The sequence below is a fragment of the Lycium barbarum genome, chromosome 2, assembly GCF_019175385.1.
Source record: "Lycium barbarum isolate Lr01 chromosome 2, ASM1917538v2, whole genome shotgun sequence".
Lineage (NCBI taxonomy): Eukaryota > Viridiplantae > Streptophyta > Magnoliopsida > Solanales > Solanaceae > Lycium > Lycium barbarum.
In genome coordinates, this window is record NC_083338.1 from 147,594,167 (window position 1) to 147,666,255 (window position 72,089).

Genomic DNA, 72,089 nt, shown 5'->3' on the forward strand with positions numbered 1-72,089 from the left:
CTACCCCCACCCTCATCCCACAACCACCCACCTCACACCACCCACCCCTCCACCACTCCCACCTACAATCTACTTATTTTTTAAAGTTCCTATTTTATTCTTTACCTGAATTTTATTAATATATATAAACTAATTTCTAATTAAGAGTTAAGGGTATTTTAGTAAACTTACAAGTTATTATACAGTACCATACAGTCAAACCAAACAATACAAATGTTATTAAACCACAACAAATGATACAGTCTATCCAAATATTGTGTCCATTAATACAGTACAATATAATACAACACCATACTGTACCATACCATATTGTACATTAATGAACCACAGGAAACAACCTTCCAAACAGAGGGTAAGAAAAGTCCAACATAAAGCAAACGCCAATGAAAGAACAAAAAGAAATCAATGAGATTACATTTGTTATTAATTTGTTGAGATATTTGTTTCCTTAGTTTGTGGGATCTTTTGTATTAATTGGTCGATGGCTTTCAAGACGTGCCTCCCACGCAATTGTTATGAAAATGAAAGGGTTTGTTAAGATTAATTAGATTTAAAGTACACTATTTAGTAATTATGGGAGTAATTATTAATTATAGACTAGAAAAGACATCAAATACAATGTAACTGTGGGGTCCAGTCCCCTATCCCATATTTTAAGAAAGGAAGATTTTTCTTCCTTTGACAAAATTATACATTGGCAACAATTGTGGACTTGGCTAACAAGCCAATTTCTTTGTTCACATTTTCATGATGTAAGCGCTTACCTCATCATAATCGTGATGTAAGCGCTTACCTCACCATAGGAAATTCATTCCTATAAATAGGCAGCTTATGGTTCATTTGTAACACACCAAAATCTCAGACAATACATCTGAGTGAGAGGAAAAGTGAGGTATTCCATAGACTGTAAGAAAATAGTCTGTGAAGAAAAATAGAGTGTGAGTGATATTGTAGTGAGGTGGGAAAATCAAAGGAGTGTTATTTCTTTTGAGGGTGTAGTGGTCTTAGGAGTATTTGTACTCGTTACTACACAGTGTAAAATTCCTCTATAGTGATATCAGCTGCTCCTCTTGGCCGTGGTTTTTCCCTTATTCAGAAGGGTTTCCACATAAAATCTTGGTGTCATTATTGCTGCATTTTATTCTTGCTGATTTAACCATAAGTTAGTGTTCCGCGTTTATCACTAATACCGTGAATATTATTTTTGCGGGTCTATTTTATTCCCATCAAGTGGTATCAAAGCCAAGGTTCTGTCTGAGTATGCTCTGTGGTTGCAGCACAGTCTGAACTTCCACATCAGAAAAGAATTACTTTGGTCTTCGAATAAAATAATATTTGTATTTGTGATAAACGATGGAAGCCAACACTAGTAGAATGGTTACTTTGAGTGGCGTAAATTATGCCATTTGGAAGGGCAAAATGGAAGATTTGCTCTATGTCAAGAATTTTCATCAACCTGTCTTTGGAAATAAAAAGCCTGATAATAAATCAGATGAAGAGTGGAATTTGTTGCATCGGCAGGTTTGCGGCTTTATTAGACAGTGGGTTGACGATAATGTGTTGAACCATATTTCTGGAGAGACACATGCTCGGACCCTATGGGAGCATCTTGAAAGTTTGTATGCTCGAAAAACTGGTAATAACAAGATGTTTCTGATAAAGCAAATGCTGGGTTTAAAATACCACGATGGTTCCGCAATGACAGATCATCTGAATATTTTTCAGGGGATCATGAACCAGTTATCTGCTATGGGTATTAATTTTGATGAAGAAATTCAAGGCTTATTTCTACTTGGTTCCCTACCAGATTCTTGGGAAATTATTAGAACTTCATTATCAAATTCTGCTCCGGATGGTGTGATCTCTATGGATCTTGCCAAGAGCAGTCTTTTAAATGAAGAGATGAGAAGAAAATCTCAAGGTTCCTCCTCATCAGATGTCTTGGTGACTGACACTAGGGGGAGAGGCAAGAATCGTGGTTCTCAAAATAGAGAACATCATAGAAGCAAATCCAGAAGCAGACTTAAAGATATTGACTGCTATCATTGCGGGAAAAAAGGGCACACAAAGAAGTTCTGCCGGATTTTGAAAAAAGAGAATAGAGAAAAGGAGGAAAAGAAAGAAGATGGCAATCGTGTTGCCGCTGTCACTACAGAAGATCTTGTTACTGTCCTTGATGCGGATCTGATAAATATTGCTTGTGATGAGTCAAGCTGGGTTGTGGACAGTGGTGCCGCATCTCATGTGACATCAAGGAAGGAATTTTTCTCATCCTATACTCCGGGTGACTTTGGAACTTTGAGTATGGGTAATGAGACTGTATCCAGGGTGGCTGGTGTTGGAACGATTTGTTTGAAAACTAGTATTGGAACTAAACTAGTTTTAAACAATGTAAAGCATGCACCTGATGTTCGTTTGCACTTGATCTCTGTTGGTGTTTTGGATGATGAGGGATATGTCAGTACCAATGGTGCTGGAAAGTGGAAGCTTACTAAAGGTTCCATGATTGTGGCTCGTGGCGAAAAGCGTCGTGGTCTATACTGGACTACGGCCTCTACCTGTGTTGATATGGTGAATGCAGTTGAGAGCAATAGCTCTTCAACGTTATGGCATAAGAGGCTTAGCCACATTAGCGAGAAAGGACTAAATGTTCTGGCCAAAAAGAAATTATTGTCAAATTTCGAAAGTGCTAAATTAGAAAAGTGTGAGCACTGCTTGGCTGGAAAACAAAATAGAGTTTCTTTCAAGTCTCATCCTCCTTCAAGAAAGACAGAGTTGCTTGAGTTGGTGCATTCAGATTTATGTGGTCCAATGAAGACAGGGACTTTGGGTGGTGCACTTTATTTTGCTACCTTTATTGATGATTGCTCAAGGAAACTTTGGGTCTACGTCTTAAAGACTAAAGATCAAGTGTTGGGTGTCTTTAAGCAGTTTCAGGCCTCAGTTGAAAGAGAAACTGGAAAGAAGCTGAAGTGTATTCGTACTGATAACGGTGGTGAATATTGTGGACCGTTTGACGAATACTGCAAGCAACAGGGTATCAGACACCAGAAGACTCCTCCTAAGACTCCTCAGCTTAATGGTTTAGCAGAGAGGATGAACAGGACCTTGATGGAAAGAGTCAGATGTTTGCTTTCTGAAGCAAAGTTGCCGAATTCCTTTTGGGGTGAGGCTTTATTGACCGCTGCACATGTTATTAATCTATCCCCTGCGGTTGCTTTGCAAAGTGATGTTCCAAACAGAGTTTGGTATGGAAAGGATGTTTCCTATGACCACTTGAAAGTGTTTGGTTGTAAAGCTTTTGTACATGTGCCTAAAGATGAAAGGTCGAAATTAACTGCCAAGACAAGGCAGTGCATCTTCATTGGTTATGGCCTTGATGAGTTTGGTTACAGGCTATATGATCCAATTGAGAAGAAGGTTGTGAGAAGCCGTGATGTTATCTTCATGGAGGATCAAACCATTGAAGATATTAACAAAGCGGAGAAGATAAAATCTTCAAGTTCTGAAGGTTTAGTTAATCTTGATCAAGTTCCTCATACAAATGCTGATGAAGTTGGTGGGCTCGATGACGATGGTGATGCCCAGAATCATGTTCCAGATCAGCATGTTGATGATGATAACGATGCTGCTATTGATGAAGTAGATGCTCCTACTCATGAAGTCGTGGATGAGTCAGATATTCCACTTAGAAGGTCTACTAGACAGCATGTTCCTTCTTCCCGTTATTCACCTAATGAGTATGTATTACTCACTGATGGGGGAGAACCTGAATGTTATGAGGAGGCCATGGAAGATGAGCACAAGGATCAATGGATTGAAGCCATGCAAGATGAGATGAAATCTCTGCGTGAGAACCATACTTATGAGTTGGTGAACTTGCCTAAGGGCATGAGAGCTTTGAAGAACAAGTGGGTGTTCAAAGTTAAAGTCGAAGAACACAGCTTGAAGCCCAGATACAAAGCTAGATTGGTTGTTAAGGGATTTGGTCAAAGGAAAGGTATTGACTTTGACGAAATATTTTCTCCTGTCGTGAAAATGTCCTCCATTCGGACAGTTCTTGGTTTGACTGCTAGTCTTGATTTGGAGATTGAGCAGATGGATGTGAAGACTGCTTTTCTTCATGGTGACTTAGAAGAGGAGATTTATATGGAACAACCTGAAGGCTTCAAGGCAAAAGGTAAAGAAAATCTTGTATGCAAACTCAAGAAGAGTCTCTATGGATTGAAGCAAGCTCCCAGACAGTGGTACAAGAAGTTTGAGTCTGTTATGGGGAAGCAAGGCTACAAGAAGACTTCTTCAGATCACTGTGTGTTTGTACAAAGATTTTCTGATGGTGACTTTATCATCCTTCTGCTATATGTGGATGATATGTTGATTGTAGGCAAAAATGCTTTCAGGATTGACGAGTTGAAGAAACAGTTGAGTAAGTCTTTTGCAATGAAAGACTTGGGTCATGCTAAGCAGATTTTGGGCATGAGAATTACTCGTTCGAGAGATGAAAATAAGCTTTATTTGTCGCAGAAAAAGTACATAGAACGTGTACTAGAGCGCTTCAATATGAAGAGTGCTAAGTGGGTTAGCACACCCCTTCCTGGTCATCTGAAATTGAGCAAAAAGATGTGTCCTACAACAACAGAGGAAAAACAGAGAATGGCCAAGATTCCTTATTCCTCTGCCGTCGGAAGTTTAATGTATGCAATGGTATGCACTCGACCAGATATTGCTCATGCAGTCGGTGTTGTTAGCAGATTTCTCGAAAATCCAGGGAAAGAGCATTGGGAAGCTGTGAAGTGGATACTCAGGTATCTAAGAGGAAGATCAGATGAATGGTTGTGTTTTGGAGGATCAAATCCAATTTTGAAGGGCTATACAGATTCTGATATGGCAGGTGACCTTGATAACAGAAAATCCACTACTGGATATTTGTTTACTTTTTCAGGGGGAGCTATATCATGGCAGTCAAAGTTGCAGAAGTGTGTTGCACTATCTACAACGGAAGCGGAGTATATTGCGGCTACTGAAGCTGGCAAAGAGATGATATGGCTCAAGAGATTCCTTCAAGAACTTGGATTGCAGCAAATGGAGTATGTTGTCTATTGTGACAGTCAGAGTGCAATAGACTTGAGCAAGAACTCCATGTACCATGCGAGAACAAAACACATCGATGTCAGATATCATTGGATTCGTGAGCAATTGGAAAGCGAATTGTTCCAAGTCAAGAAGATTCACACGAATGAAAATCCTGCAGATATGCTGACCAAGGCGGTACAGAGAGACAAGTTCGAATCGTGCAAAGAACTTGTTGGCATGCACTCAAATTAGAAGCCAGTGTACCCTCCTTCAGGTGAATGGGACTGGAGGGGGAGATTTGTGGGGTCCAGTCCCCTATCCCATATTTTAAGAAAGGAAGATTTTTCTTCCTTTGACAAAATTATACATTGGCAACAATTGTGGACTTGGCTAACAAGCCAATTTCTTTGTTCACATTTTCATGATGTAAGCGCTTACCTCATCATAATCGTGATGTAAGCGCTTACCTCACCATAGGAAATTCATTCCTATAAATAGGCAGCTTATGGTTCATTTGTAACACACCAAAATCTCAGACAATACATCTGAGTGAGAGGAAAAGTGAGGTATTCCATAGACTGTAAGAAAATAGTCTGTGAAGAAAAATAGAGTGTGAGTGATATTGTAGTGAGGTGGGAAAATCAAAGGAGTGTTATTTCTTTTGAGGGTGTAGTGGTCTTAGGAGTATTTGTACTCGTTACTACACAGTGTAAAATTCCTCTATAGTGATATCAGCTGCTCCTCTTGGCCGTGGTTTTTCCCTTATTCAGAAGGGTTTCCACATAAAATCTTGGTGTCATTATTGCTGCATTTTATTCTTGCTGATTTAACCATAAGTTAGTGTTCCGCGTTTATCACTAATACCGTGAATATTATTTTTGCGGGTCTATTTTATTCCCATCAGTAACAACATTGTTAATTTGTCGGTCTTTATATAGTCAACGTCATAATTTCTCCTTAATCTTAATGTTGTTAGTAATTTGTATGAAGAAGTGCATGTCGCATAAACAAGGCTTCTATCGTTTAACTTGTTAATCCAACTCTTCCATTTAATTAACGATAATGATTAAAACATAGTCAGAGACGATCGAATAGATAATCATGCACTGGGGATTTAATGCTAACCACAGTTAATTAATTAAACCCCTTATTGGAGTTACAACTTAATATTCTTTGAATAGATTCTTTTAAATTTTCTGAATACGGGTAGAGGCTCCAATTGAAACTTGCATCCAAAGTGCTTCGGTTACCGTTTAATTTGGCTAAAATTCTTAGACTGATCATTCATACATTACTAACACTTTTAGTAAATAATTATAGTATCATTGGAAAGAATGGCACATGAGAGAACATCTCTACTGACTAACAATTTTAATAGTACGGGTGTTGTCATGCCACTAGGCACGTACGAACAGGCAAGTAACGAAAAAACAAAGTTGTGTAGTTAATTGGATGAAAACTATGAAAGGCCCGTATTCAAATTTCAGTAGAGATTAAAAAAAAAAATTATATAGTTTTCTCTCATTTTGGTGTGCAAAATAAGTAGTATATATGTTAGTGGAGAGTAACATGTACTCAACATCTCGATAGAATGATCAATGTGCAAGCGAACTGATTCGAAGGCCAAAAGATAGATTTTTCATTTGATTGTGGACACTATGATGGACGAAATAGGATGGATTGCCGTGTGTGGCATTGCAAGTTTGTCAGCATTCAATCGAAAAATAAAAAAAGTTTCCGTTTCCTACATATGTTTTTGATGTGTTTGATATATGGTCCAAGTTCTAAGTTCTAACCTTTACAGGAAAATTTGGTACACAAAAGGAAGATAAGGACCCACATTTTACACCCACCTTAAAGACTTCCATTTGTTGAACTCAAAATCAGGATCTGCAGCTTGACTTAAATGGTCTCCTTTTAATTTTCTTAATTAAAAATACTAGGACATAGTTAGAAGCTATAGCTGGGGTTATCCTTACGTGTAATTAAGACTTAAAGCGTAAATAGTACAGAAATTAAACTCTCTCTGGATCATTTTTCAACTTTTCACATGGCTACCTAAAGCTATGTCAGAAATCTACCATTGAAAATCATCTTTCTAGTTACATTTCAGAGGCTACTTTATTTCTGAGATAAAATATTAAAAATTAACTATGCATTTTCTACAGATATTCAACTCTTTCAATAGTCGAGAAAAGAACCAAAATCATCCATAATGTTTGAGTTTGGATCAAAATCATACATATTCTTTCACATGGAGCACTAATAGTACATTATGTTTGCATAAGTGGTGCACTTTTAGTCAAACTCCCAAATAATTTAACGGAAAAGAACAAAAATGCCCCTGAACTTTTAGAAAAGGTATAAAAATACCATTTATTCATCTATTTTGCTAAAACTACCCCTCAATTCAACTTTTTGGCTCATTTATTCCCCTTGACTAACGGACAACACTAATTTTTTTTTAAAAAATAAAAATAAATTGCACATGACATTTTATTACTGAAAAATTGATTTATTCTTTTAAAAAGAAATCTGAAACCTTGGAATTTTTTTAAATTTGGAAAACTTTTTTTTAACGAGTAAAACCTTGACTAACGGACAACACTAATTTTTTTTCTTTTCAAAATGTGAAAAATTGGATTTTTATAAAAACCTGAAAAAATTAAATTTTTTATGGAAAAACTATGTTTAAAAAAAAACCAGAAAACTGTCTTTTTTTAAAATCTAGAAGAAAATTATGGAGTATTAGTTTTGCACATTTTACTTAAAAAAACAATCAGTTTTTCAGATTTAAAAATTGAATTTTCTAAAAAAAAAATGGGGTTTCCACCCATTAAAAAAAGTTTTCCAAACTTAAAAAAATTCCACATGTTTTAATGAAAATCCAATTCTGTTTTATATATATATATATATATATATATATATATATAAAAGGCTTACTACATTTGTTTTTTAAAGAAACGGATGTTGAAAAATTATTTTTTCTTATTCTACAAATAACAATTTTTCAGATTTCTTTGTAAAAGAATAAATCAATTTTTCAGTAATAAAATGTCATGTGCAATTTTTTATTTTAAAAAAAAATTAGTGTTGTCCGTTAGTCAAGGGGAATAAATGAGCCAAAAATTTGAATTGAGGGGTAGTTTTAGCAAAATAGATGAATAAAGGGTATTTTTATACCTTTTCTAAAAGTTCAGGGGCATTTTTGTTCTTTTCCGTTAAATTTATTTGGGAGTTTGACTAAAAGTGCACCACTTATGCAAACATAATGTACTATTAGTGCTCCATGTGAAAGAATATGTATGATTTTGATCCAAACCCAAACATTATGGATGATTTTGGTCCTTTTCTCTTCAATAGTCTTTCAAACCAAACAAGCTCCCCTACCACTTGCCTTACAGCTCTGTACTCAGCTTCTGCTAAGGATAATGACACAGTTGCTTGTTTCTTGGACTTCCAGCTAATGGGGCTGTCTCCCATGAGCACCAAATAGCCACTTACTGACCTTCTTGAATCAGCACAAGCAGCCCAGTCAGAGTCACAATAAGCAGTGACTGTGTACTCAGGCTTATTAGATATAAAGATTCCCAATGTAGGATCCTGCTTCAAATATCTGAGAACATGATATGCAGCCTTGAGATGAGGTTCTCTTGGTGATTGCATGAACTGGCTGAGATGCTGCATACTATAGGCTATGTCCATCCTTGTATTGGTTAAGAAATTGAGCTTCCCAACTAACTTCCTATACTGTGTGGGATCTTCCAAAAGTTTTACTTCTGTGGCTTGTAACTTCTCTGTGGAATCGAGTGGGGATGCGGTTGCCTTGTAGTCCATAGAATCAAACTCTTTCAACAAGTCAGCAGTAAATTTCCTCTGAGACATCAACACTCCATCATCCCTATACAATATTTCCAGTCCTAGGAAGTAGTGCAGCTTACCAAGGTCCTTGATTTTGAACCGGTTGTGTAGAAAGGCTTTAAGTGAGTTGATTTCCTCCATATTTGTACCAGTCAAGATAATGTCATCCACATAGATGGCAACAAATACCAAGGATGATCCCTTCTTTCTGTAAAACAATGAGTAATCACTATCTGAGTGTGTATAACCTTTAGAACACAGGCAGCTTGCTAACTTGTCATACCACTGCCTGCTAGCTTGTTTCAAGCCATACAGTGACTTCTTTAGTCTGCAGATTGTGTTCCCAGCATCTACCATGAGTCCTTGTGGTAAGGACATGTATACTTCTTCATGTAAGTCACCATGAAGGAAGGCATTATTTACATCTAGCTGATACAAGTCCCACTTTTGTTTAACTGCTAAACACAACAAGGTTCTCACAGTGGTCATCTTGACCACTGGTGAGAATGTTTCAATGTAATCAATTCCAGCTTGTTGAGTGTACCCCTTCACCACTAATCTGGCCTTAAACCTCTCTATGATCCCATCTGCCTTATGCTTCACTTTGTACACCTATTTACAACCAATTGCTTTCTTTCCATCAGGTAATGGCACTAGTTCCCAAGTATCATTGGCATATAGTGCTTCAAATTCCTGTGTCATGGCCAGTTGCCAGGCAGTATTCAAAATTGGCTCTTCATAAGAAGTAGGCTCACTCTCATGGGAAATGGTCTTAACTAGCTACTGACTTTCAAGACACAAAGTAGTAAAACAGAATTGAGGATGATTGTGCATAGTGGAGGCAAGAGAGTGAGAGTGTAAATTTGGAAGGCTGTAGTTGTATTCTTTCAGATAGCTAGGTGTTTCATGCTGTCTAGAGGTTCTTCTAGGTGCAGGGTTAGGATTTGGAGGGAGTTGAATGCTAGTGGGTACACCAGTATATGTGCTAGGTGTTGTAGGATGTGGATCAATATGGCTAGTGTCAGGATCAGTGTGGTCATGTGCTTGTGGGATGGTACTAGGATAATTGGCATATGGTCTGAAGTAACTGAGGGTGATACATTTTGATTCATCAATACATCATAAAAAACACTTGGTATATCAGTAGGGTTGACAGAAGAATGAACAAGCAACCTCAAAACATTACTGAAACTAGAGCCTACAGGTGCCATGACAAAAGGAAATATATGTTCATGAAAAACAACATCTCTAGAAACATGAACTTTCTTGGTAACTAAATCTAGTACTTTGTAGCCTTTAGTATTGAAAGGATATCCTACAAAAATACTAGGAGTTGCTCTTGGTTCAAACTTGTCTTTATGAGTTTTCACAGTGGTTGGGAAACATAGGCATCCAAAAGATCTAAGGTGAGAATATGTTGGTTTCTTCTGGTAAAGGACCTCAAATGGTGTTTTATCTGGATGTGATGTGGTTGGGAGTCTATTAATGATGTAGGTGGCTGTTAGAATGCATTCACCCCAATATCTCATAGGCAGTTTTGATTGGAAGAGTAGTGCTCTGGCTGTTTCCAATAAGTATTTGTGTTTTCTTTCAACAATCCCATTTTGTTGGGGTGTATAAGGGAATGATTTTTGGTGGATGATTCCTTTTTCTTGGAAGAATTTGGTGGCTTCTGAGTTGACAAACTCCAGGCCATTGTCAGATCTTATAGTTTTTAGGTGAACATGAAATTGAGTCTCTATTAGGGAGACAAAAGCTTTCACTGTTTGTAGAGCATTGCTTTTGCATCTAAGTAGCTATGTCCAGGTAGATCTACTATGATCATCTACCATGGTTAAAAAATAGTGGCATCCATCATGTGTGGGTGTATGATAAGGACCCCATAGGTCAACATGTAGGAGTTCAAAAATTTTGGTAGATGCAGTAGTACTGTCTTGGAAGGGCATTCTAGCTTGTCTTGCCATGGGACATATGACACATGTGAAAGGTTGTTTAGAGGAGAAGTTTACAGGTATAATGTGGATGCTCCTCATCTTTACAAAAGCTACATGGCCCTGTCTAGTGTGCCATAAATGTTCAATGTCATCACAATGAGGAAAACACAGGACTAACAAAGGTAGAATTAGAATTGGAAGCAAACACAAGATACACTTCTTTATTACAGGGTGGTGAGTATTTTACAATAGAGGATGGTGAAGTCCTGTCACTTTGAATCAAAGAACCATCAGAGTTAACAAAAGAAAAATCATTACAATTGTTAGGAACATTACAACTATTAGATGTAGAATTGAGACTGTTACCAGCAGGAGCCAAGGAACATTTGTGACACCTTGGGCATAAGAAATACAGACCATTCTTGGCTCTACCAAGTTCCAGAGGGCTCTTCAGAGAAGGGCCTTGCAACAAACAAGAGTAGGCATTAAAGCTAACTATGCCTTTGAGTTGAAAAGCCAAACAATGAACATAAATCAAATTGAATTTGAAACTAGGGACAAACAAGACCTTATACAATTTTAAAGATGGATTCAAAGAGGCATCCCCAATCTCAGTTACTTTGACCTTATAGCCATTCGGTAGGGTCACTAGGAAAGGATATGGTAATAGTCTAATGTTTCTCAGGTTGGTTTTGGTAAAGGTCATGTGGTGAGTTGCTCCTGAGTCTATGATCCATGAGCCAGCAGATAATCTAGAGCATTTACAAAAGAGATCCCCAATTTCATTAATGGAAGAGTAGCAAGCAAGTATACCTGCTATATTTACAACACCACCACTATTGAACATGTTATCTGCTTCAGCTGTGCTATTCCCAGTTCTATGTCCAACTTGAAGAGTTCCCAGCAGGTTCAACAACTGATTATATTGCTTTTTTGACAAGTTCATTAGCTTCATAGACTCAGAAGGTTCCCCACACAGATTGCCCTTACCATCAGAAGAATGGACATTGGCTGCAGCACCAGTGGTCCTTTCTTTTGTGAATTTGGAATTGTTTGGATAACCATGCAACTTATAACACCTCTCCTTTGTGTGACCAGTTCTTTTACAGTAATCACAGAACAAGTTTGGCCTGCCTTGTGGGTGAGAATTAGCACTCCTACTACCTCCTAAAAAATTACTAGAACTAGGGCCTCTTCTGTATGTATTTCTACTGGAACCAGAACTAGATGCACCTGCATTTCCCTTGTAGAAGTTGTAATCAGTCTTGAAACCAGATGCATTTAGTGAGGTTGACTCTAAAGCACTATGGTTTGATGGCTTTATTTCCCTTTGCTTCTCTTCTTGGAACAGTATAGAAAAAGCTTGTGCCATGCTAGGAAGGGGATTCAACATCAAAATGTTTCCCCTTATGGCAGTGTACATCTCATTTAATCCCATGAGGAAATGTATGAGTCTTCTATCTTGTTCAGACTTGACCAATTTGGTCTTACCAGCACATGTACATACACAGGTGCACTGAGCATTAGTGTCAATCGTGTTCATTTCTTCCCACAATTTCTTCATTTTGTTGTAATAACCAGTGATATCCAAGGTTCCTTGAACTAAATCATTTATATCCTTTTGTAGTTGGTACAGTTTACAACCATTCGTTTGATCATACCTATCCTCTAGTTCTTCCCATAACTCCTTGGCATTATTGACATATTGGAGACTATCTCTCAATTCTGAGGATAGTGAGTTCAAAATCCACGAGGTGACCATGTCATCACACCTCTCCCATTGAGTGTAATTAGGATCCTCTAAATCTGGTTTTCTAATTTTGCCATTGATAAAGCCTGTTTTACACTTAATTGATAAAGCTCTAAGGACAGCTCTTCTCCACGACCTATAGCCAGTGCCATCGAAAATTGCAGGTAACAAAGTGGATCCTGCAATCTCAGATGGATGCATGTATAGAGGGCTGGTGATGTCCACACCATCAATAGCAGTTGCAGAAGTGGAGTTGTTGTTGTTCATTTGTGTTGTAGTGCTTGGAAGATCAATCACGATTATTTGGGAGAAATGAAGAATATGTGTGTCTCAACAATCCTAAGGAAGAATGAGTATACGGTCTCCAGAAAAACAGCTACTAAGAAGAGAACTATTAATCGATGTATCGCACATCGAGAAATGATGAAGCTTAAGAAGAGATTGTGATGCTAAGTGAAAATAGCAATCTAAACAGAAAAGAAAACTGCTAATTCGATCATCAATCACAATTTCCCAAACAAATCGTCAATCACAACTTCCCAAACAAATCGACAATCACAATTTCCCAAACAAAACGAATGCGAACCCTAATTTTACCAAAAACCAAAATCGAATGAGAAATTCATCAATTACTTACGAATCTCATCAGTGCAGAATGAAATTAGATCAAGCTGGGCTCTGATACCATGTCGAGAAGTAGCGATGAAACAAGGAAAGTTGGTGACTCCATTAATGGAGCTCGAAGCTAAGATGAGGGATGGAAGACGACAGATATGGAAGCTATGAACTGGGGAGAATATTCTGTAGAATCAATTCATTGATTTGTTGTGTGAAGTTAGTTTCTAATACAGATCGTGTGTGTATATATACACAATGCAAAATGTTTAGAATCATTAACTAACTAAACCGACTTTGCTTGCCACGTGGACTACTTAATAACAAACTAGACTTAATAACAAAACTAATCTAACTAAACCAACTTAATACAAAATATAATTAAATAATGACAAGTAATCTCAACAGTAGTAACAATTTTCTGGTGGCTAGACAGTTGGTAATTTTCATATGCATTTCATACTTCTGAAGTCAACATTATATATATTCGGTCATTAATTAAAGGGAGGAAAACCGGGAAAATTGGTCATAATAAGATGCTACTATTTTCACATTATTAACTAAGTAGTTATATTTAAAATTTATTTTATATACATTGACATTGTAAAAAAACAATACATCACTGTATATTTACTTATTGTAGCACGCAATTTTTCTTCTGTTTCAGGTTACTATAACTAGGGCTGTGCATATTAACGGTTAAACCAATAACCCGAACTAATTATTGGGTTATTAGGTTAATGGTTCGGGTTAATGAATTACTGATTTGGGTATCGGGTGGTGCCCTGTGGTTATTGGCTTATTGGGTCGGGTCACGGTTTGACCATTTTTGTTAACGGGTGAACCGATAACCCGATAACCATTTTTTTTTTGTTTTTGGAAACCACTAAGTAAACCTTAGTGGAGGATATTTTATTAATAGTAATACACTAGTACAGAATAAACAAGACAATAGAAAACATGAATGGTCTGCAAAAGCAAACAACATAAAGCAAAAGGAACAACCCAAAAAAAAAAACCAGTCCCGATAAAATTCAACCTAGCCTCAATTCTTAGGGTTTCAATCAACAACTGAGCTCATCGCCTAAAGGAGATCTCCAATTGTGAAAATGCCTTTTCATAAGACATTTATGATAAAGAAGAAATTAGCGAAGAAGCAAAGAAGCAAAGGCAAAACAGGCCAATTCCTTACTGGATCCAGATCTGTTTCTTTCAGGTAAAAGTCTTTTGCAACTTATTTCCCTAATTTGAGCTTGATGTTGAAGTGATAAATCGGGAAACCACTGTATTACGCTTCAATTTGGACTGATTGTGTCTTGAGTTATTTGATTCAAACGTACTTGTCCATCTAAAGCCCATTATAGAACACTCTCCATGAAGACATGAAAATGTAAACTTACTAAACTATTTTTTACTTCTTCTACATTGCTTTTAATTCTCACTCTTGTTTATGTGTTTTTGTATTTCTCTATTTTGGGGTGTTTGTTGGGGTTGGGAAATTAGGGAAATCACTTCCTAGCAAAAAAAGTTCTTCGTTGTTGAAATATTTTTTGCTCAGTTTTGAAGATGGGTTCCTTGTTCTTGAAATCTTAACGGTTAACCCGATAATCGAACCGATAACAAACAACAACCGATTAACCGATAACCCATTAACCGATATCTTAATGGTTCTTTAATGGTTTAACATGTCTACAAACCGATAACCGATAGGTTGAACCGATAACTTTGAAACCCGAACCGAACCGACCGATATGCAGCCCTAACTATAACCCAGTAATTATGAACAGTCATATGTAGTCATCTCTTAGATTATGTGATAGCAAATTAGTATAAGACTTCTTTTACAATATTCAGTGTAAAGGAAACTCATATTTAAAGATGTCCAAGGGACCCGATGTCCAAATAGTGAAATCAAAGAGAATTGAAATTTTAATTAATGCATGGCAAACTTCGGTGGTGGGTCAATGACAAATAAATCCTTGATACGTACATATCCTTGTAACGTTATTAAAAAAATTAGAACATTTGTAATGACTAATAAATTGTCGTGCTGTTAGGTTTCCAACTTGCAGATAAGTCAGGTCAATGACTAAATAAGTGTTCGTTAGACATATCAATTATGCTACCCTACATGTCTTTTGTCTTTCACAAAGAAAAAGGGGTAATCAAGAAATATTTCACATTAAAAAATTAAATCTAAAAAGTAGTCCCTCCTTAATAAGTAAACTCATCATGTGTGTTCTCATTACTATTTTTTCGATTTTCTATGTCCGGTAGTCGCATTTCAATTCGATTAAATTAAAATTTAGTAGAGAAATTTCATATTGAGAGGTAAATTATTCTCTAATAAAGACGATTTTATGTTTGGAGTTTGCATCCGAGACATTTGATTAAAAACTGAGTACTTATCACTTTAAGACAATTTTTATTTGTGTACTCTCGTTATTTTATTTCTTCGCCCTTCTCCTTTTATTCACTTCTTATCAATTTTCAAACAATTCCTTCATCTTCTTATTTCTCCTCCTCCATTGTTCACATGTGCCCAAAAAATGAATTTACCTCTCCATTTTAGAACAATTCTGTATTTATCCATTTTCTTTCTTTCATCAAACATAGTTCTTGGATCAAATTGTACCCATTCATGTGGCAAAAAAATTCTTCCATTTCCTTTTGGTTTCTCCCATGGCTGCCCAATCAAACTAAACTGTACCTCAAATGGAAAAATTGTCCTTAACAAATTCCCAGTTCAATCTGTAACTTCAGATACCATTTTAATCAATCTTGTAGCACAATGTAGACGTCCAGTTTCAGCAATTCACAATCTTTTTACCCATAATTACGCACCTACTTCACGTAACGGAATACTCTTTCAGAACTGCAGTTTTTCTCAATCAAGCTGTTTGATTCCTTCTACAAGGATCCAAACACATTTTGAGCTTCTTGATTGTGGGAAAGAAAACATGAGTTGTTATTCTGAACCAAACAGTGACAACAATTTTATTGATTTCAAGAATTTGTCTAGAACAGGGTGTCGTTCTTTTTTTTCTGCAATATCTGTTGAGTCAACGTTGAATAGTTCGGCAGTTTCTTTGGATGTTCAAATGGTTCAATTGGGATGGTGGGTTCGTGGAAATTGTCGGTGTTCTTCAAATGCAAATTGTACTAAAATAAAGTCGCCTGTTGATGGGAAAAAGGGATATCGATGCCAGTGTTTTGAAGGGTTCATTGGAGATGGTTTCTTAGATGGCTCAGGTTGCCGAAAAGGTACGTCACATAGAACACAATTTTAATTATTTAATTATATGCTAAGCATGTGAAAATCTTATTGGTATGAGTAGCCACGAAATTTGAACTTAATATATCTGTTTTTTGATAACATGTTAAGCATGTGATAATTTCATCTAAAAACTTAAACTTTCAACGGTGAAGGGCATTGAACATGAGTATTGGGTTCATCTGAAATCGGTGTTTGTGGCATTGAGGATAAATATATATAAATACTAATTTTTTTAATAAATAATATATTCTGAATCCATATCTTTCTAAAATAACTCCTAGCAACAAAATAAAAGTTCAGATATTTAATCAACTGCACTCTAAAGATTTCCTCTATTAGTTTACTTTTAATTAGTTAGGTATTTCTTCAACAACTTTCAAAGTAAACTAACATGTTCTAGCTTTAACAAAGAAATAATATAACGTACATAAATTTGACTTTTCAAAATTAGATATTTAGGTTGCATATGCAAAAATGTGATGTTTTATATATTCAACTTTCTCCAAGTTACTTAATTTGGTTATTAATTGGGAGTTTTAACTAACGAAATTAAAGTTGATGAGGGAGTTTTGACCAAATTTGGAGAGAGAATTGAAGAACATCATAATGGACGAGAAAATATGGGTCCAAGTAAAAAGATTAAAAGATGACATGTTGGGGGCGGCTAAAAAGAAAAGTTCCCCATAGTTGACTGTATAAGTATAACTTGTTGGAATTGAACTTTAAATCTTTAATTCTTTATATAAAGATCAGTTTTCTACAATCCGGGTCATGGAGTGCATGTTAAGGAACTGGTAAAGTCAATAGTTTTTGCTATTAAGAAATATAACAGATGATTTTTTTTTTCCTCATGTTCATACTGAGTACGGGGACAAGTTTTATATGATCTGAAATCAAGAAGCAAAAAAAGAAACAAATTATGACTCTTAGGGCCCGTTTGGCCATGAAATTTTTTCACTTTTTTTCGGAAAATTATTTCACTTTATTTTGAAAATCAGCGTTTGGTCATGCAAATTTGAAATACAACTTCAAACAACTAAAACCTTGTTTTCACTTTTTTTTTCTTCACTTTTTTCACTTTCAATACATTCAAACAATCAAATATTCTTTGCAAAAACTATAACCAAACACAACTCCATCTTTAATTCTAACTCTAAAATTCCAAATAAAGTGAAAAATATTTGGTTTTAAAAGCCAAACGCCTACTAAAAGTAATAATGGCAACATTAAGAAAGACAATCACGTATTTGTTTGCTTCATCAGTGGAGCAACTCGTGACTATCTAGGTAGGACCCAGGAATGGTGATGGTTGTTGCCTTTCATTGTCACTAATCAATGCCAAAATTGAAGGCAAATATAAAATCTAGAGTCCATCTTTTAGAATCATTTATAATCGTTTAGCTTTAGGAATGTATTTTAATTTGTTTTAGCATACGTGTCTGCAGTTAGAGTTGAAAGGGACGTAGAGAGTTAAATCCAGTGGCAAAAATGGTTCAACTTTAGTAGGGAGTTCACGTAAAAATAACTTAACTCAATTATATGAAACTTTAATATTTTGTCTGAAGTTATGCGTTGTCAAGTCTAATTTTAGACACCACATCTCTAAAGTTATTTTAAAGTGGTTAGACTTGAAAATTTTTATGCACTGCAAGTATGACTCAAATGGTGATCCTGTAGTCGGGTTATATGTGCACTTCGGCCATCTAGAGCACAATCAATATGTTCGTGGGACCCAATAGCTTTGCCCAGACCTGTAAATATATAAAAAATTCACTAAATAATTGAGTGTGAACGAATTATTATTATATATTAACTTGAGGTGGTTGTAGAAATTCACAAATTTCAAATCCTAGATTCTTTGGTTGGTATAGTGTCCATTCATGTTATTCCATCAAGATGTCTTGCCAAAATTTGTTTTATCATTTGGTCAAGGAAGAGGCTTTTCTCCTTGGGTTTCTTCATATTCTATCCAACTCCATTTGGTTTTGGGTGAGCAATGGAAACTAAGTCACTATCATATTACGTGAAGATAGTCGTAGTTCAACAATATAATTGGACACCTCCACGTAATAATTCTTCCATTTAAATAATGCTCAAGAAGAAACCAGAAGTCTTTTTCAACTAATTTGAAAAGGGAAACAATGAATTTCCTTTTCTCAGTTGAAGTGAAGAGCACAAGGAAGTTTAGTACCATGATTGATTCCCATTCTGGATGTGAAATATCAGGCCGTCTATAAAAAATAAAAGGAATTTTTACTTGGCGTAACTTCTTCTAAGAGGTAATTATTGATAATAACTATCTTTTAATTTATTTATATTTAGTAGTTACAATAATTTTGTAAATTACCATTCATAGCTATATCAAAATACATCAAGTTGGAGTGGTGTAACCTAGGTTCGAACCCAGCCAACAACATTACTTTTATTATATATTTTTCCTAGCTTCTTCTCCTTATATTTTGAGTGTATTTAAGTGTATTTCGTCATATGAATCATCACGTTGGAGTGGATGAAGTGGTTATTGGGCGTGGCTCTGCCCCTTCCCACCTAGGATTGAATCCAGCCAACAACATTATTTTCTTACATATTTTCCTAGCTTCTTCTCTCTGTATTTAAGTGTATTTTTCGTCATATGTATTTGGCTCAGATGAGTGTATTTGGCTTGCTCAACTACATATGAGCCAAATACATTAGCTACGAATTGTAATTTGGCAAATGGTAACTACGTATAGAATTTGTCGTTTCTTTGTTTTTTGGTTCCCACTGATATTAGGTATCTATATTAGGGCCTCGACTAGTTTGCATTCACTCCATGTAGGGGTGACAAAACTTGCCCAAACCCATGTGACCCGCCCAAGCTTTAATGAGTTTGGGCTAGAGTGATTGTGAAGATGGGCTGATTTGGGCTAGTCCAAGTTGACCAATCACAAATTATCAACCCAAACTAGCCCATTAAATGAGCCCAAACTGACCCATCAATTGTCATTCATTCATAAGTATAAAAGATACAATACATGGTTAACTTATTTTTTAATTATTATTTAAATTTATTTTTGAATTTATTTTTATTTTTTAAAATGTTTATTTTTAATTATTTTAGAAAAAATGTTTTTTTTTTTCTTATTTAAAATTTTTTACTGGTAATTTTTTTATTTTTAATTTTTTTTCTGAGGGTCTATGCTTTCCTTTTTTCTTTAACGTATTTTCGACCCACCTATATTCGACACACGTTTGTCACTCCTAGTTATGTACAAGACAACCATAAAAATATATACATAAGGCAAAGGGATAAAAGAGAGGATTTTGACAAAATCACTATTCATTACATTAATTAACAATTAATTTTCTTTTGATTTACTTTTTGAAATTATTTCGAATATAATTTATGTATTGGAATAACTTATGAGGAAATATTTACAGTGAATATCTTTATTATTTTGAGCAAAAGCATACGTTTGAGTTTTTATATCCAAAAAGTATTTAAAATTAATTTTCAAAACACTGTTTATTTAGAAAAGTATGAGCAAGAGAATATTTGCAATCAAACAATATCGATATTTTTAGTTTCTCAAAATGTTGGAAAGGTGGGTTAAGTTGGGCGGGTTGGGTTATGACCCTTCATTTAGCCCATCTTGACCCAGCCCATCTTAGCCCAAACAAGCTTTGGGCAGGGTTGGGCTTTGGCCCATCTATATGTTCAGTCCATCTTGACCCGCTCAACTTTAGCCCAAATAGCCCATTTGCCACCCCTAACTCCATGTAAGGCCCATTAAAAAGGGAAGCACTCTCCACGAGGACCCGAGACCTCTGGCCCACCATAACACTTGACAAGGATGTGTCCATAATTAATTCCAGGGTTCTTGTGAATGCAGATTATACAACATGCAACCCTTCAAAGTACCTTTCAGGCAAATGTGGAGGAACCACAAGAGTTGGCGTACTTGTTGGAGGTAATTCTCAGTTGGATTTAAGTTATATACACTAACAGCGCAGTGTAGAGTCTCAGCTTCTAGTACTAGTCAAAATGAAATCGTTTCCTTTTTTTCTTCTTATTTCAATTTTGCGATACAACCCACTATAAAGTGAAAAATACAATTTCTCCAGGTATTGTAGCAGGTGCTTCATTAATGGTTACTGTAGGCTTAATGTGCTGCTTTATTCGACGAAGATTGAGTTTCCAAAACAGAACCAGAAGAAACCGCGAGTTATATGAGACTACAGGGATCACAATCCCGGTCTATCTATACAAAGAAATGGAAAAAGCAACCGATTTCTTCTCTGAGAAACAGAGACTAGGAATTGGCGCTTATGGAACGGTTTATTCTGGAAAGCTTCAAAATGACAATTGGGTAGCAATTAAAAGAATCAGGCATAGAGATACTGACAGCATTGAACAATTCATCAATGAGATCAATCTCCTTTCCTCTGTCAATCATCCGAATCTAGTTCGCCTCTTGGGCTGCTCGATCGAAAATGGTGAACAGATTCTTGTTTATGAGTTCATGCCTAATGGAACTTTGTCACAACATTTACAAGGAGAAAAGGGGAACGGGCTTCCCTGGCCCGTTCGCCTCACGATTGCTGCAGAAACTGCACAAGCTATAGCTTATCTGCATAATGCAATGCACCCTCCAATATATCACAGAGATGTCAAGTCTAGTAACATACTCTTGGATTACAATTACAAGTCAAAAGTCGCGGATTTTGGACTTTCAAGGCTCGGTATGGTTGAATCATCCCACATTTCTACCGCACCACAAGGAACTCCCGGATATCTTGATCCTCAGTATCATCAGAACTTCCAATTGTCTGATAAGAGCGACGTTTACAGCTTTGGCGTGGTTCTTGCTGAGATCATAACGGGGCTAAAAGCAGTGGACTTTGCTCGTCCCCAAGACGAAATAAACTTGGCTGCACTTGCAATTGACAGAATAGGAAAGGGTAACTTAGATGAAATTATCGATCCATCTATCGAGCCACATATGGATGCTTGGACGATTTCGTCTGTGCACAAAGTAGCTGAGTTGGCATTCAGGTGTTTAGCGTTTCATCGGGATATGAGGCCATCGATGATGGAAGTGGCGATTGAATTGGAACAACTTAGACTAAGTAAATGGGCAAATACGGAAGATAACATCACGGGTTCATCAGAGGGATCTTCTATTTCATCAACTTCAGGTGTGAGTGAAAAACCATTGAATCTTTCCATTAAGAAGCAAGAAATGGATATAAAAGCCATTTTTTCGACGGAAAAAATAAAGGATTATTCCCCTGTTTCAGTACAAGATCCATGGAATAGTGAGCAAAGCTCTCCATCTTGTAGTAGTTTGCTTAATCATATAGTCAAGTAATTTTGTAAAGGATTCATTTCTTCTTTGTCATTTACTTACAGGAACATGTAGCGTGTCGAAAATGTCGTATACTAGCAAAAATTTAGTAGCCAGAATACTACATATGCCAAACTTGGTTGGTAGTTCTACAGTTTTTTTTTTTTTTTTTTTTCTGTATTTTTCTTCTGTTGATACTTATATATTGAATAGTCATGTTCTTTAATTTATTAGTATCTGTTCTTGGATGATACTTTTAGGAAATTTAACGTGCGCCTATACTTTGCTTTGACAAATGAATCTTTAGAAAGTATTGAAATAACATTCACTGGCCATTGTTTGGTCATATTTTTTGGAAAATAGTCATTCTCATAGGGTGTGTTCGGTATGGAAGAATGTTTTTCAATTTTCTCATGTTCGTTTGGTAAAAGAATTTGAAAAATATTTTCTTTTACAAAACATTTTCCTCAAAATTAGGAAAATGACTTCCCTAATAAAAGTAAGAAAAACAAGTTCACAAGTTCATTCCACCAGGCACCAACCATCCTACCACCACTCAACCCAATCCCAACCACCAAACCCCACCCCACCCTTACCCACCAACCCACCCCGCACCCCCCACCACCCGCCTAAAAATAATTTTTTTTGGAAAAAAAAGTTTTGACATTATTTTTAGTTTTTTTCGCCCCTCCACCCAAACCCCGCACCCTTCCCCCCTCCCCCCCACGCCCCTCCCCCCCACCCCCCCAAAAAATTATTTTTTTGAAAAAAAAAAAGTTTTGACTTTTTTTTTGCACCCCACCCCTCCCCCACTCCCGCACCCCTACCCCCCCCCCCCCCCCCCAAAAAAAAATTAATATTTTTGAAAAAAAAGTTGACTTTTTTTTTTTGGTTTTTTGCACCACCCCACCCAAACCCCGCACCCTACCCCCCACCCCGAGCAAAAAAAAATATTTTTTTTGAAAAAAAAAGTTTTGAATACCCCACCCTGCCCCGCACCCTCCCCCTCCCCCACCACGCACCTCGACCCCCCTCACCCCTACCCCCCTCCCGCAAAAAAAATTAATATTTTTGAAAAAAAAGTTTTGACATTTGTTTTGGTTTTTTGCACCCCCCCCCCCCCCCCCCCCCCAAAACCCCAAAAAAAATTGAAAAAAAGTTGACAATTATAAAAATTGAATGTTTGCGTGGTTAAAAATTAAAACTTTTGAAAGGGGTGATGGGGTATTTTGCGAGGGTGGGGGTGTGGTGAAAAGATTTTTTTTTGAGGTAGGGGGTGTCTGGGGTGTAGAAACCCGCAAAAGACAATAAAAAACTTCAAAAAAAAATGCTAGGGTTGGGGGGGGGGGGGGTGTTGGTGTGGTATAGGTTCCAGGCAAGGGAGGAGGGGGATGTGGTCGTGTAGAAAATTTTGAAAAAAAATAAAAACTTCAAAAAAAATGTTGTGGGAGAGGGTGCGTGGGTGGGGTGTAGGGTGCGGGGGGAGGGGGTGGTGTATGGGTTACGGGAGTGGTTGGGGGTGGGGTGCAAAAAACAAAAAAAAATGGAGAGGGGTGGGGGCATAGGGGTGGGTGAGTGGGAGTGGGGTAGGCGTGGGGGTGGGGGTATGGGGTTGGGTTGGAGTTGGTGACGGTTGGGGTGGGGGTTCAAAAAACAAACAAAAATTAAAAGAATTTTTTTTGGAAGGGGGTGGCGGCATAGGTGGGTGGGTGTGGAATGGGGTGTGGGTGGAGTTGGGAGTATGGGGTTGGGTTGGAGTTGGTGAGGCTTGAATGATTATTTTCCGAAAAACGTTTTCTATCAACTAAACGAACATGAAAAAATAAGTAAGAAATTCACTTATTTTCCACTACTCAAACGAACATGGGAAAACATTTTCCTCCATACCGAACACACCCATAATCTCAGGAATTTTAAAGTTCCACGGATGAAAATTTGCAACAAATTAGAGGATGCCCATAAATGTAAAACATTTAAACTTTGAATGTTTGCCTATATAGTAAACACAGTATCAGCGTTTCTTATTCTTTTCTCGTACGTGTATATATGGGATTAACGAACTCTATTTTATTTGGGGAACAAATCTTACTTCTATTCTGGAAGAATTTTATGTGTCTTAATTGTTAGAGTTACACTAATTTGCAAGTTTTCTCAAACAATATCGAACGCAGAAAATATATTTTTAATTCATAAGGTAAGGAAAGCGACTTATCAAAATTTGCAAAATTATAGCAATGGCCAAAACTTTGTGGTTGAAACAACTTTCGATTTTACACAGTACTAACACTTGTATTCTCGTAAAATTCGTGAAAGAAAATATAGTTGGGCTTTCACTTGTGATATTCCTGGGGCCATTGAAGCATGGAGATGTACGAGCCCACATATACATCTTCATTTCATGCTTGTTTGGTGTTGCATTCTGATGGGAAGAAAGTGTGAAATTATGTTTGACAACCCAAGTCCATGGCACATATTAGTTGCTTTGAGCTTAGGGCACATATAAATTTGTCTTTAAAGTTACGCCTCAAATAGCCTCAAAAATAAGATATCACGTGAATTTGAGACATGTCTTATGAAAAAAATTCATTTTCCTCTCTCATTCCGATATGGGATTCAATTAAAGTGTCATGTGACCTCATTTTCTAAAACTTGCCAGCTTAGAAACATGTCAATCCTAGTTGATTAACTCTCCGTGAGGAGCGTCACGTTTCGTATAATGTGTAAAGGGCTCAGTGAACGAAAAAAAGTTTAGTACTAGTAATAAGCAAGGATTTTAATTGTATGGTTTGAGGGAAACTTTTTGGTTATTAAAAAGGGGGACCTCTTATATTAAATTCAGAATTCTGGTGTTTGGAAAAGGTCAACTTCATATTGGATCCGCCGCGATCTACCAAAAGCAACACTTTTTCGGGTGACCAATCAAACGCCATTCACTTTTTATATGGATGGGCCAATCTCTAGATTTTTTTTGGCAGCTACGACATGCGGGATGATTCCATTAATGCAGTTTTCAAATACTAGATGGCCTATGCCCGCTGCGCACAGACTCAATACTTTAGATTATAGTATATTTATGTATATGTAGTTGTGTTTGGATAGTAATAATATATATATATATTCACGAAGCATGAGTTTTGTGCTCCGTATCTAAAATTTTATTATATTCGTGATTGCTACGAAAATTTATTAATACTTTTTAAAAGAGAAGACTTGTTTAAAAGAAAATTATTTTCCTCTCTTTGAAATAAAACAATAACAATATTTAAGCATCAGTTGATACTTAAATTTTAATTCGATTAATTTAAAGGTGTAAAATACTTATTATTTTTTATCAAATTTTGATTTGGATAATTCTAATTCTAATTCAAATTATTAAATTAATTTTACATGTTTAAAACGAAACAAAGTAGAAATTGATTTTCTATTTAAACGAAGAAATGCTATTTTTTAATTTTTGGTAAATATTCTCGGTTTAGTTCATTTTACTTGTCATGTTGTCTTTTGCATGGTTTTTTAAGGAAACGTGAATTAGAATTAGAATTTGACTAATTTACCTTATTCATTATTTGATCTCCATTTGATATTAATCTCTTTTCACATTTATTAGAGTAAGAATAAAAATGAAAAAGTAATTAAATTTTATCTTATTTTAAAATATAAATATTTTAAGTATATTTATTTTAGTAATCATAACAAATATTTCTTTTGCATGGTATTTTAAGAAAACGTCAATTAGAATTATAATTTCACTAATTTACCTTATTAATTATTTGATCTCCATTTAATATTATTTTTTCTTTTATGACATTAATCTATTTTCACATTTATTAGAGTAAGGAAAAAATGAAAAAGTAATTAAATTCTATCTTATTTTAATATATAAGTATTTTAAGTATGTTGTTGTACAATAATTTCATTTGCTCCCACTAATGGATTGATACGCATGTGGTAATGAATCCATCATTATTGATTTAATGAGATACTTTGGAAATTACATAAATATTGTTTGATATTTTAATATGGGATGCACCCCTTTTTTTTTGACATTGTTTGTTTTTTAATATGGGATTCATTTTTTTTTATATTGCTTGATTTTGTTAATATGAGATCTACTTTTTTTTTCAGTGAGTTTGGAGATGGTGGGTTCCACTTTTTTTTCTCCTTTTTTTTTTTAATATTGATTGGTGTTTAGTTGGGGCCCACACTTTTTTTTAATATTAGTTGATGTTTAGTTGGGGCCCACACCTTTATTTAGAAGGAAACCATTTTTCTCTCTTTGAGATAAAACAATAGCAAATATTTAAGCATCAGTTGATATTTTGAATTTTAATTCGATTAATTTAAAGGTGTAAAATATTCTATTGTTAATGTATGTAGATTGGGCCTAAACAATACCTATTATTTTTTTATCAAATTTTGATTTGGATAATTCTAATTCAAATTATTATATTAATTTTACATGTTTAAAATGAAACAAAGTAGAAATTTGATTTTCTATTTAAATGAAGAACTACTATTTTTTAAGTTTTGGTAAATATTTTTGGTTTAACTCATTTTACTTGTCATGTTTTCTTTTGCACGATTTTTTAAGGAAATGTCAATTAGAATTATAATTTCACTAATTTACCTTATTAATTATTTGATCTCCATTTAATATTATTTTTTCTTTTATGACATTAATCTCTTTTCACATTTATTAGTGTAAGGAAAAAATGAAAAAGTAATTAAATTCTATCTTATTTTAATATATAAGTATTTTAAGTATGTTACTGTACAATAATTTCATTTACTCCCACTAATGGATTGATACGCATGTGGTAATGAATCCATCATTATTGATTTAATGAGATACTTTGGAAATTATATAAATATTGTTTGATATTTTAATATGGGATGCATCTTTTTTTTTGACATTATTTATTTTTTTAATATGGGATTCATTTTTTTTATATTGTTTGATTTTGTTAATATGGGGTTCACTTTTTTTTCCATGAGTTTGGAGATGGCGGGTTCCACTTTTTTTTTTAATATTGGTTGGTGTTTAGTTGGGGCCCACCCCCATTTTTTTTAATATTGATTGATGTTTAGTTGGGGCCCACATTTTTTTTTTTTGGGAAAACGAACGACGAAGCATGGGTGCAAACCCATGCTTCTATATAGTTTAAATACATGTTAAAAAACCAATTCCTTCAAAATCTCTATTTCTTTCGTTCAATCATTACTTATTTGACATCTTAAACTAGGCTCCACTTAAGAGATAGCTTTTTTGTCTTAATCAAAATAAGTCAAAAGGCGCGTCGACATTCAGCCGATTGTGAGATGCGTATCTAGTCTTCTTATATCATCTTGGACAAATTTCATAAGTTAATTTTTGAGATTGAGTTGAATTGAACGTCCATTTTTATCATGACGTCCAAGTTAGACCATTTCAATTCATGGTTTACTCGACGTTGAGGCCATTTTATGTTGTTCAGTTCTAAGTGTGCAAAATTTTGATGGACATTTGGTCTTCTTATATGGTGTTCGACAGATTTCACCGACTCAAAGTTTATTCCTTTATCATATGAGATGCAAATAAAAACTTACTCGTATTTAGTAGTTATACCAAATTAACGAACACAAGCTAAGTATTTTCATGCAAATTTTTTCATTTTTACCATAATCAATTGTTATGTATTTATCAGTTTAAGTTATAGGTGATGAAATTAAAATAACTAATTTAATATCAACACCTTGTGACATGTGAACATAAATTTCCTTTCTCGCTTCTGATAATCCAATTACGCTCGACATGACAGTGGAAGAACAAGTTACACTGCATGTCCCTTCCTTATAGTTGGTTCAAACCAGGTGATGGGTATTGTGGTTGAAATAGAAATCTCAAACCCATAAAATAAAATTTGGATCCGCCTATACTTACATGCAAATATAAGTTGTTCGATATTATATTCCCTCCTGTTCGAAATAAATATCTATTTAGCATCTTGCACATCTCTTAGGAAAATGCTAACGCTCTAGACAAAAATAGATATTTTGATTAAACTAATTCTTAATAAATACAACCTAATTAGTATAGTTTCTTAATTACATACGAACTCACTTAAATAAAGGTAAATTTGAAAGAGAATAATCAATTCCTTCTTGAATATATAAGTGAACACTTATTTTGAACCAAAATAAAAATGTTTTTTTTTTATTTTTTTTTTAATTTTAAAATAAAAATGTTGAGTTAACACTTATTATGAATCGGAGGGAGTACATAAGAATAACATGTGAGGTCACGAAATAAATAATGTATTTATTGAGAACAGCATAGAGATTGATCATAGAAAAGAGTAAAATGATTATATAATCTCCAACAAAAAATATTATACTACTAAACTATACACATCTGTAGTAGATGACATTAAATGTAAAAAACCTCCCCCAACTACCACTCAACTCAAATTGTATTATTGCTAACAACATTATATTTCTTCCATCACCGGCTCCATCCCCAGTTACCAGCATTGTTCTTTTAAACTCTTCATAACAATGAAATATAATACACTTACACAAGTATACTAATTAGTTGATCAAAAGCTTGCTCTTTTCAAAGATGTTAAGGTAATTGCAGCACCTAAAGGAGATGCACCAACTTCAATCTCAAACGAATCATATCGAATGAACAATTCAACCAACAACAATCTTGAAACCAACACCACAAAATCTTTTCCAGCACACTGCTTGTTATTTACCGATGGATTCTCTGTTTCTGATCCATTTGACCATAACACATGTTTCAGTAGCTTTTCCCCTTCCTCACCAATAAACCTATCAGCAACAAACTCTTCCGATCGGTCAAATATTTTGGGGTCTTTAGTTGCAAATGGTTGAAACCCATAAAGAAGCTCACCTTCTTTGATCTCAAATGATGCATCATGGGACTCAATTACCATGTCACGTTTTGCTCTGCCGTATTGTGATGCTACTGGTGGTTCAATGCGTAGGGACTCATAGACTACTGATTTCATTAGCGGCATATTTTCCATGGCAGCCATTGTGATTTTTCCATTGTTTGATTTAATAACTGAACGTATCTCCTGAGCCAGTTCGCAGTGCAGTTTGGCCCCAGCTCTGCCTATCCACTTCAACATATTGGGAAAAAAGATTTTGATTCCTCCAAATGAATTAAAACATGTCGCGAATAGCAAATTATGACAAGCCTCCTCACGTGAAATACCGAATTTTTCTGCTTCATCAAGAACGGAAGTTGAGTTATCATAGAAGAAGCTGTACAATCTCTGGTAGTCTTTTTTCACTAAAGCAGGGGGCAGCCTAAAAGTATGCATGACAAGGTCTTCAAGAACCTTTGGTAGGCCAAGAATTAGCAAAGGATGAAGTTGGAATAACACCCATTTGCCAATCAACTTGGGTCCATCAGACCCGAGTTTGGTGTCTAGGGGATTAACTCCGTATAAAGATCGAGCCAGGAAGTTAAATGCGGCTTGGTCATTTGCTGCGTTAAGCCCAGCCTTCCCTTTCGTGGCGAGTTCATTCTCTAGTGTTTCAAATAGCTCGGAATAGCTATTGTGGAACTCGGGGATGGCTTCGTTACGTCGTGATGAAAGGAGGTAAAACATGAGTTTCTTCAATTTAGCGTGATTTGGTTCGGAAGGATCGAGATAGGAGAGAACGCGGTAACCGCCTGTGAGCTCAGTGGAAGGCATGAAAGTACCGGTGAAGAGATCTTTTTTCTCAACCTTAGAGACATCAAAAAGGGTGGGGAAACTTTTACCATCGAGCAAAACAACAACGTTTGGGTTGAAGGAAATGAAAGGACCAGGTGGCATGTTTGTTCGAAAAACAGTAGATTGATGTTTCTGAATTCGAGATTTGAAAAACTTATTTTTGCCCTGATTGTAAAAGTAATCAAGTCTGTCTTTCCATGGACCAACCAATGGTAGTCCATAATCTCCAGGGACTTTTCTGGTCGGGAGTTTTGTTGGTTTAGCGGGTGGCGATGAAATGAAAGGTGGCCTCTCAGACACTGAATCTTTAATGGATCGAACAATGACCTGATGAGACAATGAGTTCGTACAAGAAGACGATGGTTTAAGTGAGGGGAATTGTAGTTTTAGAGAAGGAAGAGCAAAAGAAGTTGATGCCATTACTAATCACTTCTGCTAGAAATCAAGAATTGAACTTTGACTATTCTTCTTCAACAAATATATGTCTACGAGGAATTTGAACAAGAGAAGGAGACTTCGAAGGAGTTGAATGAGAATGAGAATCTCTGTGGGTATTCTTCCCTATAAATAAATGGTGATGGCTTTTGAGGTTACAATCATGTGATAGTAGGTAATGTAGTATATTATGGCTGTGGGGTGGGCTTATAGGCACAAAATATAATGCGCATAACAAAGGCGTGCTACAATTTTTGTGAATTTATTCAGAATACAAATGTACAACTGTATTTAAAATCTCTGTTTGCTTTTAGTCTTGCTAGTGTTTCATTCAGTTTTTTTGGGATCTAATAGCCTTGTTTGGTCAAGTTTATTTTTCCCTCAAAAGTACTTATTTTATCAATAAGTACTTATTTTAAAAAAAACAAGTTGTTTGGCCAAGCTTTTAGGAGAAAATAAGTACTTTTGGGGAGTAGCAGAAGCAGTTTTTCAGAAGCTAAAAAAATAGTTTTTGCCCAAAAGCACATTTTTGAAAAGTACTGTCACGGGCCGCCTCCTTTATAGTGTCTGTGGTACACTAATGGCCCGTGCGGCGCCCGTAGTCCAGGCGGACTACGAGCCAGCCTAATGATAGTCCCAGGACTTATGGCATGATCTTAAGTCCATGGCTTTGGAGGCTTAGCTTCAACGGTGCTGCTGAGACGATGTCAAGGCTTTGGCCTTGCTTTGCTAGAATGCCCCTGTGGCAGGTTTCATATGTTCTGTCTTCGCCTGCACTCTTACTTGGGGTTGGCTATGGACATGACAGTCCCTCGCCAGGAGCTGAGCGTCGCGGGTGCGCGCACCGTCCAATCCTCTGGCTTGACACTGGTCGGGTGCCTGTACGCCCGAGCGGTGCGACGCCTGAGTAGGGCAACTCTTGAATCCTTGGCCTATGTCATGGGTGTTCTTTGTAGTATGCCTATGATGCGGCTTTGCTAAATGTAGCCCTCGCGACATACTTCCATCTTGCACGGTGCAGCGTCGCCCTACGACTGCACGTCTAGGCCAACGGACCCTTGCTCGCTAGGCTGAACCTGAGCCAAGCTCACAAGTCAACACACGAGGCTCTTAGGATGGATGCCTCGAGTGTTCAATCGGCACGGAGGGATTTCTTATTCTCAAGGATAGCCCGCAGGGCATAGTCGGTCCATACGTCAAGCCTCCGGCCCTCGTTGGGCGCCCAACGCTGGCCTGTGGCCGAGCGCCGCCCATAGAGTTGCGTGACTCGTATGGGTACCTAGGATCCAATGGGGATGCCTAGGCAGGCCCTTGAGGTTGTCCCCCAAGGATGCTCACTTAGTACGGCTTGATGGTGGCACGTACGGGGGAGGCTGGCTGAGCTGAGACACCTCTGCCCCCCTTATATATGCTTTAAAAATAAAAACCCAAGGTTTAGCACTGGACATGATTCTGCCCGAGAATCACACTTGGTCTTTCTTGATGATTCGAACTCCAAATGAAGCGCCGCCTGTTCCTAACTCTTTCTCTTGACTTCCTTCACTCCTCCATGAAGTTTCATCTCATTCCCATGCTCGTGGAATGCGATATGGCCTTAGGAGCCTTGACACTGACACTGCTCCTTGGCTAAGTCAAGCCCTTAGGTAAATGATGTTCAAATGACGCCAAACTTGGTAAGCATATTCAATAACATCCTAGGAAGGGTGTGTTCACCCGAAATCCCAAGATTCCATCTGTGGCTCGGAAATACTCGGGACTGACACTCAGGCTCGCACGGGGTCGCTCGTGCGTCGACGACCCGTGGGCTTATCTCAGATCCTTGCTGAACTTCCTCGCTCCTCTTAGGATATGCAATGGGGCATATCTATGATGATTGTGGACTCCGGTCCGTCGGAACCCATGTTGGTGCACGTCGCCCGCACGGCTGACACTGCCTGCGGGGTTGACACTGCCTGTGGGCTGGCACTGCCTGTGCGACTGACACTGCCTGTGGGCTGGCACTGCCTGTGCGACTGACACTGCCTGTGGGCTGGCACTGCCTGTGCGGCTGTGCGGTTGGCACTGCCAGCGCGGCTGACACTCGTTTGGCCCGCTCGGGGCATGCAGGGTTACGGGCGCCAAGGCACAATGAAGGCAGCCCGTAACATTCTCCCCCACTCGAGCTAGGCATCGTCCTCGATGCCTCAGAACGCCAACGACAACCCGGAGTTTGACCCCTCGGGGGTTTACATCGCGGCCCCAAATCCTGTGGGTTTGCAACCCTTGTGTGTTTTTCTTGATTATGGAGTCGTGCCCATGCACTGCTCCCCCAAGTTTCTCCCAAGCGTGCCTCTGCACTTCACCTCTTTTGTGTTCACTTGGGAAGCGCCTCCGCGCTTGCACCCTCTGGTGGCTAACTTTGTGGTGACCTTGTTGTCAACCACGCCATGATCTTCACGGCAACTGACGTATCCTCTGGTGACCTAACTTTGAGTGGCGGCCCTCTTGCTAGGCATGTGATGATTGTAGTAAAATGGCAAATCCGTTTTGGAAGTCTGCTTCCACCTGGTAACTTACATCTGAGACCTTTCCTGAGTTGGGCACTTAGTTTACAGTCAGTTGATGTACTGCTTCCTTTGTATCTTTAGCCCGGTTTAGGATTGGCACGCCTTGATGTGACACATGCAACCCCCACTATGTTTGGTGCGGTCTCTTTGCTCTGCTTGTGGAAGGTTTTTCTCTAATTGGAAATGCATGGGCCCAATGCTGTCGCAATGGGTGAATACTCCCCCACATGGGTGGCGGTAGTACTGAAATGCTGATGCCGATGTTCCAAGATGTCCTCATCTCTTGGTGATACATTAGCGATTGAGCTCTTGGCGAGCAATGGCGCTCTAGGCGAGCGATGGCCGAGCCCTTGGCGGGCGATAGCTGAGCCCTTGGCGGGCGATACAGCTCTCGGCGGATGATGACTGAGCCCTTGGCGGGCGATGACGCTCTAGGAGAGCGATGGGCGAGCCCTTGGCGGGCAATAGCCAATGATGGCGGCCTGATGGCCGATGATGATGGCGGCCTGATGGCCGATCATGGGAGGATGACCTGCTGGTCGATGACGTGAGAACGGCATGTTGGCCGATGATGATGGCGGCCTGATAGCCGATGATGAGGGCGTATGTCTGTTGACCCTATGTCTGCCGATGACTTGATGACCCTAGGTCTGGTAATGATCTGATGACTCATATGCGCATCCCTTGGTATGGCACCAATATCGTGATGATAGCCTGATGGCTATTGTGGGCAACTCACCTTGTTGGGTGTATAAGCAAGGTCAAGTACCGATGTCATGACTCGGAGTGACTTGCAATTTGAGTCGATGCCCTGGTGGGCAAATTGTAACTGACATAACGACTTGCTTATATCCTGGCAGGGGTGGCTGCTTGAAGCTCAACTCTAAACCAATCTGCATATAATATGGCCTCTGGAAAGACCATGCTGCACCATGGCATCTTCGGCAACTCATATGTTTGGTACCATGTGGTAATGAGAAGAACTCTTAGAACATACTCCTGGTGAGTACTTGATTTTTCTCTGCTCGAGAGGAGATAGCTTCCTACATGCATGACCAGAGGTCTTTGTTCTCGAATTGATCATCGTCTGATTGATGCCCGATTCTCCAGTGTGGTACCTGTGTTACCGTCCTGGTTGTTCGGTATCCCTTGGTTATCCTTTGGATAGATCGCATTCTCGAACTTGAAGCTTAGCTATTCCCCACTCTTATGTTGGTCAATGATCTTTGCCTCCTCACTTTGGTGATTCAGCATGATGAAATGCCCAACCCACGCGTCGTGGATCGGTGACTTTTCGCAATGTCTCCTGCCATGAGATCAGCCTAATTTTGTTGTTGTTCCGTGTGTCGGTTTAACAACACAATGTGCGACATGTGCCTCCCCACGCTCAGTGGTTCGGCTCTTCAATGACATTGCCTCCCTACGCGGTAGTTCGGCTTTTTCCTGATTCTGCCTCCCCATTTAACTGGTTTGGCCTTCCATTACAAATGTGGTGGATGGTTCCACCTGCTAATTATGACATATGAACTCCCCGCAAGGAAGCCTGATGATAGGTCCTTCCTTACGTTGTCGCGGCTCCTTGGCGCGCCCCGCTCTAGCTCGGTATCACCCAATGTCTAGAGCTCAAAATTGGAGATCGCTCTCCCTCTATGATGATAAGTATGATGATAGGTTATTGGCGATAACTCGCCTCCCTTAACACGCAACCCTGACGATCACAAGCTGGGGTTTTGCCCCTTGTTTTAGGCGTATAAGCCCATTTATGTTGATGGACTTGCCTTCCGTTGCTTGCAACCTTTATGATGGCTAGGCGTCTAATGTTGTAGTTCCCGCAATTGTGTGCCCTCGGGCAATGCTTATGGTCCACCCTTCATCGAGGACACTCGAAAAGATGCAGCTGTTATGTACATGGACAAGAGACCTTGACTGGGCAAGTTTTTGATGCACTCACCGTCTCTACCTGATGTTCTTGCGAGTCCATGATTCGCTGAATAAAGCTGTAACCGACTGCTAACAGAGTTTTTATAACAGTGACGGATGTGGACGCATCCCCAGCAGCATAACTCAATGGTGCTACCTGCTGACCAGATGCGTCTCAATGAAATCCCTCTGAAGTCAGTGTTCATGGTGTGAAGCCATTCTTGAAGGTACATCGATGAAATTCGGGTGTTTCAATATGAAGTCGCCTTATGCAACCGATGGCGGAAACAACGGTTGTGGCATGACGTGATTTTACGTACTGTGGTTCATGGTTGATGAAGAAAAATTTTCATGAAAACTGAATACAACCAATCCCCTCTAATCAGTGGCATCTGGTTCGCTGACTTGATTGGCATTAAGAACATCACTTTCTGCCCTGATAGGAACTCTGCACTGACATTCAATAATGTGCTAATGATGTGAGCTCTGTGCTCTGATACCAACTGTCACGGGCCGCCTCCTTTATAGTGTCTGTGGTACACTAATGGCCCGTGAGGCGCCCGTAGTCCAGGCGGACTACGAGCCAGCCTAATGATCGTCCCAGGACTCATGGCATGATCTTAAGTCCATGGCTTTGGAGGCTTAGCTTCAACGGTGCTGCTGAGACGATGTCAAGGCTTTGGCCTTGCTTTGCTAGAATGCCCCTGTGGCAGGTTTCATATGTTCTGTCTTCGCCTGCACTCTCACTTGGGGTTGGCTATGGACATGACAGTCCCTCGCCAGGAGCTAAGCGTCGCGGGTGCGCGCACCGTCCAATCCTCTGGCTTGACACTGGTCGGGTGCCTGTACGCCCGAGCGGTGCGACGCCTGAGTAGGGCAACTCTTGAATCCTTGGCCTATGTCATGGGTGTTCTTTGTAGTATGCCTATGATGCGGCTTTGCTAAATGTAGCCCTCGCGACATACTTCCATCTTGCACGGTGCAGCGTCGCCCTACGACTGCACGTCTAGGCCAACGGACCCTTGCTCGCTAGGCTGAACCTGAGCCAAGCTCACAAGTCAACACACGAGGCTCTTAGGATGGATGCCTCGAGTGTTCAATCGGCACGGAGGGATTTCTTATTCTCAAGGATAGCCCGCAGGGCATAGTCGGTCCATACGTCAAGCCTCCGGCCCTCGTTGGGCGCCCAACGCTGGCTTGTGGCCGAGCGCCGCCCATAGAGTTGCGTGACTCGTATGGGTACCTAGGATCCAATGGGGATGCCTAGGCAGGCCCTTGAGGTTGTCCCCCAAGGATGCTCACTTAGTACGGCTTGATGGTGGCACGTACGGGGGAGGCTGGCTGAGCTGAGACACCTCTGCCCCCCTTATATATGCTTTAAAAATAAAAACCCAAGGTTTAGCACTGGACATGATTCTGCCCGAGAATCACACTTGGTCTTTCTTGATGATTCGAACTCCAAATGAAGCGCCGTCTGTTCCTAACTCTTTCTCTTGACTTCCTTCACTCCTCCATGAAGTTTCATCTCATTCCCATGCTCGTGGAATGCGATATGGCCTTAGGAGCCTTGACACTGACACTGCTCCTTGGCTAAGTCAAGCCCTTAGGTAAATGATGTTCAAATGACGCCAAACTTGGTAAGCATATTCAATAACATCCTAGGAAGGGTGTGTTCACCCGAAATCCCAAGATTCCATCTGTGGCTCGGAAATGCTCGGGACTGACACTCAGGCTCGCACGGGGTCGCTCGTGCGTCGACGACCCGTGGGCTTATCTCAGATCCTTGCTGAACTTCCTCGCTCCTCTTAGGATATGCAATGGGGCATATCTATGATGATTGTGGACTCCGGTCCGTCGGAACCCATGTTGGTGCACGTCGCCCGCACGGCTGACACTGCCTGCGGGGTTGACACTGCCTGTGGGCTGGCACTGCCTGTGCGACTGACACTGCCTGTGGGCTGGCACTGCCTGTGCGGCTGTGCGGTTGGCACTGCCAGCGCGGCTGACACTCGTTTGGCCCGCTCGGGGCATGCAGGGTTACGAGCGCAAAGGCACAATGAAGGCAGCCCGTAACAGATAGTAGGTAATGTAGTATATTATGGCTGTGGGGTGGGCTTATAGACACAAAATATAATGCGCATAACAAAGGCGTGCTACAATTTTTGTGAATTTATTCAGAATACAAATGTACAACTGTATTTAAAATCTCTGTTTGCTTTTAGTCTTGCTAGTGTTTCATTCAGTTTTTTTGGGATCTAATAGCCTTGTTTGGTCAAGTTTATTTTTCCCTCAAAAGTACTTATTTTATCAATAAGTACTTATTTTAAAAAAAATAAGTTGTTTGGCCAAGCTTTTAGGAGAAAATAAGTACTTTTGGGGAGTAGCAGAAGCAGTTTTTCAGAAGCTAAAAAAAATAGTTTTTGCCCAAAAGCACATTTTTGAAAAGTACTTTTGAGAAAAATACACATAGAAGCACTTTTTAAAAGCTTGATCAAACACTAATTGCTGCTCAAAAGTATTTTTCAAATTAATTGGCCAAACACAAACTGCGTTTAGCCAAAAATACTTTTTTGAAAAGTATTTTTTTTCAAAAGTATTTTTTAAAATAAGATATTTTTAGAAGTTTGGCTAAACAAACTATAAGCTCATTTTTTATTTTATTTCACACCAGCGTCGTAGATTCTTCTTGTTTCTTCGCAAGTAGTAAATTACTAATAGTCTGCTGATTGCATTTATGATGGTTGGCTTGTATTTCATTTTCCGTCCACTTTGAATTGACATGTGAGTTTTGTCTCCCTTTGCATTTTTATTTGAGGCAATCTTGCTAGCTTCTAGTCAAGCATCCCTGTGCGATATTAAATAACTTCGGTATTGAGAAGAAGCTAGTTCGTTTAAAAATTGATTTCACCAAGGGCCAACATTGGAAAAAATATTATAAAATCATTGTAGTTTAATTGTAGGAACATACCGTTTCTTTTTTCAAATTATCAATCTATACTTGTTTCCGCTTTTGGGCCGTTAGGTGTAATTAATTTTAAAATAGTCTTGATAGTCTAAAATAAAACACGGAGTGTACTTCCAATTGAAGTAGTTCTCGTTAAATACAAAGATTGTGGTCAAGGGAATAGTCTTTGGAAGAACATTTTATATTAGGTTTTCAAAACTTAGACCAGTTGATGACATTGTTCTTTTATACTAGTCATTATGTTTATTCAAGGAAAGAAAAAACCCTCTACTGTTTTGAAGAACATTTTACCCCTTTTTCATTTATTTTCATATTCTGTTTGCTAGTAACTTTACTATATTTACATTTATCCGAGAAACCGTAGTTACCTAATTGGACGCTGGCAACAATCATTCTTGCATAAACATTAAGAAAATTAAATAAATAATCAATGAATGGTCTTAATTCTAGTGTTTTGGATTAATTACCAACTAATAAGAGTCATTAAATTAGATTATTTTGATTTCCCCGGATCAATGTCACTCTCTTCAACACGAAATGGCTGACCAGCTTATAAAGTCATTTTGTGCTTAAAATAAGCCCAAAAAAATAAGTTGGCTTGTTTGGCTTATCTTAAAAAACAGCTTATAAGCTTAAAAAAATAAGTTGGGCTATATAAGTTGGATATCCCAATTTTTTTTTTTTTTTACTTATAAGCTGTTTTTTTTAAATCCATCCATACAGGCTCTACAACAGAAAGGCAACTACACTATAGAAAAGGTAATAATATATCAGTCATGTCCGAAGGGTCGGCCCTCTTGAGTTATTTTTTCCATTTTTCATTTTTTGTGATTGGCTCATTCTATGTGGGTTCAAAGTTTGCTGCTTTTTTTTTTTTTTTTGGTTCTAATGAAAAAGAAATATTATTTTCCGAGTTTGATGTTTAGTGCATATTAACACTATAATAAAGCCATTTTGTAATGTTTCTTGGATTTCAGCAAACTATGCAAAGGGGTTAAAACCGACGGCAACCAAACCGATAAATATGTATTATATTTGATTGATTTGATTTTGATAATTTAGAACCGTCATAAATTTTGGTTTTGATTTTAACAAAAAAAATCGACCAAAAAGACTCACCATCTCTAATGGTGGATATAGAAACTTCTATGGTGATTTAAATATTAATTAGTTTACTGAAGGAATAAGACTTTAATACTTTTCTAACTATAACGGACAACAAAGTTTTATTATATATATATATATATATATATATATATATATATATATATATATATATATATATATATATATTCTACTTTCACCAAGAATATGTTTGTTAATAAATGGTTGTATATGTAAAGTTATTAAATATATACATATCGATTTAGTTTGAACGACACTGTTTGTTTCATTCAAAGTATATTTCCTGGAATTGGTTATATGAAAATGTGATGGAACTAACGGGAAAATGTTACTATATATTGTACCTCAATTTATTTTTAGAATTAAATTTATAAAGGACTTTCTTTTTGACTCCATTATTAATTAATTTTACGCGGCAAATTACCTAGTTTGCATATAAAGGTGCTGGGGCAATGTGGTAACCGATTATTATACTTTAAAATTTGTTTTTACATTACTATGTTAATTAAAATCAATAAGTGCATTATGTGCATTTCCATTTCAATTTTATCATGATTAATTTTTGTATGTCCTCATCTAATTTTTTCACTTAATTATAATAAGTGAACATACTTTGAGTGAACGATGTAAATGAGTTTTTACTGTATACATTTAAGGCCTTTTGGAAAAATCGGACTGGCCCGTTGGACATAGATTCAATTTTTCACCTTTTTGGATTCATTGGAATTTCTTTTTCTTATTCCTGATGGTATCAAAATTCTGATATGTCTGGATATCTTATCTATCTCGCCAGGAAAATGGATATTGCAAATACCATATTAAGATATCTTTGGGTTGGCATTGCCCAACAATTGATATCACAATAACAGTTTAATGAAATGAGTATGGAGATGTCATGGGCTCAGTAGACTGCCTTTACCATGTCAAAGGTAGCTTGGAACGCACACATACAAGAAGAAGTTAGCTCTAGAGTTCAGTGTCCATAAATGATTGGTCATGTGGGTGACGGGCAGTGAATCTTGAAATTTGACCCGTGAATTTTGGTAATGGGCTATGAAAAACTCAATTAGTTTAAGGGAGAAATTCGCGGATCGTGGTGATGGGCCGCATAAATTTAGTTCGAAGGGAAAATTGTTGTGTGTGTAAAAACAGTCCCACGTTTGTGGTTGAAAATATTTGGAAGCTACATAAAAGGTATAGCAATACTAAGGTCTTTTGAGTAAAATCATGCAGAAACAAATATTATCACACAATGTTAAAAGTAACTCTTGGATGGCTTTTAACCCTACATATATTTGAGAAAAAATTAATCATATCAACGGATTTGAAGTTCTAAGCTGACATGACAGTATCTACTTATGTATACACAGAGGCGGAGCCAGAATTCGAAGCTTGTGGGTTCGGGATTCTAATTTGTTTAAGTTACTGGGTTCTAACTCAATAATTTATACATATTCAATGAATTTTTCAAGATAAATAGAGTTTAGACCAAAGTTACTGGGTTCGGTCGAACCCCCCATTAATATGCTAGCTCCACCCCAGTGTATACAACATAGTTCCAAATTATAAAGACCTTAGTTCCAAATTATAAAGACCTTAATTTCAACTTATTTTAAAAAATTGCAAAAGTTGTTCTCATTAAGATTTGTTTAGTAGAAGTTCAACGTCAAGCCCCCACGCAATTTATAATATGATTGCAAGGGGACCAAATTTTGCTGTCTTCTCACGGATGATTGATAGCGACAAAAATATAGCCCATAGTTTGATAGCAAGGGAAACAGATTGATATAAACTAATTCATCACATTTTCTATATTCGTAAGTAGGACAAACAGACAAAGAGCTTTAAGTTTTCGAGTCTCTTCAATCAGCAATTAGTTAAGAGTATATATCAGTTTGAAACATAACTTAAAAAAGCAAGCTTAATGGTATAATCCATCCGTTACAAGTAGATAGTCACCTTCGCTCAAAAATATTGTTTCAAAATAATTGTCACTTTAGGAAATCAAGATTATAGTTGACTATTGTTTTCAACTATATCTTAATGGTAAAGAAGTCTTAATACTGCTCAATTCTTAAAAAAAAAACTAATAAATTGGAGTAACTTAGTAAATTATTTCATGTATTTAGTATTTTCTTAATGTGTGTGAAAAAAACAAGAGCGATAGTTAAAAATAGGACCGAGGGAGTGTTTATTAGTAACTATTAAGCATTTGGAGACCACAAACAAAATAAAGCCTCATTAACATAGATAGACAGTCGTGATCATCCATATCATATTGTTAGTTGGTCTGATCTTGCTAAAAACAGGAATAAAATTGGTTATTACAGTAGATTTAGCACATTAGAATCCAACTAAATTAAAGGAGACTGCTCTACTTTCAGAGGATACAAATTGTATAATGTAAATATGTAATACTGCACTTGTATATGCTGATAGCCTGATTGTACAAGTAATTTTTATATGCTGATAGCCTGATTGTACAAGTAATTTTTAGACTACTAATTAATAGTATAATTTAACTTGCTATAACAGAGCTGGAATTACTATATCTTTCAGATTACCAAATCTAACTTACTATAAACCAAATAACCAATATTACGTTTTATGAGCCACTAATTCATAAGAAGAATTGACCATGTGAAGAAGCCATATTAGCTCACAACTGCCCCTGTACTAACATTATTTTGAGAATTTGATATGCCCAAACTTCCAAGTAGAGTTCTTGCAAAACGTTACTTTGAATCTATCTCGTGTTAATATTTTACATCTAACTTGTAGAAGAATTTTATTTTCCTATTCAAAATTTGTATACGACTATTTCAGATGAATTTTCTTGGGTCCTTAGTTCTACTCATGCTAGTAATAGTTGGAAAAGTTTTTTTTCTTTCATAACGAGTATATATAGACTATGGTCTATATATATATATTGATAAAAGAAATACAATGTTTCTTGAAGCACATTCATGTACCAGTCTTCTACACCGAAACTATTCAATTGACGCGTCGAGTCGAACAAAACATAGGCAATACTCGTGATTTTGGCAAACATTCAAGTAACAGAAAAACGAATAGTATGAGGTGTCCGTAATATTGCAAACTGCATGAGGCCATCTGTCATTAGAATAAACATGCGGGGTGGGTTTTTACATTAACACTTGAAATTTTTTAAAAGAAAAAGAGAACATAGTTGAACCTGCAATCTGCCTGTTATTTAATCTCCAAATTTTCTCCCATTTCTCTCTCTCCCTATGTATATACTAGTTTCGTGAGGTCCGGGCTTTACTCTTAATATTTTAACTTTCATTGTTAATAAAATTATTTCAATTCAGATGCAGAGCCGAGATTTGTAATTTATGAGTTCTGAATTCTAACTTTTTAGATTATTCGATATTAAATTAGTAACCTATAGACAAATATAAAGTTTGTAAACCTAAATTACCGGATTCAATTGAAACTGTCATCGACACTCTAGCTCCGCCCTGCTTCTAACTCATTGTGCGCTAATCTTAAACTCATTTAAGAAATTAATAATATATTTTATTTTCACATCTATTAACAAATTAAAACTCGTGTTTTCTTCTTCTAAAATCATCTAACACAATAAAAAAAACCCAATAACTTCAAATCTATAATGCAATAATATAGCCTTAATTTAGAATCTTTACACAAATTAACCTAGTGATCCTACAAGACTATTAGTAAATAATAATTAAAGTACATTATAAAGTAAAATATTTTAAAACCGCATTGAAAATAATATTAGGATAATAAGGGAGCTCACTAAAGAAGCAAAATATTGGACGTTTTAAGGATAAAAGATATTGTAATACTTAATAAACACCTCAGTTGTAAAATAAAATTTGGCTCCAAATTTGTCCTAATTTTACCACAACGTATAAGGACAGATAATATATTCTCTCCGTCCCAAAATATGAAGGCAATTTGACTAATTTCAAAGCTAAATTGAGTTAGATTAATAAAATATTTTAAAATTAAAACTTAGATATTCGAAAAATATACGGAAAATACTATAAATTGCAATTCTCCTATCAATAGAATGAAAAGAGTCTTAAAATATTTGTTAAAGTTTATGTAATTTGACCCCTGAAAAGCGAAATGTAACAAATATTTTGAGATAAAGGAGTAAAAAATAATTTAATAAGGCGCAAAAAAATTTCACAAAAAGTCACTATAATATTGACCAATTACAAAGGCCCAAGTGGGGTATCATTAGAGAAAAATGATAGTAAAAATGAGAATATGTGGAAAAGCAATAGCAACACCAATTATAAAGGGCCTAGTGGATTGTCTTACAAAATAACTTAGGGCAAAAATGAGAACAGGAAAAATAACCAAAGCCACATGTAGAAGCTTCTTAGGATGAAAGGTGAATGTGAGGACTACAAAACTCATTGATTCCCTCTTATATATAGTTATAATATTAAGCATGTTTCCCATATACACTCAGTAAATATAATACACTAGACAAGTTTACTAGGAGTACTGCTAATTAGGTGATCAAAAGCTGGCTCTTTTCAAAGATGTTAAGGTAATTGCAGCACCTAAAGGAGATGCACCAACTTCAATCTCAAACGAATCATATCGAAGGAACAATTCGACCAACAACAATCTTGAAACCAACACCACGAAATCTTTTCCTGCACACTGCTTGTTATTAACTGATGGGTTCTCTGTTTCAGATCCATTTGACCATAACACATGTTTCAATAGCTTCTCCCCTTCCTCACCGATAAACCTATCAGCAACAAACTCTTCCGATCGTTCAAATATTTTCGGATCTTTAGTTGCAAATGGTTGAAACCCATAAAGTAGCTCACCTTCTTTAATCGCAAATGATGCATCGTGGGACTCTATTATCATGTCACGTTTTGCTCTGCCGTATTGTGATGCTACTGGTGGTTCAATACGTAAGGACTCATAGACTACTGATTTCATTAGTGGCATTTTTTCCATGGCAGCCATTGTGACTTTTCCATTGTTTGATTTAATGACTTCGCGTATCTCCTGAGCTAGTTCGCTGTGCAGTTTGGCCCCAGCTCTGCCTATCCATTTCAACATATTAGGGAAAAAGATTTTAATTCCTCCGAATGAATTAAAACATGTCGCGAATAGCAAATTATGACAAGCCTCCTCACGTGAAATACCGAATTTTTCTGCTTCATCAAGAACGGAAGTTGAGTTATCATAGAAGAAGTTGTACAATCTCTGGTAGTCTTTTTTCACTAAAGCAGGGGGCAGCCTAAAAGTATGCATGACAAGGTCTTCAAGAACCTTTGGTAGGCCAAGAATTAGCAAAGGATGAAGCTGAAACAACACCCATTTGCCAATCAACTTGGGTCCATCAGATCCGAGTTTGGTGTCTAGGGGATTAACTCCGTATAAAGATCGAGCCAGGAAGTTAAATGCAGCTTGGTCATTTGCTGCATTAAGCTCTGCCTTCCCTTTCGTGGCGAGTTCATTCTCTAGTGTTTCAAATAGCTCGGAATAGCTATTGTGGAACTCGGGGATGACTTCGTTACGTCGTGATGAAAGGAGGTAAAACATGAGTTTCTTCAATTTAGCGTGATTTGGTTCGGAAGGATCGAGATAGGAGAGAACACGGTAACCGCCTGTGAGCTCAGTGGAAGGCATGAAAGTACCGGTGAAGAGATCTTTTTTCTCAACCTTAGAGACATCAAAAAGGGTGGGAAAACTTTTACCATCGAGCAAAACAACAACGTTTGGGTTGAAGGAAATGAAAGGACCAGGTGGCATGTTTGTTCGAAAAACAGTAGATTGATGTTTCTGAATTCGAGATTTGAAAAACTCATTTTTGCCCTGATTGTAAAAGTAATCAAGTCTGTCTTTCCATGGACCAACCAATGGTAGTCCATAATCTCCAGGGAGTTTTCTGGTCGGGAGTTTTGTTGGTTTAGCGGGTGGCGATGAAATGAAAGGTGGCCTCTCAGACACTGAATCTTTAATGGATCGAACAATGACCCGATGAGACGATGAGCTCGTATAAGAAGATGATGGTTTATGTGAGGGGAATTGTAGTTTTAGAGAAGGAAGAGCAAAAGAAGTTGATGCCATTACTAATCACTTCTGCTAGAAATCAAGAATTGAATTTTGACTATTCTTCTTCAACAAATATGTCTGAGGAATTTTGAACAAGAGAAGGAGATTAGGAGAATGAGAAATCTCTGTGGGTATTCTTCCCTATAAATAAATGGAGATGGCTTTTGAGGTCACAATCATGTGATAGTAAGTAATAATATATTATGGCTGTGGGGTGGGCTTGAAGGCACACAATATAATACGCATAGCAAAGGCGTGCCACAATTTTTGTGAACTTATTTGGAGTACTACTGAATTAAAAAAACCGCACTTTCCCATTGGTTTCTCTGTTTGCTTTTATTTTTGCTAGTGTTTGATTCAGTTTTTTTGGGGGATCTAAGTAGCACTACTATATATTTTTTTTTTTCACACTACCGTCTTAGATTCTTCCTGTTTCCTCGCTAGCAGTAAATTACTAATAGTCTGCTGCTTGCATTTGTGATGGTTGGCTTGTTTTCATTTTCCGTCCACTTTGACACGTGAGTTTTGTCTATCTTTGCATTTGTATTTGGAGCAATTTTGCTAGTTTCTAGTCAAGTATCCATGTGAGATATCAATTCATAGAAATCCCAACCCTTCCTCGTTGGGTCTATTTTCTAAATAAATAACTTCGTTGTTGAGAAGAAGTTCGTTTAGCAAGGACCAACATTGTTAGGGGAAAAAGTTCATTGTAGTCTAATTGGAGTTACATACCATTTCTTTTTTCAAATCAATCCGTACTTGTTTTAGCTTTTGGGCCATTAGGTGTAATTAATTTTATATATCTTGATAGACTAAAATTAAACAGGGAGTGTACTTCCAACTGAAACAGTTCTCGTTAAACACAAGGATTATGGTCAAGGGAATAGTCTTTGGAAGAACATATTATTTTAGGTTTTCAAAACTTAGACCAATTGATGACATTGTTCTTTTATAATAGTCATATCTTTATTCAACGAAAGAAAAAGACCTTTACTGATTTGAAGAATATTTTGCCCTCTTTTCATTTATTTTCATATTCAGTTTGCTAGTAACTTTGCTATAGTTACATTGATCCGAGAAACGTAGTTACCTAATTGGAGGCTAGCGACAATCATTCTTGCATAAACATTAAGAAAATTAAATTAAATAAGCAACAAATAGTCTTAGTTCAAATGTTTTGGATTAATTACCAACTAATAAGTGCCATTAACTTAGATTATTTTTTATTTCCCCGAGTCAAAGTCACACTCTTCAATATGAAATGGATGAACTCTAACGTTTTTTGAAACAAAAAAAAAAAAAGTTCAAACTTGACTCACTACTTTTTGACTTTAATTTAATATAATCCTCATATTAAATTTTGGTTACGGGTCAAATCAAGGATAATACTACAGTAAAACCTTTTTGTAACATAGATAAAATAGACCCAAAGTGTTGACACATTTTTTTGCCAAATTTTGGGACGGCATGGAATTGACCTGTCAACGTGTTGGAGGACGGAAGGCAAAGACTGCGCTGGTTAAACATTTCCTTCCCACTACCGTCCTTACTATAGTACTATACTACGTGTGCTCCTTTCATCAAAAAAATTGTACTGTAATTTTTTGGTGTTTAGTTTTTCTTTTCAGGAGCAATTGCCTACTAACTTTCACATAAAGGTGTTGGGGGCAGTGTGGTAACCGATTATATGTCCTCATCTTATTTTTTTCACTTTCTTTCTATATTTTAGAAGCCAACAAGCAGTGTACCAAGTTGTCCTAAAAGTAGTATTGATTTTACTATAGAAAGGTTCCTACAATTGTGAATTCAGATAGGGGTAAAACAATAACTTGGTCCTCATTAGTGCACATAGAAGACCTAACTAGTAACGTGTACTGTCTGTTTCTTCACACGTGTATTGCCTGCTATAGAATGACTTCGACCTAATTCTCTCTCACGTTGTTTGTTCCATATCCTGCTCCTCAATTTCATGCCCTGCTCTCTCCAGTTCTGGTCCGTGCTTATAGAGTGCATAACAGTATGATTAATGAACTTTGGAGGAATTTAATGATAGGGAGATTATGGATGTCACATGTTTCTTTCCCGAGATGGTTAGCTCAAACTTCGGGAATAATTTTACATTTGAATCAAATTCGATATCTGTTACTTTTTCTGCTCTTTTGGGTTGTTCTTTGTTGAAATTTCTACATGCATGACAATAATTTTTTTGACTTACTCATACATGTTTTGCAACAAGTACTCAGTCACAAGCTTGTGAGAAGCAGGGGTGGCTCGACTATAAGGCCAATAAAATAATTAATTGTGGCTTCAATTTTTTGGGGGCCTCATTTTTTTCTTAAAAATGTATTTTATAAATATAAAATTAAAATTGATAAGATCTTATCTAACATCAACAATGTCTTAACAAAGATTGAATGGATTAGCTATATTATCAATTGAAAAGGAATGGTTAGAACAAATTGATTATAGGATAACAATTAATGACTTCCCATGTTAAAAAGCTAGAAAAGTGGACTTTAAATGAAAATATATATGACGATCTTTCCTTTTAAAAAAAAATTAGGGTCTCTCTCTAAAGTTTGACTTTAGGCCCCTAACGTTGTTGAGACGGCCCTGGTGAGAAGTAGTGAAAATTTTGTGTCTTTTCGGGATATATAAATAACTGCTCTTATATTTTTAAGATAAATCTTTCTTTATATTCCGTGCGCATTATATGTATGTTTACTTAGTTGTTATTAGTTTCTTAATTCTTATATGTCTACCAGCTTGAGTAAAGAGTTGAAATATGATGCCAAGAAAAGATTAATTGATTAGGGTAGCAGCCATATTTTTTTAATTACGGACAAGAAAAGGGGATCAAATAGGAGGTAACGGTCTACATGGTGATGCTTAAGGGTGTGGTATATCCTGATTTGCATTTATGAGTTTCTTTGCTTATTAATATCTATTCGAAATGGGGGATTTAGTTTTGGCACAATGTGTTCGATTAAATTACTAAGAGAGATATTGATATGCATTACTTAACGGTTATGTGCAGGTATCAAAATATCATGAAACAGCGAAGCAAGATCAACCACTTTTTCTGATATGGAAAAAGATCAAATTTCAAATTCATTTTGCCAGCACGATCAGGTACTTCAACATCGAAAAGCGAGTTAGAAATACTTAGTACTCTTATTCTTTACAAAGATATACACATAACATACTAGATATTTTACTCCATTGTGTAGATATGGTTTGTTCTTCACCGGCGCTCGCCGGAGTTCCCAAAATAAGGAGTATTCTTGTGTGTTATAATTTTTAGAGGAATGACTAGCATATGTTGATTTAGAATTGCTCGGGAATTTATTGATAATGACTCTGGCAGATTCTAGGGAGCCTACTCTTTCTTTTTTCTTCTTTCGATTGAGTTGCTTTCCAGTTTATTTCATTACTACAACGGAAATTCAGCACGATTGGAGTAGATCAGTCTTCACGAGTATAAGGATGACTTAGCTGCTTCCCTGTGTACAATACCATTAATTACTGTTATGGAATTATTTTTTCACAAAGTAATTAAATAGGGAATGAAAATGAACTCAGCTTTGAAACTTCACTCTGACGTTTGATGATGACTTATTGACAATTGCACTATATCTGGGGAAACTATTCGAAACTGGAAGAGCAATGCATTTGGCATCCACTTGCTAAAGACTAACTACATTCAGATATATTCAACATTAATTACAACCAATGGGTTCTCCGATCTCTCGTGAGAAATTTTTTGATAAACTTAAAGCTATGGTGTGTAAGATAAATGTCACGCCCCAAATCTGGAGAGGCGTGGCCGACATCTGGTACCACACTCGGCCCGAGCGAACCACTCTGAATCTATAACTCTGGAGGGATAACCCTCAACTTAGGTTGATAGGACCTACCTGCATACAGGAAATACCAACAAGCCGGCAAGGCCATAATCTGGATAAACATGTACAAACTATCTCATCTGAACTGGGCTACTAACTATCTCATCTGAACTGGGCACACACACCCAAACATATATACATAACTGAGCAAGCCGACGAGGCTGCTATGATCGTACAAAACCAACAGTACCAAAGTAGGTATATACAAACCGACAAGTCTATCACACTGGCACACCATGTACAGGACTCATCTACAAGCCTCTAGAGAAAGGATAAATGTATCATGGACGGGACAGTGCCCCGGCCTACCCATCAAGTCTGTAAGCTCAAAAGACAGACTCCAAAAGACCTGGCAACTCCAAACAAAAGGAGCTCACCAAACAGCTGAAATTGGGTCTTGTCTACTGAGGAGGTTTGTCAGTCTGTGTATCTGTACCAGAAGGCATGAATGCAGCGCCTCCGGCAAAAGGGACGTCAGTACGAAACAATGTACTGAGTATGTAAGTCAATAGATAACTGAAACTGAAATACAACTAAATCTGAAATACATAAAGCTACTAAAATAAACAAGGATTAGAGAAACCTGAGAAGTACATCTATCTGCCTCTATTCAACTCACAAGCAAACTGTACTATCGAGTCTACTTGCCCATATCTGAGGCTGAGTGCTAACTACCCGGCCATGCGTGGTTCGATGCATCTCTACCCGGCCATAGATGGCTCGGTACAATCTCTACCCGACCGTTGAAGCCTCGGTGCTCTGTCTACCTGGCCGTAGAGGCTCGGTGCCATTCTCTTATAACAACATAACAGGCTATCAACAACATCTACACCAAACTATCATAATTTTATTACACAGCCACGAGATCTAACACTAAAAGTACTCTCGACAAGGGACAAATCAGATAATAGGAATATAATTCTAAAGAAATGGAAGTGGAATTCTTTTGGAAAACAAGTTCTTTTGCTAGTCCTTTCTGATTCAAAAAATGTCAATTATGAACTGAGATATGTGAAGACGACAACATGTCTCTTTATACCGTTCTCTAGGATCATGAACACAAGAAGCTGATAAGAGTCTCTCGAAAATACAACAACACTAGGGAGGCTATATGCCTCTAAGACAAGCTCTAGTCGATAATCTCACTTTAAGAAGTTTGTTAAGCCCTTACTTTTATAAAATCTCGCTGACCCTAAGGCAAGACAAATCTATCTCACTGACCCGTAGGCCAGGCATTTCTGTCTCTCTGACCAAGTGGCCAGGATAAAGAAAATATATGTATATCATGTTGTATATCAAGTGTAAGCTAAAATATATGAAGACGTCAACATGTTTCTCTCTAACTCTTCTACTAGCAATGAACTAAGGATCAGATAGAAATCTCTCGGAAGATGCAATACCACGTCTAGAAATGTTACATCTCTATGACCGCTCTAAATAATAGTTCTCTTTCGTTAAGATTCGATAAACGCTTACTGTCAACCGATCATGCCAGGAAAAGAAAGGATAGTCATTATATACCTCGATTCGATCTCGAATGACAACAACTAGTCAATCTTTCAAATACACACGCAACCTATTTAAAACGGCTGATATTAACACAACAATAGTCCAACGTATGTCACAACTATACCAAAACTATTCTCAAACAATCAAGGAGCGACGAGCTCCCGAAGATATATACAATGGTGTACTCCACACCCAACCTCTATACCAAAAGAGAACAACCCTCACTTGACTCGTATAACTATTACAACTTGAACTCACGGCTTCCGATCACTGTCCCGTGAGTTCCATCCATAAAATATATGTAGAATACTCATAGGTATAGGTATTGTAGAGAATGATAGGGAAAAGCTTTACATACCTCAAATTATTTCCGAGTAACCGATAGTACAGCGTGCGCCAAGCCCACAATGAAAAACAGAATAGTGAGATGAAAATAGTGAGCAAAACTCATATGTTGCTTTCACGAAGAAATATACTTTGTTCTCCTAAATGGAACTAACGTTGTTGCCTACCGTGAAGGTCACGATGCTGGTTTGCCTTCACCAAACAAGAACGTCCCTGTATGACACTTAAAGGTGTGCGTTGAGCTTGTAGCAGCTCACTAATTCAACATAAATCTTATTTTTTTACCCTTTAAATAGGCGATTCTATGATGCTATATATATCTTCCTAGACTTGGGAAGTATACCCAATTAAAGGATTAAAAACAAATAGATGCCTCTTCATTAATCATCCCCTTTATAAGAACTTTAATGATTTAAATTCCACGTGCAAAGCTCCCATTTCCATGACTCATCCAAGTTTAGTGACTCACTATTAAAGTGTTGGCATCTTTATCCTCCAAACATTTATATATCTAAACATAAATGGGAGTACTAAGTTGGCCCATCTAACATGGCCAAACTTAGGCATTAACTAATTAATGCACTATCAAATCATAAAATATATTTCATAAAATTATACAAACATAAAAATAACATTGAGGCGTTTAGATACTAAATTTCCTCAAAATCTAGTTTTTCACATGTAATATCAAGAGTACAAATTTTTGTACTATTAATTCTCAAAACGGAAAAAGATAACTTTCTTATCTTATGAGAAAATAATTTCTACTCTTGTAATAGATAAAAACGTATTTATAAACTTCCTCATGTCATGGCTATAATTTAAAACACATCCGAAAGTAGTAATAACAGTAATTACCCGAAATCTTTACTTAAAAGAAAGTATATATGCCATAACAAATTAATATCTAATGGTGTCAAGATTGTCAAGCTTACGGGGTCTTACAATAACACTGTCATAAACCCTCTTTAACCTCGTGACTTACCTTAATCGCTTCTAGCTCATATAAATTTACTATGACACATCCCAACGTATGAAAATACGAGATGTAACAACAAATTTAGCTCAACTACTAATACAAATGTTAGAGTACAGAAACCCCATGTCAACCATGAAAAAGAAAAGAAGAGGAGAAATGACGAAGAAACTAAAGAAGAGCAGAAATGACGAAGAGAGAGAGAAGATACGATGAAGAAGATGAACACAAAATGAGTCAAACTCAGTTCAATACTTCAAGATGATCTAGAATGTTCCTATGCACGTGGAGATATCTCAGCCACACATAACACACTTGATGGATCAAATATCCACCCTTGGATAAATAATACACAGCTGTAAATACACCTAACTGACCAGCACATGCAATGCACAGTTGTAAATATACCCACATGACCAGCACGTGACGGAATAAAATTAGTTACACATTGAACAAATTAGAGTAGGACAACTGTAAATCAGTTTTTCCATTTTTCTCTTACTTTCTTATTTCATCTCTATTGTATATATAACTGTACATGGATTTAATGAAAGATATACAGAAAATTTCCCAAATTGGAGTGTCTTCTTCTTCAATTTATTACATGGTATCAGAGCAGGTGTAAGCTCGATTCCAGATCTGTATCAAATATCAAATTCACCTTCAAATCCTTAGAAAGTTGAAATGCCTGAAACAGAACCAACTGAAGGGTTAAACAGTGCTGTAAAGGCCATCACATATGATAATAATCATCCTTATCATTTAAACAATTCAGATTCACCTGGTATGACTCTAGTCAACACAATTTTTGATGGAAGAGGATACCTAGGTTGGAGGAGATCCATCCTTCTAGCCTTATCAGCCAAGAGGAAACTTGGTTTTATCAATGGAGCATGTAAAGCTCCAGATCTGAAATCTGTAGAGTATGAACAATGGAATTGTGTTAATGACATGATCATATGTTGGATATCAAATGCATTGTCAAAAGACATTGCTGACAGTGTGATGAGCTCTAAAACTGCAAAAAAGCTTTGGGACAGCCTAGAAAAGAGATTTGGTAAATCAAATGGTGCCAAACTCTATCACTTGCAAAAGGAACTATCAGGTATAGTGCAAGGTAACAGTGACATTGCCGGATATTTTACTAAACTTAAAAGACTATGGGATGAACTGGATGGTTTGAATGTTATTGTTTGTTGCACATGTGAGTGTGTTTGTGATGGAAATGAGAAGTTAACTAAATCACTAGAGGATCAGAGGTTGATCCAGTTTCTAATGGGTTTAAATGACGTGTATGCTCAGGCAAGGGGAAACATACTCATGATGAATCCCTTGCCTGGAATAGATATTGCGTATTCTTTACTTTTGCAAGATGAGAATCAAAGGGAAGTGTATGCAAATGCACATTTCACCTCAGATTCTGCATCTTTCATGGTGGCTGGACAAGCTAAACAGCCCAACAACCAACTTTTTGCTGAGTTTGCAGCATTCACGGCTAATGGACAGGCAAGAAATACACAAAAATTCAAAAACCAACCAGTGAAAGGGACAAACACATCTCAGAAATTCAACAGTACCAGTCAAAGGTTTGTTAAACCACAACAGAGGTTCAGAAACAAGAAAAAGTACAATCCCAATGTATCTTGCACCTATTGTGGGAAAACAGGACACACACATGATGATTGCTACAGGTTACATGGGTTTCTTGAAGATTTTGAGTTTACTAATTCCAAAAACTATCAAACTTCAATCAAAGCAAATGCAGGGTTAACACATGAGGAAGGTGAAACCATTGGTGGACATAATTTTGAAGTGAGTGATAACAATTTTGGAGACCAATTTAGCAAAGAGCAAATCGCAGAGATGATGCAGATGTATAAGCACAGTAAAATGACACAAACAGGAAAAACAGGAATTAATGCAAATGCAGTTGCAGGTACCATTCTTAAGTACTCAGGATTAGTATTCACTAGTATTAAGTCAAACACTTGGATCATTGATTCAGGCGCATCAGAACATATGTGTTTTGACCCCAATTCTTTCTTGTTTCTCATTCCACTCCCTAAACCTTTGAACATTAGTTTACCTAATTCTTTCAAGGTAAGTGTTACTCATATAGGGAGTATTTCCATCCTACCAGGTCATGTCATAACTGATGTACTTCATGTACCAGATTTCAAATACAATCTGCTGTCAGTTCATAAATTTTGTGTTCAGTTCAAATATGATATCCTATTTACCTCTATTGGGTGTTTGTTGCAGGGCCTTTCAATGAAGAGTCCTCAAGTTTTTGGTGAAGTTAGAGAGGGCCTTTACTTATTAGAGCCTAATAGTACCAGATCTAGGAGTACTTTTTCAAATGATGTATTTTCAATTCCACAAGGAAGAAATTCCATTTCAGAGTCTGTTTCTACTTCTATTCCAGTGCATGTTAATGTTGTTCCTAATGTAAAGCTTTGGCATGTAAGGTTGGGTCATCTACCATTTTCAGCAATGAAACATCTGAATTTCCTTCATTGTAATTCCAATTCTGATTTTATTTGTGATGTTTGTCCAAAGGCTAAACAAACTAAACACCCTTTCCTTGTTAGTAGTATTAAATCTAAGCATATCTTTGACCTTATTCACATTGACACTTGGGGTCCTTACAAGTCTACTACTTACAATGGTTTTAGATTCTTTCTTACCATAGTAGATGACTACAGTAGGGGGACCTGGACATTTTTACTGAGTACCAAAAGTAATGCATTTCCTGTGCTAAAAGGTTTCCTGTCCATGGTTGAAAGGCAGTTTAATGTGAAAGTTAAAGTGATAAGGTCTGACAATGCTTTCGAATTGGGGACAGGGACACATGAAGCAGCTTTTCTTGCTTCACAAGGGATCATGCATCAATTGTCTTGTGTAGGTTCCCCTCAACAAAATGGAATTGTTGAGAGAAAACACAGACATCTTTTGGAGATTGTTAGGGGTTTGATGTTTCAATCCAAATTACCCATATCTTATTGGGGAGAATCTATTTTAACTGCTACCCAATCATTAATAGGTTGCCATCTAGTGTGCTTAAAGGACAGACCCCTTATGAGGTTATTTTTCAGCAGCAGCCTAGCTATGGTCACTTAAGGAATTTTGGGTGCCTATGCTATGCTTCAACTTTGACACAGGGAAGAACTAAATTTGATGAAAGAGCAACTGCCTGTGTTTTGCTCGGTTATCCCTTACAACAAAAAGGGTATAAACTGTTGGCTCTAGATACAAGGAAGGTGTTTGTATCAAGGGATGTAAAATTTCATGAATCACACTTCCCTTTCAGTTCATCTGATACTTCAGCCAACCAAATCTTTCCAAATTCCCCTCTGTTTTCAGACCTTCCTTATGTCCCCTCATCTCACATTGTTTCAGACTCAGAAAATCATGCTATGCCCTCAGATTCTTCCCCCACACTATCCACTCCAACACAAATCAGTTCTGGGCCTATTTCTAATCCTCCACTTCAAGACTCTACTCATAACAATATCCCAGCATCTTCTACACCTACCTCTACTTTTCCTTCTCTACCAATTCCTTCTAACCCAACTAGACAATCCAGTAGACTATCCCACCAGCCTGCTTACTTAAAAGACTACATCTGCAACAGTGTGGTCTTCACTGATTTAGACAATGCATGTTTTGTTCAACCACACAAACCTACTACTTATGCTTTTTCTTCTTTGACTCCTCATAATCAACAAGTTGTTCATTCTCTTTCTACCATCAGTGAACCTAGCTATTACAATCAAGCTTCTCAACATCCGGGATGGAGAGAAGCCATGGACTCAGAAATCCAGGCTTTAGCACATAATAAGACCTGGGAGGTGGTTGAGTTGCCTAAAGGAAAAAGGGCTTTACCTTGCAAATGGGTTTACAAAGTGAAACACCTTTCAGATGGTAGCATTGAACGGTTAAAAGCCAGGCTGGTGGTAATGGGGGATATTCAAAGGGAGGGAATCGATTATGGTGAGACCTTTTCACCAGTCGTGAAGATGACAACTATACGTTGTTTGCTTACAATTGCAGCTAAAAAGGATTGGTCAGTCTCACAATTGGACGTCAATAACGCATTCCTTCATGGTGACCTCCAAGAAGAGGTTTTTATGAAATTTCCAGCAGGATTGACTCCCCCCAGTCCCAATCACGTTTGTCTTTTGAAAAAGTCCCTATATGGGTTAAAACAAGCTTCACGGCAGTGGTATGCTCGACTTGCAGGGGCTTTAAGCTACAAGAGTTATTCTTCAACATTAAATGACTATTCTTTATTCTTCAAACAAACAGGGACTCTTATCTCCATTTTAGCAGTATATGTCGACGATATTTTACTAACAGGGGATGACTTGGAAGAAATTAAGGATATCACATGCTTTCTCAACACAGAGTTCAAAGTCAAGAATTTGGGGGACATTCACTATTTCCTTGGAATGGAAATTTTACGAGAAAAGCATGGTTTTATTGTGAATCAAAGGAAATTTACCTTAGACATACTTCAAGAATTTGATGTGTCCCATTTACCGAAGGCTACTTCTCCCTTGGACCCTTCTTCAAAGCTTCGAGCAGACAATGGCCCTCGCATGGATAACCCTACTCTTTATCGACATTTGGTCGGCAAGTTGAATTACCTAACCAATACTCGACCGGATCTCTCTTTTGCTGTTCTTGCCCTCAGTCAATATATGCAACGACCTTGTCTTCCACATTTCTCTGCTGCTTTACGAGTATTACGGTATCTAAGTTCCGATCCGGGTCAAGGGATTCTCCTTTCTTCAAATCCATCATTCTCTTTACTTGCTTTTTGCGATGCGGACTGGGCGTCTTGCAAGGATTCTCGTAGATCTGTCAGTGGGTTCTTCATCACCCTCGGAGGAGCTCCGATCTCGTGGAAATCAAAGAAACAAATTTCGATTTCCTTGTCTTCTGCAGAGGCAGAATACCGATCCATGAGACGCGTCACTGCTGAGCTAACTTGGCTAATCCGTCTTCTTGAAGACCTCTCCGCTCCCATTTCACTCCCAATCCCCCTTCACTCTGATAGCCAGGCCGCCATTCACATAGCCCGTAACCCAGTTTTCCACGAACGAACCAAACACGTCGAATTGGACTGCCATTTTGTCCGTCAGCAGTTTCTTGCTGGGTTAATCACACTCTCTTTTGTTCCTTCTCCATATCAGCTAGCAGATCTATTTACCAAACCACTTTCTGGGGTTTCTCACAGATCCATTTTGAACAAGTTGGGGGTCATACCATTCCCCTCCACCTTGAGGGGGGATGTTAGAGTACAGAAACCCCATGTCAACCATGAAAAAGAAAAGAAGAGGAGAAATGACGAAGAAACTAAAGAAGAGCAGAAATGACGAAGAGAGAGAGAAGATACGACGAAGAAGATGAACACAAAATGAGTCAAACTCAGTTCAATACTTCAAGATGATCTAGAATGTTCCTATACAGGTGGAGATATCTCAGCCACACATAACACACTTGATGGATCAAATATCCACCCTTGGATAAATAATACACAGCTATAAATACACCCAACTGACCAGCACATGCAATGCACAGTTGTAAATATACCCACATGACCAGCACGTGAGGGAATAAAATTAGTTACACATTGAACAAATTAGAGTAGGACAGTTGTAAATCAGTTTTTCCATTTTTCTCTTACTTTCTTATTTCATCTCTATTGTATATATAACTGTACATGGATTTAATGAAAGATATACAGAAAATTTCCCAAATTGGAGTGTCTTCTTCTTCAATTTATTACAACAAATCCTACAAGGAATATGAAGTTTCTTGGAGCAGTTGTGTTTCATTGTGTTCTTATGCTTATGACTTACAAATTGTCGCGCCATTAAGAGTGATTCTTTATTTTACAAATATGTACTTCTCACTACATGGGAGAACTAACAGGAAACATGGTTGGACAGAGTTAGTGGAAGGACTTGCATGTCAATCTCTTCAAAAGCAATGTCGATGACTGGTAGTGAAGACTGGAGACACAGTGAAAATGGTTTACAACGGATGAATCAAGGTTAGATTAATTTGTTATTTGTTCAAATCATGACTAATATCATCATTAAGCTTAGTTCTTCTCTGTGGAGATTATATTAGATTCTTGAACTGGTTAGATATTCTCTGTAATACTGCTATTGATAGGTAATATTTTTCCTCAATGACCTGGTACTTGAAACTGAGTTTCGTTGTACATCATGGGATAAAATTTACTGTCAATGATAAATGTAAATAATAAGGTTTCTTTAGTGACCTTGAGACGAAATTAGATAGGATGTTCAGCCATTGGCTCTCAGTTAAGCCTTTTCTTCTCATTAACCCATCACATGCAGGCAGAGGCGGATCCAGGATTTGAAGTTTATGGATTCCCAGCTAGGGTTGCTTACCGGTAGGTTCGGTTCGATTTTGTATGTCATCGTTTTTATTTATCGGCTATCGGTTTATGATATTCCTTATCGGTAGTCAGTTAATCTGTTAGCGGGTCTTAACATTTCGCTTGTTGATTTAACCAATCAAAAATGTCTTTAGGGGCTAACAATTCGGTTTAACTGATAATCCAATAGCGACAAACCAATAGCATATTTTACAGTTCAATTCATTGGTTAAATCGAAATTTGCCAACTATCTCAAATTAATACACAATATGACCGATAAAGGATGAGTACTGATATTCAATATATATTTAAGAAGTAACAAACCACCGAAACACAACATATATATGTCATGACAATGATTGAAAAAAGTTAAAAAAAATTATATACCATATATGAGGAAATCAAGACAAAGAATGAGGAAGAAGAATGGAAAGATCTAGCAGTGGCTAGCGGTAACTACAAAGTAAAAGAACCGAAAACATTCTGTAAAACCCTAAGCTATTTTTTACTTTTTATTTATTTTTGGTTTTAAAATTGATTTGGACAATTGAGATATGGGCATTTTAGTTTGACTTTTGGGGTTTTTAAAAAAGAAAAAGAAATAGATCGGCCTTCGTGCCTGGTTGTTTGTTTAAAACCAAAAATGGGGCGAAGTTTAAAAATTTGACCAGGGGAATCGATCATTGGCCCCAAATCAGCTGAGACTTAGCGGTGTTGTATCATCGCGGAACCAACGGTGGATTTTGGTAGTGGGTTCCTAATTCAAATATACTTATATTTTAAAGGATTTCACATTATAAATTTAACGTCCAGGTGAAAGGTGGGGGTTCCCAAACCCCCACCGAACACTGTAGATCTGCCCCTGCATGCAGGACCAGATTATTTGAGTGGAAACTTTATGACTTCATTGCTAAATGCTACTACATATATAGCGTATGGCATGAACAATTTTCCATTGAAGAAATCTGGTGGAGTTCGATAAGATCTGCTCATGACACGTAGATCACACGTGTTTGCTATTTATGGTTGGAGGGTTGGAATGGAATTGTTGAAAAGAGAGCAAGTCCTTTGTCATATACATTGTACACATACATAGTACAGAAAGTACAAATTGAAACATCCATGTTCGCTTTAGGAGTCGTTGTATTTACCTGGATAAAAAATCAACGTTCCAGATTCAAGTCACTCTGTTAGTAAAAGGTTGATATATGAAGTGGATACATGAACATCTGTTTAAAAGTTCAACATATCATTGTCACACCCCATTTTAACCGGGATCGATTTAGGGAGTATGACGTATTGGTGATTCCTATTTATTTTGATTTTAAGGAGTCGCCACCTAATTAATTTAACGGTGAATTAGGACACCTAGAGATTAACTAAGGCAAAGTTAAAACTAAACCTCGATTAATAGTCTGCTTAACCAGTGTGATTCTAAGTAAGAGTTCTATATTATCCTAAAGGGAAGGTGTCAGGCATCCTTTAGAATCCGTTAACTACGGTTATCCGGCCAAACTTAGGTTAATTAATTAAGGCTAAAGATGCAAATGTAGGGTTTAGATTTTAAGAGAAACGGCTAAGAAATATTGCTAAGATTTTAAAGAAAAAATGTAATAATGTTGTTTAAAAATAAGATTTACAGAAAATAATGACTTGCACAAAAGATGACTTTAAATGCTATTTAAAATAAGACTTATAAATGTTGTTAGGACTTTAAATGAAAATATATGACAGTGCTATATAAAATAAGGCTTGTGATTACTTATGTAAAAAGGAGGCTTTAAAATGTTATTTAAAATAAAGCTTATAAGTGTTGCTAATGCTTCAAATGAAAGTATAATAATGCTATTCAAAATAAGACTTGCAAAATATAATAATTTGCATGTAAGCAGAAGAAGATGCGGGTTTGTGCGGTGCTTTGCTAAATATTTGAAACAAACTAAACGATGATATATCAATTGACTTTGCGTTTTAGAAGTACAAACAAGATTATGTTTTTATTAAAAAAGTATGCATAACTTGGATAAACCTTAAAAGATGTCTACAAAATATGTTTTAGTTCCTCTTTGCATGTTAGTGGCGTTTCAAAATTCCCCAGGTAATAAGAATAAAGTATGATTCCTTTAACTCAAATAAGAATTTACGCTATTGAGAATTAATTATTCTAAAAGTAAATATTATAGGTACTATAAATACTTCAATACAAAAAGGAGAAAATGAAACTTATGGAGCTAATTGTTAGTTTTCCTTAAATTAACTACCCATTACTAAAAACTAAATCCCACTAAATTCTCCTATAATTCATCTAAGCTAAGAGACAAATAAAATAAAGTGTTAGTCAAAACAACACAAGTTAAATGCAATAAATACAAAAATAAAATAAAAATAGAAGCCCAGGAAATGTAAATAAATGGGCTCAGCCCCATTTAAAGCTGCTTCGGTCTGTTTCGCTACTGTTGGGCCTCAGCCCAGCAGATTTTATAAACTGCTGCGGATGGGCTGGACATGAAGGAGATTTCGTTGGGCTTTTAGCCCAACATCAAATGTGGAAGAAGGACGAGTCCCTCGGACTCGTATGCGAATGGTCATGCACAAAAAGAAACAGAGAAAAGGATTAGTACAGATGAAGATTTACCAAAACCCACACTTCAAATAAAATGAAGGCAATGGCCGAAACAAACAATATGTATAAAAAATCATGTAACTAGTGAAACAGGATTGAACAAGCAGCACACAACAGGTCTCTTCGAAACACAATAGCATGCCTAAAGGAAAAAAGCTTTCCGCAACAAAAAGAATGTGCACTTGCTGGTTAAAAATAAACACGCTTAGTCTTCAAATTTCGAGATAATACAATGGAGTATTAATCAAAACAGATTGTGCCTTAATTAGCAGCTATCAAACATCAATAATACACCAAAATGACATAGTTAGTTAGCAAAAGGGAGGTCTTTCAATCTTGCATTAACATTACTTGACCCTTTCCAAATTGACAAGTCACTCGTAGTTGACCACTAAACAGAGAGAGCATCCTTTGTTCTTTATCAAAATTGACAAGCTACCCATGACCAAATACTAAACAAAGAGCACAAATATGAATTCCACAAAAATAAAAAAATGAATCCTTCAAACCACCTAAGGGATAGTGACTCAAACATGGAAGAACCTAATTCTTTTAGGCAGAAATTAAGTTTAAACCAACTCCTAATATAAAGATATAAACAACAATCTTCTTTAGTTCATCAAATGCTAAGCTTTTGTTTGAGGAATCAGAGTGCAACGCTAATCGAGCCATACTCCTTATAGGCTTAGATGATCAAAACCAATCTAGAGGGGGGGGGGCTAAGAGACTGATCACTTATAGCATTTGGCTTACTAGATTACTTTTGAACCTTAAAATCAGCTAATTCCCCAAATTGCATATATTAATAAGCCTATATTGTCGAAGCCGTTACAGGTCTTATAACTGAATGGTATCGCTTAGCATACAGTTATAACTGAATGGTATCGTAAATGATGCACACTTCTCGATTCGCATACCAAAACTGCGTAATACTTATCAAATCAACCAAAACATGCTGAACTTTAAACAGGTAGCAAACAAAACTAAAAATTGATTGAAACTGTCAGGATAGCAACAGAACTGGAAACAGACAGGAAATGCAAAATACTACACCCAGATAAGGCTGAACATAAAGGGAGGAGGAGGAAAATTTATTTTATTCAAATAACACATCGTTTGAGAATCCTAAAGGACATGGCCTCTGTTCGTTGCAGTCCGACATATTCAGCAGAATAGCGTATATTGCACATTACCGGTGAAACAGTTTTCTTATAAAAATGTAAACAACATGCTACATCCGAAACATATTCCCACAAGTCATAAGCATTCTTTAAACTAGTAAAGAAAGAACACCCATCTACTAGGCTACTAACCTATTAGGCGTATTTAACTAAAATCAAACTGAACTAAGGCTAATACACAAGCATATTTCGCTGCATTAAACTGCTAAACCTGCTTATTTAAACAAATAAACTCAACTTGACATAGGAACATGCTTAAACACATAGACTAACTAAATTAAACACGACATGATTAATACAACTAGATAAACTGCAGACAGACTAAAACACGACTAAGCAGACAGATCACATAAACAATTCAGGGCAGATGCCATCTTCTATAAACACTAATAGCGAAGTGAAAATGGAGATTCTTTACTATTTTCTTCTAGCCACACTTTAACAGGACTCGGTCAAAGAAGGGACCCTTTAAATCCTTTAAGACAACATTTGACTAGTAAACATCCCGATTTATGTTTCAAACTAGTTCTCAAGCAAAGAAGGCAGGCCACCAACAGAAACACTTAAACTATATTTTAGAATGGTCAAAACTTCATGGCAGCCCAAGTAATCAACATAGAATGCTTACTCATCATAGATACTGACCCAGATGACATTTTAAGGTAGTTAATCTAACAGGCTGGACCAACAACCAATTCAAATCTTAATATAACAGGTTGTTACAGGGAATAAGCTAGGCATTATATGAACAGCACATTAAACTGGACGATGTTAATATCAACAAGTAACTGACCTAAAAATCAATAGCTAAAAATACCTACTCATGCTGAGCTACTAACATTCATAAGTCTGTTAATAGCAACAACTAATGTCTATTAATCGTGCTTAAATCATTGCTAACAGAAGATAACTAGAAATAGCAACTAATGCTCATTAATTATGCTTAAACTATTATTAGCTGGAAATTAAATCAAACAGCAACCAAGCATACAACAACTAAGGCATGACAGAAATTAACAATTAAGACTAAAATAGGAGGAGAAACAACTAAGGAAGATTTACCGACCTTCTTCGGGTGCAGCGAAGTGAGGCGCGGGGTTTCCAATCTAACTCGAAGAATACCAAATCCGAGCTTGCGATGCTCGGATTCCAAGAGACACCAAGACAAACGAAAACAAGAATTGATTTGGTAATTTTTGACTCGATATTAGAACAACATTACAACTGCTAACAGAAATTGTATTTTAGGGGATTCTATGCGGTTAAAAGGACTTCTTTTCCAGGGGAATTTTTGTGCAGCTCTAGAACTTGTATTTTTGCCAGGAATTTTTGGGGTTTTCAAAACCTTGTGATCCCTTTTAGGGGATTTTTGCCGCTCCAAACAACAACAAAAAAAACTACAAAATAGGGGGGTTTTGGGGTCCAAGAACTGTCTTTTCTTTTTTCCTTTCTGCGATTCTAACCCTGCTATTTATGGGGATTTGGGGGGTTCTTTTGTGTTGAAGAAAAACAGGGGGAGAGGAGCGGGGGAAAAAGGAAGAGGAGCGTGGTGGGGTAGCGGTGTGGGGGTCGTCGGCGAGGTGGGGACGAGGTGATGAAAAGGAGCGGCGGTGGTGGGGTAAAGGGAACGGCGGGGTGGGGGATGGAGATGATGAAGATGATGAAGATGATGAATGAGAAGAGAGAAAGAGGAAGGGAGCGGCGGAGGAAAAAAAATGAAGGGGAACCCTTTTAGGGTTTCCCTTATTTCGTCTGAAAATGGGTCGGACCCAGTCCATAAATGGACTGGGTTGATTTTTTAGACCGGATATTAAAAGAATGGGTTAGTGAATTAAACATGGATTGATCAAAAATTGAGATAAGAAATATGGTTTAGTCTAAAAAAAACATTAGGAATTAATCGGACTTTGATTTGGGGTCCGGTAAGTCAAAATACGGACCGAGTGCAAGAAATAGTTTGGCTTCTAAATTTGAATAAGAGACCTATTTAAATAACTTGTGTTAAAATATTGCTCAACATGAAATATGCAAACATTAATGCTCAGATAAAAATGGCGTCGTAATAGTCGTGCAATAATATTTCAAAAATCCACAGTAAGATAAATACTATTATTTAATTATGCAAAGATAAATGTGATGCGTGTGCGTAAGCTGGTAAAGTACTGAAAATGATAAAAATTGTGAACTGTAATAATAATAATAATAATAATAATAATAATAATAATAAGAGTAACTGCAACAGAATAATAAAGTGCCGGTATTGATGAGAAGTTGATAATTTAGTAAAAAATGACTATATATATATTTTAATTTTTCTAAAAATATTAGAGGCGTAAATAGGTATTTTGGAAGAGAGGCGGGACAAAATTGGGTGTCAACAACTTGTCCCTCTTTGCCCGGTAATGATGAAAGAGTTGTCGGGCAAAGACGTTGACTCAGTAGCCTATTTTGTCCCGGCTAAAAGAAACTTGAGAGGATTATGACCGAACTCCGGCCTCTGAGTTGCCTACATATCTCGGGCTGTACGAGAATCAGGTCGAGTGTAGTTCTGGGATACTTACGACACTTGAACCCCGATTGGCGCGAAGCTTGCAAAATATTGTCCCAGTGTTGAATTATGATAACACTGGGTATTATGATAGAAACTTGAGAATTCTTAAAAAATTTGAATTGATAGAATGCAAGAGAATACTTGTAATTAGAGACGAGTGTTCGAGGTAGATCTTTGACCCGTGTCGGAAAGTCTGATTATCCTTCCCGACAAATTGCCCCAGTTCGCTGCCGAAGAAATAGTTCCACGAGTTGATGTGTGATGCCAACTTCGATATTGTCAAAAAGCCAACAGCTAAAAACAATTGTTAGCAATAAAGAAATATATGTGTAAATAAGACGAGGTTGGAGAAGTTACACTTGCAACCCCTGTTTTGAAAGTTGAATCCACATTCGGAGGTGGATGCCTGAACTGAAATATAAAATACCCGCATTCGGAGGTGGGCGCCTGAACTGAAATATAAGATACCCGCATTCGGAGGTGGGCGCCTGAACTGAAATATAAGATACCCGCATTCGGAGGTGGGCGCCTGAACTGAAATATAAGATACCCGCATTCGGAGGTGGGCGCCTGAACTGAAATATAAGATACCCGCATTCGGAGGTGGGTGCCTGAACTGATATATAAAATACCCGCATTCGGAGGTGGGCGCCTGAACTGAAATATAGGATACCCGCATTCGGAGGTGGGCGCCTGAACTGAAATATAAAATACCCGCATTTGGAGGTGGGTGCTTGAACTGATATATAAAATACCTGCATTCGGAGGTGGGTGCCTGAACTGATATATAAAATACCCGCATTCGGAGGTGGGCGCCTGAACTGAAATTTTAAATCCATGTTCACTTCCACGGTGCAAAATATAAATCCACGTCCGCATTTCATGGTACAAAAATAAATCCAACATTCATTTTCACATCCGTATTATACGGTGTAAAGAATAAATCCACTTCTACTTCCACGTCCGTATTATACGGTTGTTTGAAATAAATCCACTTCTACTTTCACGTCCGTATTATACGGTGTAAAGAATAAATCCACTTCTACTTTCACGTCCGTATTATACGGTGTAAAGAATAAATCCACTTCTAGTTCCACGTCCGTATTATACGGTTGTTTGAAATAAATCCACTTCTACTTTCACATCCGTATTATACGGTGTAAAGAATAAATCCACTTCTACTTCCACATCCGTATTATACGGTGCAAATAAATCCACTTCTACTTTCGAAAAATAAATCTGTATCCACTTTCTATAATTATATGTGCATTTTCTTTTGTAATATAAATCTACTTCTGCCTCCTTGCTCACAATGTAAATGTAAATCCACGTCCACTTAAAATGGTATTGTAGAAAGGTATCCACGCTTATACCCACAACCAATAACGGGTGACCACAGTCAGTCCCTTTTGAAGAAAGTTAAGTCCACGATTATGTGTATTTGATCCATCGAGAAATGCCACGAGCTAAAGCAACTGTTAGTGATAAGGATATGTAAATAGCTGGGTTTGAAAGAATTATACTCACAACCCTTTGTTGAGAAGATAAATTCATGTCCACTGCTGCGATCGGGATTTCATAACGAGTGGTACGACGTCCACCGTTCATCATAAGCTACCTTTGCATCCAAGTTGAACAATATTTGCATTTTAAAGGAAGCTAACTCTTGGATCATGTCTATAATTTAAAATATGCACCACGTTCATGTTAGTTGAACCTGTCTCATCAAAGAAAAATTGTGAGTTTAAAAGAAAATTGGTTGACTTGTGCATGTTGGGGAACTTGGCCCTTGACTTGATTTTTGTCTCGGTCGCGTCCACGTTCTTCGATGTCTCACCACATATCTTGCTTTGCCGGGGAGTTTCAGTTATAAAACATATTTTGCAAAACATGAGTGACGAGATTTGTATGACTCTGAGGGGCAATATCTAATAGATAGATAAAAATGATTGAGAAGACTTGATTTTTTTGAATTTATTAGAAATATAGGTGGACTTTTATTAAAAAACGGTTAAATATTTAAGACAACTTTTATGCTATTTCTAAAATTTTGTCCCAGTTTAAGTCCTGGAGACGCTTGATTCTGGACAATTGAACAGTAAGAACTTATAATGAAAGCTTTTGAAAGTGATTTGACCGACTTCAAGATTTTGTCCCAGTTTCCAGTCCTGGAGGCACTTGATTCTAAACAAATCGAAAAGTGAGAAAGTTGTAATGAAAATTTTTGAAAGTGACTTGGCCGATTTCAAAAATTTGTCCCAGTTTCAAGATACTAAGACACATGAATTTAAACGGTGGGAAGACCAAAATCTTATATAAAAAATCCTTATGTATGTTATAGGAATTAAAATGTTTGGACAAACTGAAAAACTTTAAAATAGAAGGGCCGAACCCGCCTCGGGTTGCCTACGTATCCCAAAGGAATCAGGCCAGACGTAGTTCGTGATAAAAATAAAGACTTTTGAATTTTTTTTTTTTTTTTAAAGGGGGGGGGCCGAACCCGATATGGGTTGCCTACGTATCCAAAAGGAAATCAGGCCACACGTAGTTCCACCCATACAACAAAACACTGAAATATTTTGAAAAAGTGGCCGAACCCGATGTGGGCTGCCTACGTATCCAACAGGAAGTCAGGCCAAACGTAGTTCCAACCACAAAACAAAGACGTTGAAATAATTTGAAAAGAGTGGCCGAACCCGATATGGGCTGCCTACGTATCCAACAGGAAGTCAGGCCAAACGTAGTTCCAACCACAAACAAAGATACTGAAATGATTTGAAAAGAGTGGCCGAACCCGATGTGGGCTGCCTACGTATCCAACAGGAAGTCAGGCCAAACGTAGTTCGTTACAAAACAAAAATGACAAACTCTGAATTCAAAAAGGCCGTAACAAAACATAGAGGCAGGATGACAAAAGGAACTAAACGTTCTAGTTGATGCCTCCGGCCTATTACAAAGGAAATTTAAACTTAAATTACTGAAACTCCCGGCGGGCTGGGGCTAAGATAGAAGTTCAATTCTGCAACTCAAGTCCTGGCTCAAACAGCCTATAAAGTCAATATTTCAGCAAAGTCTTTGATTATCACAGCATGATCATCTTCATCTTCCACGAACAGGTTCTTGATTCCCTCCACGATATCATCATAGGCAACCTCAATAATTAGATCTGAAGGTTTTGAGAAAGTTTGATCAATGGTAGGAATAGGTTTTGGCAATGGAACCTCTTTCTTTTTATTCTTTCGTGCTTTCTTCACTTCTTCCTCAGTTGGCTCATATCCCAAACCGAATGTAAACTGTTGCGTAGGGAGAACGACTGGCTCAACCCGCCCATTTAATGTCTTCCCTAGCCCAAATCCAGGTTGGTACCCATTTCTCAGCATTTCTTTTGCAACCATAATCGCGGCGCATGACCTTTTAAACTCTTGAGTTTGACAGACTTCACCCACTTTAGTGACATTCACAACCTCCCAAGCGTGGTAAGCTGCTCCGTCGAACCCTCCTTCTGCCTCAATGAATGGGATGGATTGCTCTCGATAGAAAGACGTATCCCCTTCTCCATGTATACATATTTGTTGCTGATCCCACTCGAATTTGACAGTTTGGTGCAAAGTAGATGGTACAGCCCCAGCCAGATGTATCCACGGTCTTCCTAACAGCATGTTGTATGTCGTGGAGATATCAAGTACTTGAAAATCCATAATGAACTCAACAGGGCCAATCAACACTTTCAACTCTATTTCTCCAATAGGGCGCCTTTGAGCGCCATCAAATGCTCGAATATTCACATCACTTGTCTTGAGCTCACTAACATTATATCCGATCTTCTTCAGACTTGTTAATGGGCAGATGTTAAGTCCAGAACCCCCATCAATCAACACTTTAGCCACAAACATGTTACGACACTTGACAGTTATATAGAGCGCTTTGTTATGCATACATCCTTCTGGCGGCAGTTCTTCATTATCGAAACTGATTCGATGACTATCAAGCACGCGCTCGATCATCCCAGCTAACGCCTCACTAGTTGTTTCACTTGGAACATATGCTTCATTCAAAATCTTCAAGAGTGCATTTCTGTGCACATCCGAACTCAAAAGCAAAGAGAGAATAGGAATTTGGGCATCGGTCTTTTTCAACTGATCCACAACTGAGTACTCACTAGTTTTAATTTTCCTCAGAAATTCTTCTGCTTCGAATTCAGTCACGACCCTTTTGGGAGGTACGTTGGTTTCCTTAAGTTGCCCCAATCTAACTAGTTCTTCTGGAGAATAGCACCTCCCAGACCTTGTCATTCCTGACGTCTTAACCTTGTCAGTGATCGTGTCCTTTCCTCGACACTCCATCACAGTTTGTTGATAATTCCATGGTACGGCTTTTGTATCGAGCACTGGCAACTGATTTGGTGCTCGAACTACTTCCACAGGTATTGATGAAGCTCCTAATATCTCGACAGGCACACAACCCCTTATCACTACAGCCGGAGAAGCAACGGCTACAAAATCATGATCCTCCACACGATCCACAGGCACTATAAATTCAGCTGGGTCGTCAACATTTTCATCTATTCCAATCATATTTATCGTGGCCCCATCATGGGTCGGGAGTGGATTGTTAACCACATTTGGTGTTGGTGGTTTGACCGTGATCTGTTTTGCTTCAATAAGATCCTCAACCTTATGCTTCAATGCGTAACAACGATCAGTGGAATGGCCTTTTACCCCCGAATGATATGCACATGTTTTAGTGGGATCAAAGCTTCTGGGTAATGGATCTGGAATTCTACCTTCCACAGGATATACTAAGCCTGAAGCTTGCAGTCTTTCAAAAACAACGCTCAGTGGCTCTCCTAATGGTGTGAAATGGCGAAACGGTTTATTTGGGCGAGGTGCGGATGCATTGTTTGGATGATGAGTTTGTGATGGTGGAGTTGGATATGTTGGTGGTCGTGGAGCTCGATATGCTGGTTGTGTGTTGTAAACAGGGTAGGATATTTGTGGTGATTGAGGTTGGTAAGATGACAAAGCTTGGTCGTAGGGATGTGGAGAATATTGGAAATATTGTGAGTGGTGAGCGTTAGGCTGGTATCGCGGGGGTTGTTGATGGTGGTATGATGTGTTTCCCAAAGCCATTACCGATGCTGCTTCTTTCTCTTTTTTCTTTCCGTTTCCGAGAGTACCAGTTTGTATGGCCCTACTAGTAGACTGTAAAGCCGCAAGACTTGTTATTCTCCCTGTCTTAATGCCATCTTCGATCATGTCCCCGGCTTTGATCACCTCTGCAAAAGTCTTTCCACCCATTGTCACCAAACGTTCATAGTATTCCGGCTCTAGCGCTTGAATGAAGAAAGTAACCATTTCTGTCTCCTCCATGGGTGGGTGTACTCTAGATGCTTCTTCCCTCCACCGTATAGCATATTCTCGAAATGATTCGGTGAACTTCTTCTTCAACTTTGTAATTGAGATTCTGTCAGGAGCGATCTCAACATGAAACTTGTAGTGATCCACAAAAGCATTTGCCAAATCATCCCAAGTACGCCATTTGGTTGTATCTTGCTTAGAATACCACTCCAAGGCTTTTCCACTCAAACTCTGATTGAATAGTTTGACTCTGATCCCTTCATTCTTCCCCACACCAATCAACTTTTCACAATAGACTTTCAAATGGAAGAAAGGGTTCCCCGACCCATCAAACTTCTCAAATTTTGGAATCTTGTAACCTGGTGGCAATTCTACCTCAGGAAATGCACATAATTCTTCATATCTCACGCTTTGGTTACTACCAAGTCCACGCAAACTTCTCATGGCATCCTCCAAACTTTTGAGCTTTCTATTTATCATTTCATCATTAATTGACCGTGCCTCATTTTCAACTTCGGCATAATGATCAACATCTGTGCGACATTGTCCCTGGATTTGTGTCATGGGTGGAGCTGTGGTATAAGTATATATGGGTGGAACTTGATGCGTATTGGTAACATCATGTGTCGGCGGTATGAACTGAGCTTTTGAAGAGGAGGCTGTAAATAAAAGGGGAGCATTTTGAGTGAGGGGTTCGGAACGAACCGGCTGGGAGGTGGTAAAATAATTTGCTTGGTTAAATTCGTCCAAATTTGGGAATGGAGGTGGCATAGGCAAAGTCTGACGAACCCCATGAGATGGAGTCATATGTGGTGGCGTTTGAGAAAATGACCGGTTGTGAAGTACCATGTGACTTAATTCAGCAACTCGTCGCTCCAAACGAGCAATGATCTCCAAATGTGTTTCTGGTTGATTAGAAGATGTGGGATCACTCGTGATCGGCAAACTAAGAGATGGCTCAGATGAAGTGGTTGCATTGATCAAACTTTGATCCATTTTAGAACGAGTCTTTTTAGTTAACCAGATGATTAGTGATGAGTCAGAGTCTGATTTCTTGGCTCTAGACCGTGTGAAATATGGATGCTCCGCCAGTTCCCCTTTAGCACAAGTCAACCTTTTATTTTGAAAAATAAATTTTAAAAAGAAAAAAGATAAAACAAGAAAAAGAAAAAAAGAAAATGAGTCAGTATACGGTAAGGACATATTATTGCATATAAACACATTATTGCACATAATACATCACGTTCTATAATGCAAGGGACCTCTTTATGCCAGAGGTAGGCCTAACGAACATTTGAAGGACAAACATGTTTTTTGATGTGTCATTCCATAACTCTTTCTAAAACTAGTTTACAAGAGTAATAAAAAGTTATTACATGCCAGTCAATAATACAATTCAAAGTTAATCTAAGATATCTAATACTTCAACTCCACTAATTTCCTTTGGCTGTCTTCAAACCTCCGGCATTAATTTTGGATGCTCCACAACAACCTGGAACAAAAGGTTAGTTTCCTTGAAATATTTATCTATAGAGTATTAGGTCCACATAATCCACATATTTGTCCTCCAAATAATGCGCATAGATAGTGAGTAGTGTCACTTAGAGTCATAGACTCATTTGGACATTTGGTAAGGTTGACTAATGGACTTAATACACCAAGGGTATTAAGCCTCCTAGGTTCAAAATGATGCATGTCCTTACAAGGTTTTGGTTTTCGCTCTACCTAGGTAGACTAAGAATGGTTTTCCTATGACACAAGGCTCCCCCAAGCGGACAACTTGGAAGTGGAAAGTCCGTGGCCGTCGACTGCACCGCCGATCGACTAAATCCACAAGACCAATCCAACTAAAAGGGTAATTTAGTAGTGCACGGGCGCAAACTGCGAAGCCGCTTTAAGTGTGTGAATATGTGTGAGTTTTCCAGGAGTGGAAGAAATATGAGCGGAATGCCAATTTAAGGAAAGCAATAACATACATATTACATAGAAAATGCATATAAAGAATAAAACAATAATAAAACATTTAAAAACATATAAAGCAAAAAATACAAGAAAAATAAAGCAAAACAAACAAAACATCCAACAAATTATTTATTAACCTAAGTTGTTATGGTTAGAGCCTAAAGTTCCCCAGCGGAGTCGCCAAGCTGTCACACCCCATTTTAACCGGGATCGATTTAGGGAGTATGACGTATTGGTGATTCCTATTTATTTTGATTTTAAGGAGTCGCCACCTAATTAATTTAACGGTGAATTAGGACACCTAGAGATTAACTAAGGCAAAGTTAAAACTAAACCTCGATTAATAGTCTGCTTAACCAGTGTGATTCTAAGTAAGAGTTCTATATTATCCTAAAGGGAAGGTGTCAGGCATCCTTTAGAATCCGTTAACTACGGTTATCCGGCCAAACTTAGGTTAATTAATTAAGGCTAAAGATGCAAATGTAGGGTTTAGATTTTAAGAGAAACGGCTAAGAAATATTGCTAAGATTTTAAAGAAAAAATGTAATAATGTTGTTTAAAAATAAGATTTACAGAAAATAATGACTTGCACAAAAGATGACTTTAAATGCTATTTAAAATAAGA

At 37.4% G+C, this 72,089-nt stretch overlaps 3 protein-coding genes and 1 long non-coding RNA gene across 4 annotated transcripts; 2 read left to right on the forward strand and 2 right to left on the reverse strand.

The window, feature by feature from the left end:
• Window positions 1–15,526: 15,526 nt before the first annotated feature.
• LOC132627940 (wall-associated receptor kinase-like 14) lies at window positions 15,527–21,956 on the forward strand. The gene is made up of 3 exons (XM_060343568.1): window positions 15,527–16,497; window positions 20,383–20,460; window positions 20,615–21,956. The coding sequence occupies exons 1-3, from the start codon at window positions 15,783–15,785 to the stop codon at window positions 21,859–21,861; spliced, it is 2,040 nt and encodes a 679-aa protein (XP_060199551.1). The 5' UTR covers window positions 15,527–15,782; the 3' UTR covers window positions 21,862–21,956.
• Window positions 21,957–28,110: 6,154 nt separating this feature from the next.
• On the reverse strand, window positions 28,111–30,261 carry LOC132627941 (allene oxide synthase 1, chloroplastic-like). The gene has a single exon (XM_060343569.1). The coding sequence runs from the start codon at window positions 29,985–29,987 to the stop codon at window positions 28,413–28,415; it is 1,575 nt and encodes a 524-aa protein (XP_060199552.1). The 5' UTR covers window positions 29,988–30,261; the 3' UTR covers window positions 28,111–28,412.
• A 12,694-nt stretch (window positions 30,262–42,955) lies between these two features.
• Window positions 42,956–44,769, reverse strand: LOC132627942 (allene oxide synthase 1, chloroplastic). The gene has a single exon (XM_060343570.1). It carries the CDS (start codon window positions 44,652–44,654, stop codon window positions 43,080–43,082), a length of 1,575 nt encoding a protein of 524 aa, XP_060199553.1. The 5' UTR covers window positions 44,655–44,769; the 3' UTR covers window positions 42,956–43,079.
• Window positions 44,770–46,593: 1,824 nt separating this feature from the next.
• LOC132623535 (uncharacterized) lies at window positions 46,594–57,436 on the forward strand. The gene is made up of 3 exons (XR_009576287.1): window positions 46,594–46,729; window positions 47,677–47,771; window positions 57,332–57,436. It is a non-coding gene; the product is annotated as an uncharacterized LOC132623535 (long non-coding RNA).
• Window positions 57,437–72,089: the final 14,653 nt, after the last annotated feature.

What these genes read in the sequence shown, in the direction of transcription:
- LOC132627942 (XM_060343570.1), bottom strand. Translation starts at nt 44,654, where the DNA reads ATGGCATCAACTTCTTTTGCTCTTCCTTCTCTAAAACTACAATTCCCC.
- LOC132627941 (XM_060343569.1), bottom strand. Translation starts at nt 29,987, where the DNA reads ATGGCATCAACTTCTTTTGCTCTTCCTTCTCTAAAACTACAATTCCCC.
- LOC132627940 (XM_060343568.1), top strand. Translation starts at nt 15,783, where the DNA reads ATGAATTTACCTCTCCATTTTAGAACAATTCTGTATTTATCCATTTTC. An exon ending in TGGCTCAGGTTGCCGAAAAG is followed by an intron (nt 16,498 to 20,382) that starts GTACGTCACATA and finishes TTGTGAATGCAG; the next exon opens with ATTATACAACATGCAACCCT. An exon ending in AGTTGGCGTACTTGTTGGAG is followed by an intron (nt 20,461 to 20,614) that starts GTAATTCTCAGT and finishes CAATTTCTCCAG; the next exon opens with GTATTGTAGCAGGTGCTTCA.